At 50.7% G+C, this 68,653-nt stretch overlaps 4 protein-coding genes across 11 annotated transcripts; all 4 read right to left on the reverse strand.

Annotated features, from left to right (window-relative positions):
- Positions 1 to 12,733: 12,733 nt before the first annotated feature.
- On the reverse strand, positions 12,734 to 19,644 carry C1QB (complement C1q B chain). 3 transcript variants are annotated; one of them, XM_081574547.1, is made up of 4 exons: positions 19,567 to 19,644; positions 19,151 to 19,287; positions 14,791 to 14,982; positions 12,734 to 13,569 (listed from the first exon to the last, which is right to left on the reverse strand). In XM_081574547.1, the coding sequence occupies exons 3-4, from the start codon at positions 14,957 to 14,959 to the stop codon at positions 12,995 to 12,997; spliced, it is 744 nt and encodes a 247-aa protein (XP_081430673.1). In that variant the 5' UTR covers positions 14,960 to 14,982; positions 19,151 to 19,287; positions 19,567 to 19,644; the 3' UTR covers positions 12,734 to 12,994. The 3 variants fall into 3 exon arrangements, with proteins under 3 accessions (XP_081430673.1, XP_081430674.1, XP_081430672.1); XM_081574548.1 differs by having other exon boundaries at positions 14,791 to 15,562; XM_081574546.1 differs by lacking the exon at positions 19,151 to 19,287.
- A 4,238-nt stretch (positions 19,645 to 23,882) lies between these two features.
- On the reverse strand, positions 23,883 to 25,992 carry LOC145540293 (heterogeneous nuclear ribonucleoproteins A2/B1-like). 2 transcript variants are annotated; one of them, XM_081574551.1, is made up of 3 exons: positions 25,236 to 25,992; positions 25,182 to 25,193; positions 23,883 to 25,103 (listed from the first exon to the last, which is right to left on the reverse strand). In XM_081574551.1, the coding sequence occupies exons 1-3, from the start codon at positions 25,990 to 25,992 to the stop codon at positions 24,907 to 24,909; spliced, it is 966 nt and encodes a 321-aa protein (XP_081430677.1). In that variant the 3' UTR covers positions 23,883 to 24,906. The 2 variants fall into 2 exon arrangements, with proteins under 2 accessions (XP_081430677.1, XP_081430676.1); XM_081574550.1 differs by having other exon boundaries at positions 23,883 to 25,992.
- Positions 25,993 to 27,729: 1,737 nt separating this feature from the next.
- Positions 27,730 to 32,060, reverse strand: C1QC (complement C1q C chain). Its single transcript, XM_081574552.1, has 3 exons — positions 31,972 to 32,060; positions 31,506 to 31,698; positions 27,730 to 28,525 (listed from the first exon to the last, which is right to left on the reverse strand). The coding sequence occupies exons 2-3, from the start codon at positions 31,684 to 31,686 to the stop codon at positions 27,969 to 27,971; spliced, it is 738 nt and encodes a 245-aa protein (XP_081430678.1). The 5' UTR covers positions 31,687 to 31,698; positions 31,972 to 32,060; the 3' UTR covers positions 27,730 to 27,968.
- A 4,040-nt stretch (positions 32,061 to 36,100) lies between these two features.
- C1QA (complement C1q A chain) lies at positions 36,101 to 39,016 on the reverse strand. 5 transcript variants are annotated; one of them, XM_081580618.1, is made up of 3 exons: positions 38,984 to 39,016; positions 37,919 to 38,088; positions 36,101 to 36,856 (listed from the first exon to the last, which is right to left on the reverse strand). In XM_081580618.1, exons 2-3 carry the CDS (start codon positions 38,079 to 38,081, stop codon positions 36,285 to 36,287), a joined length of 735 nt encoding a protein of 244 aa, XP_081436744.1. In that variant the 5' UTR covers positions 38,082 to 38,088; positions 38,984 to 39,016; the 3' UTR covers positions 36,101 to 36,284. The 5 variants fall into 5 exon arrangements, with proteins under 5 accessions (XP_081436744.1, XP_081436742.1, XP_081436746.1 ...); XM_081580616.1 differs by having other exon boundaries at positions 36,101 to 37,040; XM_081580620.1 differs by having other exon boundaries at positions 37,919 to 38,109.
- Positions 39,017 to 68,653: the final 29,637 nt, after the last annotated feature.

A 68,653-nucleotide genomic window follows, 5' to 3' on the forward strand; every position in this document is an offset into this window, starting at 1 on the left:
CTGGCCCCGGAGTGGGACCTGGAGGGCTTTTGTCACATTACACACCGCCATGGGTGTGTCTTCCTTCAGACACCGGCTTTCGGACCCCCTTGGGGCTTCTGGGGAGGAGTCCTCTTCAGCCTGATGGCCTAGCAGGGTCATCCGCAGGCCCTAGACTCAGATCTGGGTCAGATTCCCACTTCAGCCACATTCCAGGGAGCTCTTCATCACTCTGGGCCTTCATTTCCTCATCTGCAAAACATGATTAATGAAAACATTTCCTCGTAAAGAGGCTGTTACAATGAATGAAGCTCATGCGGTACAGAAGCTAGCAGAGAGCCCGGTACACACGAGGTCCTCATTAAATGAATTTTCATCGTTGATACTTCAAGAGAACAGCTCAAGAGCCACGCTATCTTAGTCTGTGTCCCAGCTCTGTCTTAGCCAACTTATTGTAACCTCCCTGTACCTCAGTTTCCATATCCGTGAAATGGGTTTAATAATAGTACCTGCCTCATGGGACTCAAACACGTTAAGATATAGAAAGTGCTTAGAATGGAGCCTGGAACAAAGGAGGAGCAGAGCCAATGCCAGCTGCTATTGTTGCCTTCTTCTGAGGTTAAAGAGTAGTCAGTGAGGGTCCGTTTCCCTCTCCTCATCCTGCCGCTCCTGGGTCTGGCATGCGAGTCCCATTCTTTGTCTGGGGTTTGGGGCTGCAGGCTGGTGAGTTCACTTCCCGCTCTGGGTTTTTCCTCCAGCCTGGCTGGGGCACTCCAAGAGCGTCCAGGGGCTTCTCTCCCCACACAGCTCTGCCCTTCGGTTAGTCATTGAACCACCCCTCTCCCACAGCCCAGCCCCAACCACTCGTTCACTTCCTGGAAGAGATTTCGAGGTCCCCGAGCCGAGATGACCCAGAGATTCCCCTGGTCCAACCCTGCTCATGTTACAGATGGGGAAACTGAGGCTCAAGAGGGAAAGCCAGGGACGTGCCTGGTGGTCCATTGGTTAAGAATTCGCCTTCCTATGGCAAAAACTACTACAATATTGTAAAGTAATTAGCCCTCAACTAAAATAAATAAATTTATTTAAAAAAAAAAAAAAAAGAATTCGCCTTCCAAAGCAGGGGGTACAGGTTTGATCTCTGGTTGGGAACTAAGATCCCACAAGCCTTGAGGCAACTAAGTTGCAGCAAGGACTCAGTGCAGCCAAAAAACAAAAGTGAGAGGGAAACTTAAAAAAAAAAATAGGAGGAGGGGGAACCACACAGCAAATGGCTGCTCGGGCCGGAACTTGAACCCAGATCTCTAGCTCTCTGTCCAGGGTACTTTCTCTGCACCAAGTTGCTTTTGGAAGCACCTGGCCATAACTGGTGCTCAGTCCAGAGAGGACTGAGCTCACCACTGAAATCCAGGCCTAGGGAGCATCTAGAGTCTCAGTAGTACTATGCCCTGACCACCAGGGCTAGCAAGGACCTGGGCGGGCAGGCTTGGGTCTCATGACAGCGCTCTGGAAGGTAGAGCCTGGCCAGGCCAGGGATCACCGCACCCCCCTCCCCTTTTATAGTCCCAAAGAGTAGAGTCACTTAGCTGAGGTCACAGTGAGTCAATGACTCTGAAACCAGCACACCCTCATCCTACTTTGCCCGCATTAACTCTTTAACGTCCTTTCACTAAGAATCTCCAAGTCCCTACCTACCGCTTGAATCCAATTCACGTGACATCCTTTGAGCATCTCTGCAGACAAAGTGTGCAGCTCCATTCCCCAGTGTCGATACTGGGTACCATACAAGCATTATCCTTTTCTTCTTAATAGCCCTCAGTGCACAGATTAGGGGCTTTACTTTTTACAAATGAGATAAAAAGGCTCAAAGGGTATAGGTGACTGCAGGTCACACAATTACTAACCTGGTCAGTACAGACTGTCTCTCTCGCCACTCCTTGCAGGCCCTATACTGATTTCCAGCCCCGAGAAACAGGAGGAATGAAGACATGTTTTTCAGATCTCCTTCTCCGGAAACCAGCTGGGGCGGTCCCGGCGAGGCTGACATTTATGTCCTGCCTTTAATCACATTAGCTGACGTGTTCCAAACAAGGTCTGCACATGACTTTTTAACGAGGGCCCAGCTGTCTCTCCCGAGGAAACCTGTGCCTACGGGGAGGGCTGCCCAGAGAGGTGTGAACTCAGGAACCAGAGCTTGTAGCCCGCCCCGCGGAGCAGCCCACATGCCTGCTGCAAACCCCGGCTGGGGGCAGATACGGAAGTTTGTCCCAAGATGGGCTCAGGACTCTTCCGTGTGCAAAGCCTGTCTGCCTCTTGCAGCTTCTCTGGACCCCACAACAGCCAATAATCTCATTTTTCAGATGAGGATGCTCATAGTTGTTGTGGATCTACTGTGTATAGGGCGTGGCAAGCAGTTCTTGATAAGAACGACTCTTTTTTAAAAAGTTTTTTTTTCTTGTATGGCAGAATTTTTATTACATTGAAAAGGGGCAGAGAAATCTTCTGACAAAGACATCAGAAGGGGGACGGAGAGTGCCCCCCTCTTTTTTAAAAAGATTTTTTTATGTTGACTCTTTTTAAAGGCTTTATTGAATTTGTTACAACATTGCCTCTGTTTTATGTCTTGGCTTTTTGGCCATGAGGAGTGTGGGATCTTCCCCATGGCGGATTGAACCAGCACCCCTTGCTGCATTGGAAGGTGGAGTTTTAACCACTGGACTGCCAAGGAATTTCCCCCAAATCCTGGTGGTGTGCATACTACACACCAGGCAGGCATTTTACATGCACTACCTCATCTAGCACTCGCACCAATATTAGCTGATACAGCTCCATCTTGCAGCCGAGGAAACAAAAGCTCAGGATCGGGCTGACTTCCTCGCCCCAAGGTCACCCAGCCAGAATGTGGCTAAGCTGAACCGGGACCAAGTGGGGGTCTTGTGAGAAGCCAATGAGGGAAGGCTCGTAAAGCACTGGGCATGGTGCCTGACGCCTGCTTGGTGCTTTGTAGACTGTGCCTCTCCTGCCCTCTTTCTACCGCCAGCTTGTTTGCATTCTCCCTGCTCCCCCTGATGTTGTAAGAGCTTGTAGGGACAAATACGTGGCAAGATGGCACAGGTGAGGAGAATCTGCAAAAGACAGTGGGAAAGGGGGGTGAGGAGGCAGGAAGATCTGGAATGGAAGCGAGGACGGAGGCTTCCAAGAAAATATGTTCCACCGGCTGTGCCCACTCTCTGCTGGTAGATCGCGCTGGAGCCACTAGGGGCTCAGTCCTCTTTGCGTCATTGAGGAATAAGCCCCGGTCTCATCACCTCTGAGTGAGGGTGATAAGCCCACATCGGGGGGTGGGGAGGGGGTAGCCCATTAAACGGGCTAATGTCCATGTGACATTCATGATCTCAGCTAAGTTTCTCCCACCTTCCTGTCTTTATTTCCCTTGGACATGCCAGATCTTCCCAAGGAAACGGTCCCAAGGGCCTAGGAAACACGATTGCATTCCCTTTCATTTGGGGCAGGCCCTGATTCTGACATTCCTCCCACTTGGCCTTTCTCCTTTCCATTCAACAACTATTTACTGGCCCTATACTATGGGCATCTGTCTCCAAACCCTGTACTGTCTGGAGCAAGAAAAATTTACTGATTAATTTGTTGTAACACACATTTGCTTTCATTCATTAGTCTGATAAGTATGAATCTTCCGGGCTCTCTGAGCCGTGGCATGTCTGTTTCTAGCCTCCTTTGTTCCCTTAGGGTCCTGGCTACAGTCTGTACAGGTGAGGACACTGGCTAAGTGAGGTGTGACGGGGGACCTGTGCACTGCCTCCTTCCTGATCAGTGACCTGGTAATAAATTTTCTTTCGTTTCCTTTGGGGAACACAAGCCCTCCTAGATTCCTGATCAGTACACTTGGGGCGGGCCTGAGAACCTCTGTTGCAAGGTAAGTCTAATGCGGCTGATCTAGTGCAAATCCTTCCTTCTGTGGGGAAGTCTGAGGCTCAGAGATGGGTAGCAATTTGTCCGAGGTCACACAGTGAGTCGGATTCTGAGGTCAGCGTGGAGCTAGGAGTTCCTGGCTTCTCACCCAGGGTGCTTCCTGCCCTGCCAGGTCCCCTCACTGTGGGTGTCCCTGCTTGGGTGGGCCCCGCTGGATTTCTTGAACAAACACCCTTTTCTCTTGCATCTGGCCAACAGGGTTGTCTGTGAGAATCCCTCCTGGCTATGTGCAAAAATAAACGCAGCTCTCAGCCTGCTCTGAAAGGAGGGCGTGTATTTGTGTGTGTGTGTATGTTGGTTCGTGGGGGCAGCGGTAAAGGAAGGGCACCTGGTACCCGTTGTCAGCAGGAGTCCAGAAAGGCGAGCATGTGGAGGAGAGATGGGAGCTGGGCCCGCAGTGCTCAGAACCAAGGGGTGCTCGGCGTCGGGGAGGTGGACCCTCCACCCTTTGCCCTTGCCTGTGTCTCCCCGTGAACTCGCCCAGCATCACCAGCAGAACATAATCACATGACCATGATGGCAACAATAACAGCAAGAGGTTCGTCACCGAGCGCTCGCCAGCTCCCAGCTCCTGTACTAACTGCTGCCAGTGGTCACGAGAATTCCAGTTCACAGCAGATCAACAGACTGAACCAGGGCCCCTAACCCTGCCGCTTAAAGTGTGGTCCCTAGTCCAGCAGCATCAACTTCCCCAGGGACCTAGTTAGAAAAATAGACTCTCAGGCGCCACCCCAGGCCTGCTGCGCTTGAATACATATTTTATCAAGACTCCGGGTGGGTTTGGAGCGCGTGAGAGTTTGAGCGGTCTTGCAGCATCACAGCACCCCAGTTCCAATGACAACTCACCATCAGTAACTATAGCCAATACCTGTGGAGAACTTTCTGTGTGCCAGGGGCTCTGCCCATAGAATCCCATTTAGCCCTCATTACCTTTCGAGGGTGTCTGTGATCATCACCCGCATGGTACAGATTGAGGAAACAGTAACAGTAAATTAAGTAACCAGCCCGAGAACGCACAGCCTGTACGTGGCGAGGTGGGGAACTGAATACAGCCGCTCTGTCCTTCCGCTTGGTGAGCCCCCAGCCTCTCCTCCCTCCCTGTGTTTCTCATCTTGTGCGGGTCCCAGCAGACAAGAAGTTTGTCTTCCCTTCTTCCCTCAACCCCATATGGCTCATGGGCTTTTGTGAGGGGAGTCTGGGCTACTGCTGGTCACGGCTTTCGTGTTCACCCGCTCAGCCTTCTCACTGGAGGCAGAGGCCCCCCTGCACTGCAATCACCTGGGGTGTTTGAGGAACGTGTGGATTCCTGGGCCTCCGGGTCATACGGAATCAGAAGCTCTAGGAGGGAGGAGCTAGATACCAGCACATTTCCAGGGGATTTCATCACCCATGGAAAGTAGAGACCCGGTGCCTTTGGTTGCTCAGGGTAGGAACTGCAATGTGCATTTTACAGTCAAAGACAACGACATCCAGAGAGTTTTTCTGTCAGTGTCCCCAGGTTGGAACCTAGCAGGAACCTAACCTAATGGAATGTGGACTGGCTTGGGAATCAGGCAGTTCTGCATCTAAGTTCCTGCTCTTCTCTTTCCAAGCCTAGAGCCACAGTTGGGTCTAAAGCAGAATGGCAAATCCAGCCCAGAGATGCTGTGATAGCCCATTCTTGCTAGCTAAGAATGGTTTTTTATATTTCTAAATGGTTGAAAAAAATCAGAAGAAAAATATTTTGTGACATGAATATTACGTAAAATTCGAATTCCAGTGTCCTTAATGACGGATTGGAACAGAGTCACGCCCACTTGTTTCTATATTGTCTGTGGGCTGTTCTCATGCGACAGAGCAGAGTTGAGAAGTACAGTAGAGATTGTATAGCCCCCAAACCTAAAGTAATTCCTACTGGGTTCTTTACAGAAAAGGTTTGGCAGCCCATAGTGTTCTTGCCTGGAGAATCCCAGGGATGGGGGAGCCTGGTGGGCTGCCATCTATGGGGTTGCACAAAGTCGGACATGACTGAAGTGACTTAGCAGCAGCAGCAGCAGTGCATAACAGTGATTCTCAGACTTCAGCTGCATCATAATCACCTGGAAGGCTTGTTTAAAAACACAGAATGCAGGGCCCTATCCCCAGACTTCCTGATTCACTCAGTCTGGGATGGGGACTGAGAATCTGTATTTTTAACAAGCTCCCAGGTGATGCTGATGCTGGAACCATGCTTTGAGGACCCTAGTTTAGAGGAACTTGGGTCTTCAAAGCTGACCCTCAGCCCCACTCCAGAAGCTCACAGCCCGCCCAGGGAGTGGGATGCGCTTGGGGAGAAGGAAGGGAGGAGGCAGGAGCTTCAGGTCCCATCTCAGGCACCCACCCACCAGCTCCTCTTCCAAGCTGTCCTTCTCCTAGTGTCTGCTCCCCCCTGGTGGCAGCGAGCCTGGAGCTGGCCTGGCTTGTTCAGCCTTGACAGCCCATCCTTCCATTTGGAAACACATTTCAGAGATTTCAAAGTTTACATATCCTTTCCCCTAGGGAGTCCGCTTCTAAGAATTTAATTCAAGAGAAGAATCACGGGTGCATACCAGGATGCACGCTGCATCATCTGTCTGCAAGAGGGTAACACAGAAGAACAGGGAAGTCACTTGACACGCTGGCACAGCTGGTAAAATGTTCAGGCAGGATTTGATCTTAAGTCTGTCTGACTCAAGAGCCCGTGGCCTCAGCCGCCACATCACACAGCCCCACGAGGCTCTCTTGCCTGCTCTGGGGAGCAGTGACTCCCAAGCCAAACTGGCCTGTGTTGAATCCTTGTTGTATTACTTACTAGTGTGTTGTGTCAGGCAAACCACATAACTGCTCTGTGCCTCCAAGATCCCCTCTGTAAAAGGGGGACATGATTGCAAAAGTCACCAAGCGTCAGGCACTCTGTGAGCTGTTATTATTATTACTTATCAAGCCCTCCTCTTCCTTCTTTGCTTTTACCCTCCTTTCCCTTCCTTAATTGGCTCAAAGCTTTTGGGTCACTGGGAGGGACTGGGGTGGACATGGAGAAGCAAGGATAGGGCACCGAGGTGCCTACCAGGTGGCAGACCTGGTAGGGCCACACACACCATGCTGGAAACTTCCCTGCCCACCCTACAGTCTGGGCAGGAGGGCACAGAGTGTAATACATGGTTCCTTGGGTTCCATGGAACACGTGGTTCCCTGGATCAACATCCTAAATCTTCTGTGTGGCATGGGCAAGTAACATCCCCTCTGTGAGCTTCAACATTCTTATCTATAGAATGGGAACAATTAAATTAGGACAGTGGTTCTTTCAGTGTGGTCCTCAGGCAGTAGCAGCAGCAGCAGCATGTGGGAACTCTCAGGAAATGCCAGTTCTAAGAAACCCTCCTGGTGATTGTGGTGCCTGCTGACGTTTGAGAACCATAGGATTAGAAGATTTGCTCCTTAGGCTGGTTGTAACTAGCGCAGGAGAGAATATTTGCTGGGCGTTTAGGTCGATAATCATGAACTATTATTATTTCTGAAAAATATTTATTTATTTGCCTGTGCCAGCTCTTAGTTGTAACATGTGGGACCTACTGCCTTGACCAGGGATTGAACCCGGGCCCCCTGAATTGGGAGTGTGGAGTCTTAGCCATTGGACCACCAGGGATGTCCCCTGAACCACTATTATAGGTCTGCTCTTTCTTGGCCTCAGCTGATTGGGCAAGGAATGTCCTTGTTCCAAGCTGTGTCAATCAGATATCCCCTCTCCTGCGAACTGGTGATTGGAGATGTTAGTCTCTATATTACTTCCTCCAGGGGTATACGGGCTGACTTGGCGGTCACTGGGGGCATGCATTTTTCTCCATTTGCCTCAACAGTTAAGAGGACCAGCCTGCAGAGAGAGGCTCAGATCCAAGAGCTCTCAGAGGAAACCCGGTCAGGCTCCCATGTCCACTGAGACTGGGCTGTCCCACCTGCTCCTAGCTCCTGTAGGAGAACTCTGGCCTCTCCTGATAAGTCCATCCTTTCCTACTTTATTGTTTCTAGGAGGTTTCTGGGAAGCCTGGAAACTAAAAGGACTCTGGCATGTTGAGGGTAATGAGTCAGGGTCAAAGTGGGTACATGAAGGTCAAGGTGCACAGGCCCAAGGAGATCACTTCCCTTCCTTCCCCTGCCCAACTGTTAGCCCATCCAGGAGATCTGAGTTTCAACCCCATCCCCTTTGAGAAGGGACATGGGGGAAAAGGCAGGTCCAGACAGTGATGGAATAGGTGAAGTCCCGAGACCCATCTAGGGTCACCTCTAGAATTCCCCATTAGTCTTGGTTTTGGTTCCTGTGATGAAACCTCAGCTGTTTCCCTGGAGAGCTGAAAAAGTGAACCCTCCCCAGGGGGTGCGAGAGAGCAATAACAAAGGTGAAGGGTTTAGATATATTCATGCTTGTGTAAAGCAAGGTATGTTTGATTGCAGTGGGCATGGCTGAACATGCAGTGAGAGTCCCGGATTTCTAGCAGATCTAGAATCTGGGTGGGGAGGCACAGAGGGGCACTGTTCAGAGTGCTGTCATTGGGGGGAGGCTGGTGGAGGAAAGGCAGCAGGGTCAGGGTTTATGGGTCAGAAGTCAGAGGACTGTGGGTCTTGCAGGAGAGGCAGCCGGCCTGAGGCAGCACCAGAGACAAATTATGCTGTTATCTTGGCCGTGGCTGACTTTGCCTGGATCCTTGTGGCTGGTTGGGAGGCCCTGCACGTGCTTGACACCAGCAGCCAGATCTGCCCTTGGGGTGAAGTGGAGCCACGCACAGACAGACCCAATGGTAGAAGCTCGAGAACATGGATCCTGGGGTCCAATGCGTTCAGGTGAGAGGCTGGGAGACTGCAGAAGGGAATTCCAACAGGAGAGGGGATCGAGACCTTTTAGAACTAACAACACCCAAAAAAGATTTCCTTTTCATTATAGGGGACTGGAATGCAAAAGTAGGAAGTCAAGAAACAACTGGAGTAACGGGCAAATTTGGCCTTGGAGTACAGAATGAAGCAGGGCAAAGGCTAATAGAGTTCTGCCAAGAGAATGTACTGGTCATAGCAAACATCCTCTTCCAACAACACAAGAGAATACTCTACACATGGACATCACAAGATGGTCAATACCAAAATCAGATTGCTTATATTCTTTGCAGCCGAAGATGGAGAAGCTCTATACAGTCAGCAAAAACAAGACCGGGAGCTGACTGTGGCTCAGATCATGAACTCCTTATTGCCAAATTCAGACTTAAATTGAAGAAAGCAGGGAAAACCACTAGACCATTCGTGTATGACCTAAATCAAATCCTTTATGATTATACAGTGGAAGTGAGAAATAGATTCAAGGGATTAGATCTGATAGACAGAGTGCCTGATGAATTATGGACAGAGGTTCATGACATTGTATGGAGACAGGGATCAAGATCATCCCCAAGAAAAAGAAATGCAAAAAAGCAAAATGGCTGTCTGAGGAGGCCTTATAAATGGCTGTGAAAAGAAGAGAAGTGAAAGGCAAAGGAGAAAAGGAAAGATATACCCATTTGAATGCAGAGTTCCAAAGAATAGCAAGGAGAGATAAGAAAGCCTTCCTCAGTGATCATTGCAAAGAAATAGAGGAAAACAATAGAATGGGAAAGACTAGAGATTGCTTCAAGAAAATTAGAGATACCAAGGGAACATTTCATGTAAACGTAGACACAATAAGGACAGAAATGGTATGGACCTAACAGAAGCAGAAGATATTAAGAAGAGGTGGCAAGAATACACAGAAGAATCATACGAAAAAAGATCTTCACGACTCAGATAATCACGATGGTATGATCACTAAACCTAGAGCCAGACATCCTGGAATGCGAAGTCAAGTGGGCCTTAGAAAGCATCAGTACGAGCAAAGCTAGTGGAGGTGATGGAATTCCAGTTGAGCTATTTCAAATCCTAAAAGATGATGCTGCGAAAGTGCTGCACTCAATATGCCAGCAAATTTGGAAAACTCAGCAGTGGCCACAGGACTGGAAAAGGTCGGTTTTCATTCCAATGCCAAAGAAAGGCAATGCCAAAGAATGCTCAAACTACCGCACAATTGCACTCATCTCACATGCTAGCAAAGTAATGCTCAAAACTCTCCAAGCCAGGCTTCAACAGTACATGAACTGTGAATTTCCAGATGTTCAAGGTAGTTTTAGAAAAGGCAGAGGAACCAGATATCAAATTGCCAACATCTGTTGGATTATCAAAAAAGCAACAGAGTTCCAGAAAAACATCTATTTCTGCTTTATTGACTACACCAAGCCTTTGACTGTGGATCACAACAAACTGTGGAAAATTCTTAAAGAGATGGGAATACCAGACCATCTGACCTGCCTCCTGAGAAATCTGTATGCAGGTCAGGAAGCAACAGTTAGAACTGGACATGGAACAACAGATTGGTTCCAAATAGGAAAAGGAGTACGTCAAGGCTGTATATTGTCACCCTGCTTATTTAACTTATATGCAGAGTACATCATGAGAAACGCTGGGCTGGATGAAGCACAATCTGGAATCAAGATTGCTGGGAAGAATATCAATAACCTCAGATATGCAGATGACACCACCTGTATGACAGAAAGCAAAGAACTAAAGAGCCTCTTGATGAAAGTGAAAGAGGAGAGTGAAAAAGTTGACTTAAAGCTCAACATTCAGAAAACTAAGATCATGGCATCTGGTCCCATCACTTCATGGGAAATAGATGGGGAAACAGTGGAAACAGTGACAGACTTTATTTTGGGGGGGCTTCAAAATCACTGCAGATGGTGATTGCAGCCATGAAATTAAAAGACACCTACTCCTTGGAAGAAAAGCTCTAACCAACCTAGACAGCATATTAAAAAGCAGAGACATTACTTTGCCAACAAAACTCCATCTAGTCAAGGCTATGGTTTTTCCAGTAGTCATGTATGGATGTGAGAAAGTCATGTATGAAAGAAAGCTAAGTGCTGAAGAATTGATGCTTTTGAACTGTGGTGTTGGAGAAAACTCTTGAGAGTCCCTTGGACTGAGAGGAGATCCAACCAGTCCATCCTAAAGGAGATCAGTCCTGAATATTCATTGGAAGGACTGATGCTGAAGCTGAAACTCCAATACTTCGGCCACCTGATGCGAAGAGCTGACTCATTGGGAAAGACCCTGATGCTGGGAAAGATTGAAGGAGGGAGGAGAAGGGGATGACAGAGAATGAGATGGTTGGATGGCATCATCAATTCAATGGACATGAGTTTGAGCACGCTCTGGGAGATGGTGATGGACAGGGAGGCCTGGCGTGCTGCAGTCCATGGGGTTGCAAAGAGTCAGACAGGACTGAGCGACAGAACTAAACTGAAGTGCCTTAAATCCCTCCTACCTCTGGACAGGATTGGTTGAGAGTCTTGGTGGGTGGGGCTAGTAGGAGGGGCTGCAGGGAGCAGGCGCAGGGCTGGGCGGGGTTCAGCAATGAGCAGGTTAAGGGGCTCACAGCTTAGCCCGGGAGACGGGGTGAGCATGAGTAAAGGCTGCTGCTGCTGCTGCTGAGTAAAGGCTAGATGAAGGCATTGTGTGCTCAGACCTGAACAACTGAGAATTGGGGTTAGGGACGTCCGACGAGTAGGGGCTGCGAGGGCTGAAATGGTTCACTTTTACGGAGAAGGTGTGACTTGAATGAGGTTTAAAAGGGTGGTTAGATAGGTAGAGTGGAAGGGAAACGTCAGATCATTGAGGCAGGAGAGCATGCATCTTGCCTAGAGGACGGAAAGGGCCCAGCTGGTCTGGAGTGAAGATATTCTTTGTCCAGGAGAGGCGAGATTGGGACTAGAAGGTCAATTCATAGAGAGGCTTGAATGCCAGGCTCGTGGACAGGGATTATGTCCAGTTGGCAGTGGGGAGCCATTGAATGCTGCGTGTTCTAACTGGATGGCTGAGCTTGAGTCAGGCTGGGAAGATATTGGGACGGAGAGCACGTGAGGAGAATCAAAAGGGGAAGGATCTTGATTCCAAGGTCAGTTAAGACTGAAAAAGGCTCTTTGATCCTTTGGGTGGAGGTATGTAATGTTACATGCAGAAAACCCCTTTAGGGGCCTAGATATCTTGTCTTGAAAGAGGTCTCAGGTCATCAATGGATAGACCTGCCTCCCAGCTCATCTGTGGGGTTGAGAGCAATCCCTTCACCCCTACAAATCCTCAGTTTTCTTCTCTGTGAATTGGGCATGAGTTAGCCTGTCTTCAAGGATGAGTGTGGGGATTAATGAGAGAAGGAAGAAAGGGTCTAGCCCAGTGTTTGGAACATAATAGGTGCCCAGCAGATGGTGTTCCCTCCCCATCTGCCATTGTGTGGCTGGCACAGAGCTGGACACAAAGCCTGGCCCTCCAGTCACCACCAATCAGATAGAGTTTATGCTTTCAGAAAGGGAAGTTTGGGCTTCCCTCATAGCTCAGTTGGTAAAGAATCTGCCTGCAATGCAGGAGATTGCAGTTCGATTCCTGCATTGGGAAGATCCACTGGAGAAGGGATAGGCTACCTACTCCAGTATTCTTGGGCTTCCCTTGTGGCTCAGCTGGTAAAGAATCCGCCTGCAATGCGGGAGACCTGGGTTCGATCCCTGGGTTGGGAAGATCCCCTGGAGAAGGGAAAGCCTACCCACTCCAGTATTCTGGCCTGGAGAATTCCATGGACTGTATGGTCCATGGGGTCGCAAAGAGTCGGACACGACTGAGCGACTTTCACTCACTCTGCTTTTAGAAGTCATTCATTATTCAATCATTCAGAGTCATTCCAGAGGTCATTTATTGTTTGGTCATTGAACCAGCATTCAAGCAACATTTCCAAGCACCTACTATGTGCTACTTGCGGGGACACAGAGTTGAATTAGACCACTATCCCTTGGCCTTGGAAACTTTATTAACTCATTCATTCAGCAACGCCCATGGAGCCCTACTGTGCGCTTTGGCTGGGATATGGGGGGTGGTGTTGGGGAGAAAGAGAGCTTGGCTGGTGGGGGCAGGAGTGACTAGGCCCCACAGGTCATGCCTCTGAGTCAGGGAAGAGCAGGAACCCGGAGAAGATACTGTTGGCACCGTCGATGCCCACCAGGGCATTCTTTTCGGTGGCCTGCAGGAAGACGGTCTCATCCTTCTCCAGCTTGAGCACGACGCTGCCCGTGGTGACCTGGAAGGTGTTCTGGACATAGTCGCAGAAGGTGACCACCTTCTTGGGCTCCTCCCGGCCCCGCATGAGGTTCACGCACAGCTGGCCGCGGGAGCTGGCATGGTAGGTGAAGAAGTAGAGCCCGGGCACCTTGCTTGTGAACTTGCTGCTCCGACCCTCGTAGTTTTCATTGGCATTGGTGATCACTTGGTCGAAGCGAATGGCCTGGCCCGATTTCAGGTGGTAGTTGATGGTGCGCGAGGCCGAGAAGGCAATTTTCTGTGTGGCCCTGTAGTCTCCCCATTCACCCTTGGGGCCGCGGGCTCCGGGAGGCCCTGGGACACCCTTGGGCCCAACGGGGCCCTTGGGGCCAACTTTTCCCGGCATCCCAGGAAAGCCTGGGTCCCCCTTCTCTCCATTCTCGTTGAAGCGTCTATCTAGCCCTGGTAGCCCTGGAAAAGCAGAGACAAGAGAAATGAGGGGGCCAGAGATGGCTGGGGACTGGAAGGAGCTGGGCTGGGAGGCAGGGAGCCTGACTGGGTAGCCTCAGACAGGCCCCTGCTTCCCTCTGGGTCTCTGTGTCCCATCTGTGAACATGAGGATGGGATGCTGGCAGGCCTGAAAGTCTCCTTCCAGCCCAGCTTTCCACATCTGGGATGTGCTTGGTGGTAATGGGGACCGATGCCTGTGGGGTGGGGAGTGGTGTCTTGCTGAACTTGAAAGTGGGCATTAGAACCCTTCTCATCCCACCACTCCAAACTCCTCCTTGGTTTGGCACAAGATATAAAACCTTTTCTTCCAGGAGAGCAGCAGAGTCTAGTTACTGTGAACGCGGGCTCAGGGGACAGGCAGGTGAGTTTCTCACATCATCTCTGCCATTCTTAGTTGTGTCCCCTTGACTGAGTCACATTCCCCAAGGCTCAGCTTCCTCATCTGGAAAATGGGGATGATGATATTTTGTGGGCTCGTGAGGATTCGAAGAAATTGTGTGATGAGAGCAGTTGGCTGTGGTTAAATGGATGCGTGAACTAATCTCACAGGGGACTTTGAGGGGCAGGCAGCTTCATTTGAACCCACTGACAACTCTGCAAAGGAGCACCATCCTCATTTTACAGGTGAGGAAAGAGCAGTTCAGAGAGCTGAAGCTGCCGACTCCGGAGGTACCCCAGGACTCTCTGGCCACAGTGGATTTAGTGGTAAGAGAGCCAAGGTTTGGCCTCAGCCTCAACATTGACTGGGCTTCCCCGGTGGCTCAGACAGTAAAGAATCTGCCTGCAATGCGGGAGACCAGGGTTCAATCCCTGGGTGGGGAAGATCCCCTGGAGAAGGAAATGGTAACCCACTCCAGTATTCTTGCCTGGAAAATTCCATGGACAGAGGAGCCTGGTGGGGTACAGTCCACAGGGCCGCAAAGAGTTGGGACATGACAGAGAGACTAACACTTCACTTTCAACATTTACTGGGCTCCCTTGGGCAAGTCAGTAGCCTTTCTGGACATCAGTTTTCCCACCTGTAAAGTGGGAATCAGAATCCTTTCCTTGCAAAGTTATTGTGAAGGGCTTGGCAAGCTGGTGGCTTTGTAAGTGTTTTGCGCTAAGGTGGGCTGCTGACTTGGGAGGTGGGTGATGGGGCCCTGGGGAGTGACCCTCATGTATTCCCAGCATCCACAGTACCTGGCTCTCCCTTTGTCCCTGGAGTCCCAGGCTTGCCGTCGGGGCCTGGTTTCCCGGGAATGCCTGGGATGCCAGGGATGGACGGCCTGAGGCAGTTGCTCTGGGCCTGGGAGACACGGAGCAGACTCAGGAGCAGCAGCACCAACACGCTGCCCTGAGGGGTCTTCATCACGGCCCTGTCTCAGCTGCTCCCTGTTGGGGGACAAGACGACGTGGGTGGTCATGGCCACGGTCTGTTCATTCATTCCTTCCTTTGTTCCTGGGTTCCCTGAGCATCTTATCCACCAGACCCTGTTCCGGGTGCTGGGGGTACCATGATGAACAAGACAGATATGGTCCCTGCCTTCATGGAGCTGACGGTCTGGGGGACAAGAAACGGGGCAACATGCAAGTTAATGGAACTAGTTATATGCTGTGGGGAGCGCTCTGGCTGAAATGCAATGAAAGGGGGCCCCAAGGGCTGGTTTTGTGAGGGGCGTTCTCCTGCCAGATAAGTTTTCTAGACAAGGGAGGCATCTCTGAGAAGTGATGTTTGGGCTGAGACCCAAAGGATCAGACAGGGCTGGGGCAAGAATGTTCCAGGAGGAAAGGACAGAAGGCAAAGGCCCAGAGGCTGCACAGTGTCTGGAGCGTTGAGAACCCGCAGGGAGGTCAGGGTCTTGATTGCTGTGGTTTGAGACTCTGGTCCAAGGGTTCTCAGTCATTAGCGCTTCTGAATTCGGGCCGCCTGTGCTGCTTCCGCAGTGGGCCGCGTCCTATCCTCAGAGCAGCCCTGCACAGAAGAACCAATTTTGCTACACGGACGAGGAGACTGAGGTTCAGAGAAGTCAAGTCACTTGCTCAGGGTCACACAGGGAGGACTGCAGCCAGGACTCGAACCCAGGCCTGTGTGGCACTGAAGCCAGTGACCCTGCCAGTGTAGCAGGCCACCTCTTCTGGTAGAATATTCTCAGGTCTCTCCAAAGGCTCTGAGCCCTGGTGAGAATCCTGGGGAATGACAGAAACCCGGGGTGTCTTGAGCTTGTCAGCATGGCCAGTGCCCGTGGCATCAATTCTCAGGACAGAAGGGACCTTAAAACTCATCTAGTCCAACCCTTAGCTTCTTCCTTCTTTAAAATTGAGGTGATATTCTCATAACACAACTTTAACCATTTTAAAGTGAACATTTCAGTGGTGTTTAGCACATTCACAGTATTTATAACCCTCTCCTCTGTCTAGTTCCAAACTATTTCCATCAATTCAATAACCCTCAAATAACATTCCGTACTCACCAAGGAGTTACCCCCAAACCCCCTCCCTGCTTTGGTCCCTGGCAACCACTCCTCTGCTTTCTGACTCTATGGATTTACCTATTCTGGATATTTCATAGAAGTGGAATTGTATACACTAAGTGACCTTTTGTGTCTGACATTTCATTTAGCACAACATTTCTGAGGTTCACCTACATTGTAACATGGATCAGTACCTCATTCCTTCTTGCAGCTGAATAATATTCCATTGTATGGACATATTACATCTTGTTAATCCATTTATTATTGATTGGCACTTGGGAAGTTTCCACTTTTTGCTTATTGTGAATAGCGCTGCTGTGAACGTTCACGTACAAGGATTTGTCTGAATACTTATTTTTAATTCTTGGGTATATACTTAGGAGTGGAATTACTATGTCTTATGGTAATCCTGTGTTTAACTTCTTGAGGAACCCTCAGCTTACTGTTAAGTCTCCTCAACAATGTCTCTGCCCAGGCCTCTTCCCATCCATGGCTTGTACCATCTCAGTGATGGGAAGCTCATTACCTTCCGAGGCAGTCTGTTCCACCTTTGCCCATATCCAATTTTTCCCCGTCTTTTAAAGCCCCTGTCAAAGCATTTCTCTTCCAGGAAGCCTCCCCTCATTACCCCTCAGCCCATAAAAGCTGAGCAGTCTCCTGCTCTTAGATAGGCGAGCAGAGTGGTCCCAGCCCATCTCCCAGGATAACCATGGGGACCCAGGAGAGGCCGTGGCTGGGAAAGAGTCATGGGGTTTGGGGGCTCTAGTTCAGATCCATAGCTGCTGTTGTCTGATCCTCACAGCACTCTGGAGAAGTGGGTTGTGATTATTTTCCCATCTTGCAGATGAGGACACTGAGATGCAAACATTAGAAAACAACACTTCCTAAATCTCCCAGTGAGTTGGTTAACGGCAGGGCTGTGGTCAGACCCCTGAGCCTTACAGTGCCTGTGCGAACCCAGAATTTGGCACCTCGAGGCCTTCCTGAGATCAGAAAAACCTGCTGATTTGGGCTTGTGTGCTCAGAAAATCAGCCCCAGCCTCCTCGGTCTGGTCCTGATCAGTTCATGGCTCAGACTCCTGAGTGAGGCCGGAAGCTGTGCTGGGTACCACGCAAAGAGGGACTGCAAAGATGGATGTGACCAGGGCCATGAGTGACCAGCTTGCGCTCCGTCACACTCTCAAGAGAGGCTGACATTCTATTTATCTTGCTGGAGGTTTTACAAGCGACAGTTTGACAACCTTAATAATCAATGCATTGGGCACTTAGCAGGTGCCAGGTTCTGTGCCAAATGCTTTACAGGTCGTTCTTTCATTTAATTTGGTCCTTACAGCAGCCCCCTGGGAAAGCACCCCTGCTTTTTCATTTCACAGATGAAGAAACTGGGCAGTGGAGAGAGTGGGAACCTTGTCAAGGTCACACAGCCACGCGTGGCTGGGATTCAAACCCACTTCCACTCGGTCTAAACCCCACGGGGTGTTACATTAAGAGGCCTCTCTGCATGCAAGCTCAGTTGCTTCAGTCATACCCGACTCTGCAACCCTGTGGACCTTAGCCCACCAGGCTCCTCTGTCCATGAGATTCTCCAGACAGGAATACGGGAGTGGGTTGCCATGCCCTCCTCCAGGGGATCCTCCCAACCAAAGGATCGAATCCGCATCTCCTGTGGCTCTTGCATTGTAGGCAGATTCTTTACTGCTCAGCCACTGGGGAAGCCCAGAGGTCTCTCTACCTGGGGGTTAAAACACGGGCTTTGAAGCCAGCTGGCCTGACACAAAGACCTACAGCATGGCCCGTGCTTAGCGCAGTGCTGGAGGTGGGGCCAGTGTTCAGTGATGGCTATTATTATCGCTACTATTATTGCAGCTGCTGTTGGGAGTGTCACCAAAGGTGAGAGGCCTGGAGGGTCAGAAGAAGAGGAACACTGCTCCCACGAGGCTTCTGCTCCTTCTTAGCTATGGGCCTTAGGCAAGTGGCTTCTCTCTGGCCACAGTTTCTCCCTCTGTAAAATGGGGATAATCTAATCCTGATCTCTGCGTGATCTCTGCTGAGCTTTCTCATCAGACTACGAGGAAATAAGAGAAGACAGATGTCAGAGAAATTGCTGGGTGGGCGGAGGGGGTCCTGTGTTCTGATTTCATCTCTGCCTCTGACATACCCTGAATCAGGCTAAGTGTGCTAAGCAGTGCCTGATGGGGTTGGTGGGAGGACAGGTGAGTTAGGGCTCACAATAGCCTAGCATATTGGAAATGCTTAATGAATATTAGCTATTTTTAAATTATCACCATCCTCCGGGAATCCCCAAGTTTCAGGACACCACAGAGGATGCTTGGAAAACTGAAAAAAGAATTTGGTCCCTTTGGGAAATTGGGCTCAGGGAGGGGGTCTGTCAGGCTCAGGCAGCCCAGGAGTGGGGGGAGCTCTGGTTGGCTGCCAGGGGAGGGGGTAGGGGTAGGGGTTGATGATGAGACTCACGTCTCTTGGGGAAGCTGGAGGTGGGGTGCGGGAGTGGGGCGATCTGGGTTCTGGCCTATTTCAGGGGCCACCGAATCTTAGACTTGGGCCAAGACTTAACACTCAGCAGATCTGATCACCCTCTGCCTTCAGCATCCATCAGAACCATCCGCCTCACTCCTCACATCTTTCCTGGCACCATCCATCTTCCTCCAGCTCCAATAGCCCCTTTTCCCCTGACTTGGAGTCAGGCCAGATTGACCTTGAACTCACCCTCCGCTGCTACCTTGCTGCATGACTTCAGGCAAGTACCTTAACTTCCCTGAGTCTTTGGCAAATTTCGTTTCTACCTGACAGGGCTGCCAGAGGATTACATGAGATGGAGCCTAGAAGGAACTTGGTCTCTAGCGCAGTGCCTGACCCCACACCCTCCTGCACAAGTATCGTTGAGTTGTGTCACTGCTAACTAATAACTCATCACAACTCCACCTGCTGTCACCCCACCTCCTCCTTTAAAGAGACTAGCAGAGCTTTCTCACCAGACTGCAAGGAAATAAGAGAAGGCAGGTGCCAGAGAAAGGCTGGGTGGGCGGAGGGGGTTCTGGGTTCTGGTTTTACCTCTGCCTCTGACATACCTTGAGCCAGGCAGTGTGCTAAGCAGTGGCTGAGCTAATCTCCTTTAGGGCTCACAGCACCCCCTGAAAAGTTCTGTTATCCCCCGAGAGGATCCAGGCTGAGAGAGGTTATGTCACTTGTTCCAGATCGCCAGCTCCTGAGAGGCAGAAGCAGGGCTCAGCTCCAGTCTCGGTGACCCCAGAGCCTTTACTCAGATGCCTCCCCATTACCCAGGGCCCAAGTAGCAGCAGACTCCCGAGCTGACCCCCCAGAGGAATTGATTCCCGAGGTCTGGGATGGGGTGCAGGAACCCTCACTGTTCAACACTCCAGGTACCTCTGAGACAGGGGATGTGGGGCCCTACACTCAGGAAGCACCACCCTCCGGCATATTGGTCTTGCCAGCCGGTCCCCCTATTGCTAAGCCCCGTCCTCACCTGGGAACCTGGTGTCCTCTGAGGCCGCTGGGCTGGGCAGAGTGGGACCGGGTGCCGGGAGCCTCCTGCTCTCTGTCCAAAGCGGAAGTTCCATTCCCCAGAGACGAGAGGGGCCTTTCCCTGACGGCACCCTCCCCGGGGCCCGGCAGCCCAGCCTCCTTCCCTGTTGACCCCACTCTCACCCTGTTCTGCTGTCCTCAGGCAGTTTCAGGTCCCATTTCTGCAATCGGAAGGGGTTTACTGTAAATAGGATGGGTGGGTGGCCAGTTTGGTTTCGCCAGCTCAGCAGCTGCTGGGGGGAATAGGGTGTTCCAGGAGAATGTCCACAATGGTGGGGGTGGGGGAGCTCCTGCCATTGCCCCTGACCTCATGAGCTTCTGCAGGAGCTGCGATGTTCCTCCACGAAGTGGAGATGTGGCCGGCCTGCTGCCTGAGGGCTGGGTTTGCAGTCAGAAACCCTGATTCAGATTCGGGCTCTGCCATTAGCAGCTAAACATTTTTAGCCAAGGGAACTCTTTTGTTGTTGTTTAGTTGCTTCAGTCCTGTCCGACTCTTTGCAACGCCATGGACTGTAGCCCACCAGGCTCCTCTGTTTTGGGGATTCTCCAGGCAAGAATACTGGAGTGGGCTACCATTTCCTTCTCCAGGGGATCTTTCTGACCCAGGGATGGAACCCACATCTCCTGCATTGCAAGAGGATTTTAGTGGCTGTAATTACAGAGTTAGGATTCCAGAGAAAACAAGGTTTTGTTGTTGTTGTTGTTTTTATTGCTAAGTCATGTCTGACTCTTTGCGACCCCATGGACTGTAGCCCACCAGGCTCCTCTGTCCATGGGATTTCCCAAGCAAGACCCAAGGATCCAACCTATGTCTCCTGCATTGGCAGGCAGGTTCTTTACCACTGAGCCACCAGGGAACCCCCCGGAGCCCCAGTTTCCTCTGCTGTGTGATGGGACCATAATTGCACTTGCTTTCCAGACTGCACAGGGCGCTGTGGAGCTCAGATGGAATAGTGGAGGAGAAAGAGGAGGGTAAGCTGTAAACTGCAGTGCACATGTTAATTGTTAGTATCAAACTGTTTCCCAGGCCCCCCCTTTCTGGGCTCATCTCTTCTGCTTTGCTTCTCTTCTACAGCCCGGCTCTTTTTCTGTTCTCAGAAAATAATCTAATAATGAAAAGTGAATTTTTAATGTGGTCATTATTTATTTATACCCCTCCTTCTTCTTCCAGGGGACCTGATCCTGTCGCTTGTTGATCCTGGCATCATAGGATTCCAGGAGAGCGGGACTTGGGTGGGCATGGTCACCCCACCCATGCTGTTCATGTTATATATGCGGAAACTGAGGTCTGGGGGGAGAAGGTTATCATTCAACAAATATTTATCAAGAGCCTCTATGTACACTGAAGATGGAGCCACAAGCAAATCAGCCCTGGGTCTGGCCCCCCAAGGAATGTCTCTTCTACTGGAGGAGACTGGTATTAAACATCAGTTCAGTTCAGTCGCTCAGTCGTGTCCAACTCTTTGCAATCCCACGGATTGCAGCGCACCAGGTCTCCTTGTCCATTACCAACTCCTGGAGTTACTCAAACTCATGTCCATTGAGTCAGCAATGCCATCCAACTATCTCATCCTCTGTTGTCCCCTTCTCCTCCCGCCTTCAATCTTTCCCAGCATCAGGGTCTTTTCCAATGAGTCAGTTATTCACATCAGGTGGCCAAAGTATTGGAGTTTCAGCTTCAGCATCAGTCCTTCCAGTGAATATTCAGGACTGATTTCCTTTAGGATGGACTGGTTGGATCTCCTTGCAGTCCAAGGGACTCTCAGACTCTTTGCAACCCCATGGACTATACAGTTCATGGAATTCTCCAGGCCAGAATACTGGAGTGGGTAGCCTTTCCCTTCTCCAGGGGATCTTCCCAACCCAGGGATCGAACCCAGGTCTCCCACATTGCAAGCGGATTCTTTACCAGCTGAGCCACAAGAGAAGCCCAAGAATACTGGGGTGGGTAGCCTATTCTTTCTCCAGTGGATCTTCCCAACCCAGGAATCGAACTGCAGTCTCCTGCATTGTAGGCAGATCCTTTACCAACTGAGCTATCAGGAAAGCCCCGGTATTAACATCAAGGGGCACAGTGGTTTCATTGCTCCTGTGAATAATGTCACAAGAAGTGGCTACTGGAGCCCGTGCCTCATCCTAGTGGCAGATGCAGGACTCAGAGCCAGGCATCCCTGGTGCTGAGATATTAGTCCTCCACTGAGGCTGCATCCAAGGTAACATGAGGTACCTCTCAGGGATGCTTGCCCAGCAAGTCCCAGGAGCTGCCACAGGTCAGGAGGGCTTTCTTGACATCGGTGCTTGGAGATAGAAAATCACTTCGCTTGTGGATGCTGCTTGATGGAAATGAAGTATTTACTGTAGTGGGTGAGAGACTCATTTGATAAAACCCAAGGGTTTCTGAGCCCAACCAAATATAGACCCTCCAGTAATTTGGTGGCTGGTGACAATGGGAAAAATGAACTTGAACTTGAGGAAGAGGCAGAAGGAGCCTAAAACAGGAAGCAGTATGGTTTGGGGCCGGGAAGGTTGGCATCGGCCCCCTGAAAGTTTGAATCCCAGGCCTTCCTCTTTCTAGCTATGTGGCCTCAGGCAGCTTCCCCACATATGAACCAGGGACCTGGACACCTACCTCCTGGAGTGGTTGTGGGGGCCCAGTGAGATAGCCCTGCATGTCCAAGGCTTAGCAGAGCACCCAGCCCTTGGTAGACACCAATGCAAAGTTGAGAGTAGTATGATTTCTCTGAAGAGAAGACAGAAATCTTGGAGCCTATATGCACAGGAGCCATGCCTGGATTAGAGGTCAGGGGCTAGGGAGACCCTTGGCCCCTGAGTGAGAGCCAGCTGGTCTCATGTATGCATGTGTGCTAAGTAGCTTCGATTGTGTCAGATTCTTTGCGACCCCATGGACTATAGCCCGCCAGGCTCCTCTGTCCACAGGGATTCTCCAGGCAAGAATACTGGAGTGGGTTGCCATGCCCTCCTCCAGGGGATCTTCCCAACCCAGGGCTTGAACCCAGGTCTCCCGCATTGCAGGCGGATTCTTTACTGTCTAAGCCACCAGGGAAGCCCAAGAATACTGGAGTGGGTTGCCATGCCCTCCTCCAGGGGATCTTTCTGATCCAGGGATAGAACTTGTGTCTCATGTCTCCTGCATTGGCAGGCAGATTCTTTACCACTAGTGCCACCTGGGAAGCCCAGCTGGTCTTTGACTTTGGGACTTCCCTGATGGTACAGTGGTTAAGAATCTGCCTTCCAATGCAGGGGATGTGGGTTCAACGTCTGCTCTGGGAACTAAGATCCCATGTGCCACAGGATAACTAAACCCGTGCGCCAAAACTCCTGAAGCCCACTGCCCCAGAGCCCAATAGAAGCCATTGCAATGAGAAGCCCACTTAACTGCAACTAGAGAGTAGCCCTGCTCGCTGCAACTAGAGAAAGCCTGCACACGGCAAAGAAGACCTAGCACAGCCAATAAATAAATAAATCTTTAAAAAAAAAATCACTGACTTTCCTTCCTGGTAGAGAGGGATTGGTCCTTACAAAGGGTGGAAAAGAAGCCTAAGACCCCTCCACACCCTGTGGTCTTAAAGAGGCCCCCTGCCCCCTGGGGTGCCTCATTCCAGCTCCTGTCCCATCCATGCCTCTGCCCTTGAAAGCCCTCACCAGCTCCCCTCAGCCCAGCAGATAAACTGGCATTTTTTCAAAGGCCGATCCCTCCTGACAAAGAGAGACCAACAAGGAAACAATTATGGGAAATAGAAATGGCACAAAAATGGTCGCTTCCAAAGTACAGGTCTCTGATCTGACACCGTGGCCTACATGAACGGTGTATTGATTTTTTAAACAAAAGAGAAATAAGAAGAAAGATGTATCACTTGAGGCACTGCTGGACAGACCGCTAAGTGGTTGCTGGAGGTGAACTGTGAGTGGATTGGCCCCGTGACCTCCGCCTTGTCCCTGCCAGAGGCTCTGAGGCCCTGTGAACCAGCCTGGGTTCCTGGCCCCTGGCCTCTGTTATTTGTGTGTGTGTGTGTGTGTCTTCATCTCTCTTTCTCTCATCTGACACATTTCCCATGCCCTCCTATGCACGAGCCAGCCATGTATCAAATGGGCCTGCCCTCTAGGACGCTCACGGTCCAGTGGGGAGGCAGACTTGTAAGGAAATAAGTGCATAAAAGCCAGCTGGTGGAGGATATGCGTTGACTTCACCTGGCAAACCGCCTGCCCACCCACATCTCTGTCCTCCCCAAACCTGTCTTTTGGTATGACCATATTTATTTGTGAAATCCAAAAAAAAAAGATTAAACTCAGAAAAAAAAATCATGTTTGTGGTTCCCAGGGGCAGAGAAGTGGTGGAAGGAAATACAGGATAAAGGTTGTCGAAAGGTACAAGCTTCCAGTTGTAAGACAAACACAAAACATGTAATGAATAACAAAAACTCATACACCACAATAACAAATATCAAATGGTGGTATGGACCAAGGAACTGAATAGACATTCACCCAAAAAATATATACAAATGACCAATAAGTTCATGACATGTTATTCAACATTATAAAAAACATAATGAACAAGGTAACCAAAATTAGCACAGCTGTAGGATATTACAAAAATTGTTAAGGGAGTAAGTCCTAAGAATATTCATCATCATAAGAAAAGAAATTTTTGGTAATCATTTCATAATATAAGTAAGTCATATCATCACACTGCACAGTTCAAACTTTGACATCCTAAAAACAATAAAAATATTTAAAAGGTAAAAATGCAAAACGGTCAGAGGACAGACCACTACTGTTTTACTTTTAGAATTATTTTATTACATCTTATATGTACAATAGCTTCTTAACTCTACACATGAAATACATTTCTTAGGAATAATATTATGCCTTATTATACCTTGATTCTGGCTAACAGCTTTTCAAAACTTTGAGAAAAATCTTGAAAAAGTTTTCCCATGTCGACCGAAACTTGGAAATGGAACATTATCAAAGAAGGGATGATTCTACACTCTTCCAGAGACCGCTGGAAAGACAGAACATTTCAAAAGCTAAAAAACCATCTCAAAAGCATTTTTTAAAAAGTCTTTCCTCCACAGGAAGATAGTGTTCCTGCATAACTGAGTCCACTCACAAATTGGCTCTCGGTACCAGCCCTGGTGTCTTCTGCCGTGTCGCTGCGTATGCATGCATGACTGAGTTAAGCGTTTCCTTAGCACTGTTACTCTGATCATCTGAAGCCCTTCTCTTCCCTCTGGGCGGTAAGTCTCTCCTCTGTATACAGTCAAGCCCGTGGCCACTGAGAAGGCCCCTGCTGTCTTGTCTCTCCACAGCGCCCACATCCTCGGCTCCCTCCTGGGTTGTGGCTTCCTCCAGCATATGACCCGCCCATGCTCCTGCTACCTCTCAGGTTTCCGCTCTTCAGTAAATCGTACTTAGAAGGTTTCTGCTTATGATGGCCCAAATCACTGTCATTGCGACCTATGTAACTTCTTCCTCCATGGTTGTCATAACTGGCTCTGAAGCCCTCATCCCGGTAGCCGTCTACAGATCCTCCACCACCGTAGCCTCCTCGTCCTCCACCATAACCAGGGCTAACCCCCCAACTGCCACCTCCAGCTCTTCCTCCATACCCGTGAGAGCCATCCCCAAATGGACGTCCCCTTCCGTACCCACCGGATCCTCCTCTGAAGTTCCTTCCTCGTCCTGCTCCAACATTTCCACCAACACCATGAAAATACCCCAAAGCAACATTGCCTCCTCCTTGACTTCTCAAATGTTGGCCTTCCTGCATTTCTTGTCTAGACAAGGCCTTTCTTACTTCTGCACGATGGCCATTGATGGTATGATTTTTCTGCAACACGATCTTATCCACAGGATCATGGTCATCAAAAGTAATAAATCCAAAGCCTCTTTTCTTGCCAGACTGTCCATTAGTAACTATCTCAATGGCGTTGATTTTTCCGTACCTCTCAAAGTAATCTCTAAGATGATGCTCCTTCGTGTCTTCTGTAATTCCGCCAACGAACAGCTTCTTCACAGTGACGAGAGCCCCCAGCTTTCCATGGTCCTCTCTTGGGACAGCACGTTTGGGCATAACCATTTTTCCATCAATGAAATGAGGTCTGGACGCCATGGCGGCATCCAGCTCAGCCATGGAGGAAAACGTGATGAAACCAAATCTTCTTGATTTTTGGCTGGCAGTGTCCCTTATTAATATACAGTCTGTAAGATATCCCCACTGCTTGTAATAATTCCACAGACTTTCTTCTGTGGTCTCAGAGCTCAAGTCACCGATAAAGAGTTTACGAAGTTGTTCGTTTTCTCTCTTACTCCTCTCCAAAGGGACAGATTGTGAAGCTTTCTTCATCACGGGCGTACTAGCTTCAGCCATTTTTCCGATGCTGAGGAGGGTGAGAGAGATCTCAGGGGGCTAACAGGGACTGAACTGGGTCCCCACGCTATGATGAGAACATGAACCTGACCCGTCCTGACCCTGGGGTGAAAGCCTCCACTGCCCCCGGGTAAACACCCCTAGGAGCGCTTCCGCGGGAAGCCAACACTGCTGCTACTGCCTCTGGAGTCACTGTGGCCCTTGAATCAACCTTGAGTGGTTTTCAGTTTTCCAACATAGGTTGACTGGTGAAACAGGTCGGCTCAGGTTCGCCCAGTTCCAAGAGCTCTCCTGTGACCCACTCCTGAGATGTAGACAGCCTGGAGCTTGCTGGAAATAGTAGTCTTCTCAAACTTCTATAACAGGTCTGAGTCCAGAGATCTGCTTTTTGTTTTGTAAATAAATCCGCAGGTAATTTTGTTGCGCCCCCAGATTCAGAAACCTGGGCTCTATCAAGTCACGGGTCTGTGGTCCAAGTCAGTGGAGGGCGCTGTGGGGACATGAAGGGAAGAATCAGAGAAGGCTTCATGGAGGAGGTGGTCTTTGTGTTGATTCCTGACAGCTGAGTGTGTATTATCTAAGTGGATTGTGTGAGTGGGGCAGGAGCTTTACAAAATGAAGGAACATCTAAATCTCTGGAGGTGTGAGACAGCAGCTTTCAGGAACAAAGAGTCAAAGTGAATGGAGGTGGGTGGAAGCTGGGCTCTAGCCTCTGCTGTTATGGCTCATCTCGAACCTCTGTGAGCTCCACAGGGCCTTGCAGAACCAAGCAGAGACCCCAGCCGGGCTGTGGTGGCTCTCCCTGGCCTGAGTGAGTCTCGGGTCTCACTGGGCTCTGAGGCCAGAGCTGCAATCTGGGCAGGAAAGTTACACTTTTTATCTTTTTGAACCTGGCTGTCAACCCCTTGTTGTGGTCAGCACAGTGAAAGTGCAGCAGCTTACGGCCAGCTTCCTGGTTCTCCAACAAGATGACCCAGCTAGGCCCACCATCAGGACTCTCACAGTGAAACCCAGATGGCTTATGGGAAGCCATGGTTTTGGATGATCTCCTGGGGGCCCCCAGAGTCTCAGTTATTCGGGGAAAATCAGACTCCAACAGTCAGATCCTCCCTCACCCATCCATGCCCATCCAGAACAGAGTTATGAATGTTAGATGATTTAATAGGTGGGTTAGCGTCACACCTGGTGCACAGTAAATGTTCAATAAATGTTAGCTATTCCGATTTTCTTTCCTCATTCACTTGCTCTGCTTTTAGTCATTCATCTACCCACTATTCATTCATGCACTCACCCCAATTCATTCATTAATTCAGCACAAATTCATTGCACATCTTGTCTTTGTCTGTTCTGGGCCCACCTGAGCCCCCAACCCCTCATGATGGGTGCTCCAGAAATTCAACAGGGATCAACATAGATTGGGAATTCAAACACATTCCCGTTCACCTGTGACCATGGATATCTTTAAGACAGCAGTGCTTCTCACATGAACAAGTGACAGCAGACACCTCCTTGGGGACCCCTTGCAGCCTTTCAGCAACATTTGAGCAGCTCTCTCCCAAATGGCCAAACGGTACTGAGCGTCTTAACCTTGGCACCAAGCTTTACTGATGCTTGAATCTGCAGGCCACAGATGGCTGTGACAGGTGCAAAGTGGGAGATGAAGGAGATCGCTTTTTAGGGAATTGGCAGTGAGGATTCAGAGCCGCACATAGCTGTTGATTTACTTATTTATTTATGTGCCTCCTGCCTCTTCCTGGACTTGGAAAACACTAATGACAGTACCAGAGGAGGAGGGTGAGAACTCAGGGCAGGAGGGCAGGGTGGGCTTCCTGGAGGAGGTGGCATCCATTGGTGGCAAGAGGGGCCTGAGCATGGTTGCAGCACAGCGGGTTCTCGCGGGGAAGCTGAGGGAGAAGGGGTGGCCCCCGGGGACCGGAGCAGACCTGCCCACCCTAGTCAGAGAAGAGCAGGAAGCCGGAGAAGACGCTGTCAGAGCCTTCTATGCCCACCATGCCGTTGTAGTCGTTGACCCCCAGCCACACCTGCTGGCCCTTCTGCAGCCGCAGCAGCACGCCGCCCGAGCTGACCTGCTTGCTGCTGGTCATGTGGTCGCAGAAGGTGGCCATCTTGAAGCCGCTGCGGTACAGCAGCACGCACAGGTTGGACGTGTGTGACGTGTGGAAGACAAAGTAGTAGAGGCCCGGGACTTCGCAGGTGAATTTGCCAGTGTCCATGTCATAATGCCTCTGCGGGTTGGTGACGGCCTGGTTGAACTTGACCACGCTGTTGGGCGCCGGGAACTGGCGAGTCTGCCGTGTGACTGAGAACACCGACTGGTACTTCTGCTTGTACCTGCCCTCCTCACCCGGCTCCCCGGGGGGGCCCATGGTGCCGGGAGCCCCCGGAATCCCTGGGGTCCCCATGGGACCGTTTTTCCCAGGATAGCCAGGTGTGCCAGGGTCTCCCTTCTGGCCCTTGGGTCCTCGGGTCCCAGGGATAGCTGGGATTCCTGGGGAGAGAGCAGGGGGCAAGGCAGAGATGGGGCAGGGGATGGGAAGAGGGACCGGATAGTCCCCCAGGGGCCACCCCCAGGGTTTGGTCCCTGGACTCTCCTTCCCCCAGATGCTGGCCTATCCACCTGGAAGCACTGTGCAGGGAGTAGGAGGGGAGGCACACCTTGGTTCAAATCCTGCCTCCCCTTGGTCCTGCCTTCTGACCGTGGCTGAGTCTCAGCCCTAACTCGGCCTCGGTTCCCACGTTTGTGATGGAGAGGGTAGGACCAGGCGGCTCAGGAGGTGTCAGAGCCGGACTGGATCTCAGAGAGTGTGCCAGAGGCCACGACTGTTAGCCCACGGACACCACGTGGCCTCAGATACCGCCTCAAAATCAGAAGATGAGTCAGAGGCAGATTTCCTGGAGATCTCCTAAAACTTAAACTTTAGGCCCCATTAACTTTCACTGGCCCGGTCAAGGTCCTTTGGGTAATTTTATAAGGTTTTCAACTTTTTATGTTGAAATAATTGCACATTCACAGGAAGTTGGGAAAAAAAAAAAAAAAAGGATAAGGAAGTCTTGTGTATTGTTTACCTAGTTTTCTCCAATCTTGCAGAACTAAAGTGTGAAATCAAGATTGAGAAATTGACCACAGCTCCTCTTTTACATGCACTATTTGTATGTGCAGTTCTAAAGCAATTTTGTAGTCTATGGAGGTTTGTGTAATCAAATGTATCCCTAGTTTTGTACTATTTTTCTTAAAGAGGGTCCTCAGTATTTTATAAGATTCAGAGCTCCTCAAAACTGGTTTCTATGTCTGAGCTAGAACCACTCAGGCCAGCTTAGTGCATGGGGTCCACCAGATGGAGCCTTCCAGGCTGCCTCCCTCCAGCCCCTCCACCCCCTCTCAGCCCAATTCAGCCCCTCTGACAGCTGGCCCAGCTCAATTTCCTTCAAGTTACGGATGGGGGAAACTGAGGCCAGGAACCTGCCGAAGGCCATGCCGACGGTAGGAGGTGGAGTCAAGACCCAAAAAGTCAAGTCTGGCTGAGTCCCAGTCAGAGTGTCTGATGCTTGTCGCCGCCCTGGTTATCGGAGCTTCTGTGAGCTTCTTCTCCCCTTGTCCAAACCATACTCGTCTTTCAGGGCCTGACTCCAGTTTCCTCTTCCAGGAAGCCCTCTGTGACCATCCCTGCTGGCCCTCGTGGCTGTTTCCCCCTCTGAATGCCTTTAGGTGGGTGTCGGTGGAGACACACTGTAACAGAATTCTCTGCAGCTGGTGAGCCGTGTAGATCCCAGGTTAGGAGAAGAGAATCAGAACCCAGTGGGCCCGGGCAGGTGACCTCCCCTCCCAGAGCCTCTGTTCGCCCAGGTGAGATAAAGTCATAATGGAAGGGATCCCCCAGAGTGGCTAGCCAAGTAGGGTGGGAGCATGCACCTGCTGGGCGCCTCATAGGTAGTGCTCAGTAATGTCAGGTCTCAAGGGTGGCTGTCAGCGATGCTGAGCAAGGCTGTGTCTCTTTCTTCAGGCTGTCTTCCAACCACCGACTGGGAGAGGTGGACACAGCCGTGGGGAGGGGGGCCTGAGAGGCAGCGGAAGGTAGTGGTGGAGGGTGTGGCCTCGGGAATCCAACAGGATCCCAGTGTGTGACTTTGGGCCAGTGGCTCAATCTCCCAGAACCTCAGCTTTGACATTTGTAAAAAGGGAGTAAATCACGTCTTCAAAGGATTTTGGCCTCAGCTTCCTCATTTGTAAAATAGAGTTAGTTTTTTTCTACCCCGAGAGATGAATCTATAGAGAGCACTTGGAACCTGTGTCTGGCACAAACTAGGAGCTCAACACTTGGTGCCCATCAACCACCCTGAGCAGTGAGATAGCCAGAGGCAGCTGTGAAGTTCAGGGTCCTGGAAAAATGGCAGATCTGGGGGCTTCCTTTGACTCAGCCTGAGTAGGAGGACTCCTGGAATGTTGGTATAATTCCACTCTCTTTCCGGGAGGGCAGGTGACAGTGGGAAGTTCCTAAGGACATCCCTCGCCACTGGTCTCCCTCGCCCAGCACCTCTGCCACCCCCGTCACCTCTGCCCAGCCCCGCCCCAGCCTCGTCCACACCCACTGTGGACACACTCCACCTCCCAGATGTGTGCCCACTGCCAGACAAGATGCCCCAGACTCCAGCTGCCACCCAGCACCCAGCGCCCTTTCATGTCCTCAGCCCTCTTCACTCATGCTGGGGCTTGCCTGTGAATCTCCGACAGATGATTCTGTGACTGTGACCCTGACTCCTTACTTCCCACCCCTCCAACTACCCAGAACCCTAGGGAGGGAGGGGAGCACACACCCCTGATAAAGACAAGGGTGACGAGGGCGGCAACGACCAGAGTCTGCACTTACAGACACCTACCACATGCTGTTTTCTGTTTACTCTTATTAATCATCACAGCACCCCTATGCAGCAAGTGCTACCATCTCCCCATTTTACAGATGAGGAAACTGAGGCACTGGGAGCCTATGTAAGTTGGGCAAGTACACACAGCGGGTGGGGGGGGCGGGGAAGTGGTGGGGCTGGGACTTGAATCCTGATCATCTGGGCTACAGTCACTGGGGTCCACGTTAGAGGGCAAGTTGTGGAAGGGTTGGAATAAAACAGTAGCAGAGTGTTTTAGAAGTTCGCCAAAGCTTTCGCCTGGGTTATCTCCTGGGACCCTCCCCACCACCTTCTCGGACAGGCGCTCTAGGTCTCTCCTTGACATCAGATGGGAAATCTGAGGGGCAAAGAGGTGAATTAGGGAGACCTAAGGCCTGGGCTCTGAGGGGAGAGGGGCCAGACCCTCCACAAGAGTTAAAACTCGGCAGCGGGAGCAGGTGTGGCCAAAGGGACCACCCTCCTCACCATCAAGCTGCTGTCCACCTTCCCCCAAGTTGGTCCCAGATGGACAGTCCAAGCCCTGCCCGCAGGCCCCAGGTGACCTCTCCCCACCAGGCCGGCAGACTCACCTGGTTCACCCTTGGGCCCTGGCAGTCCGTCATACCCATCCTTCCCGGGGGCCCCGGGCAGGCCTGGCATCCCGGGGATCCCATAGCAGTTTGTGCCCATCTGGCCCCTGAGTGGCTGTGCCAGCAGGAGCATCAGCAGGTTTAGTACCAGGAGGGGCCGGGCGCCGGACCCCATGTCCATCTGGGAAAGGAGCTGGATGGGGAGAGAGCTGAGTTGGCCCCTGGCCCACCCTTCTCACCCTCTCTCTCCCCAGGGGACCATCCTTCTCAGCCCTCGGTGGCTGACCTCCCTTCCCCGGCCCCTTGCCCCTGGGGCCGCACGATAGATGGGGAGTGGGGCCCCTGCTTCAAGCTCAGGCCCCCAGCTCAGCAGAGACAGGGACCTTCCTTCCTGTCCCAGGTCAGGCTGCCCCTGAGGCCATGTGTCAGGAAGCGGCGGCGGGGAAAAGCTGCCATCTGCCCTCACCTGGACAGGTGGGAGGTGTCCGGTCTGGTCACGGAGAGGTCCTCGGGCCGGGTTCCCCTCTCCAAGGCAGGAGGATGCCGTGTCAGAATGGACCCAGCCAGGAGGACCCGGAGTGGATTGGGCGGCCCCCTCCCCGCCTCCCCCCGATACCACATCCCCTTTCCCATAATTTCCCTGACTCAGTACTTTATTCTGGGTGCTGAGCTAGGCTGACCGCGGTGATACCCCTGTGTGCCCCCTGGGTCATGAGTCTCTGAAATGAGGAAATGGCCACTTCCTTGAATCTGGTGAAGGGTGTGTGTGTGTGTGTGTATCAGTGTGTGTATGAACCTCAGCTGCCTAGGCAGACTTCTAGAGTCAAGTTCAGCTCAGCGAATGCCCATCCCTGTTTGTTGCTATTTACTGTGCCTGGGACAGCTATTTCACAAGACCCACAGGAGGAAGTAATAACCCTCCTCTTTACAGATGAGGAAACTGAGACTGAGGAAAGTGAAACCCTTGTCCAAAGCTGCAGAAGTGAGGGGTTTCTTGGGTCCAAAGCCTTGCTCTGACTGCTTCACAGCTGCCCCCAGAAACAAGTCTTGTATGCACTTGTCAAATGACAGGTCTTACTTTAGAAACTTCCATACTGTGCGTGCTAAGTCACTTCAGTCGTGTCCGACTCTGCGACCCCATGACTGTAGCCCACCAGACTCCTCTGTCCATGAGGATTCTCCAGGCAAGAATACTGGAGTGGGTTGCCATGCCCTCCTGACCCAGGGATTGAACCCACGTCCCTTATGTTTATTGCATTGGCAGGTAGGTTCTTTACCACGAGTGCCACCTGGGGCACCCAACCTTCCATATGCCCCCTCCCATTTGCCCTACTTGGGGGTGCACCCAGAGTGGGTGAGCTTTGATAGCAGGCAGCCTGCTGTGGTGGACAGACTCCTCTGGGGTCTCCTTGCAGCCCTGCCGCTCCCTTGCCTGGAGGCCTTCAGCAAAGCACTGGTCCCTAGGCCTCAGTCTTCTCATCTGTATATTGGGGAGGGGGTGGTGGAGGGGAGACCCAGGCTTTGCGTGTTGGCGTTTCTTCCTCTGCTGGGGCCCTGGGTGAGCCTACCTTCCCTGCCAGCACCACCTTCCTCACCTCCATCCCCAGCACCCCGCCTCTGGTCTCAGAACTGGCATTATGGCTGGCGAGGGGTTGGCAGTCGGGGCCAGGCTGGCAGAGCTGAGAAAGGTCCATTCTCCCCTTCTTCTCATGATAAGTTTTGGGAAGGAAGGAGGTAATGGGCAGCAGAGTGTTCCAGCCCTGACTCTGTGCCTGCCATTCATCTAAGTGAGTGGTTTGACCTCCCCAAGTGTCGGTCTCTGCTCTGTAAATGGGGTTTCCAGGAGCTTGCATGCAGGGCAGGGCTAATGCACACACCGTGCCTAGCCCTGTGCGAGTCATGAGCTGAACTCGGAAGGCCGCCCCTGCCTCGGTCAGGGCCTCAGTCTCCCCAGCTGGCCCTCCACCCCGTGGCTCTGGGCTGGTGACTGTGCAGCAAGAGCGAGAATGGGAGTGCACTTGGCCCTGGAATTCTCAGGAGGGTGGAGGGCTGGGGAGAGCAGAAAGGACAGCGGGGGCATCGAGAGGGCGTGGGGAACCCGCCGGAGGGCGCCCAGGCTCCCCGCCCGTCTTCGGCTGTCACCTGCTTTGTGCCTGGTCCAGCGTGTCCAGCAGGTGGCAGCCTCGGCCCATGCGCGGCCCTGCCTTGCCCTGCCCGCCTGGCCAGCTGGACTCTGCTGGGTCCCCTCCTCTCGGAGGCGCCCAGGATCTGCCTCGGCAAAGAGGGGTGGCTGTGGATGGAATTTAGGGTACAAGACAGCGGCGTATCCCTGCCCCCCGCACCCACCATTTCTACAGCCAGGTCTCCAGCTTCTTATGGGACCTCCACCCTGACGGTATCTGTGTGCCCCATTGCAATGAGAGAAGCCCTCCAGTCTGGGGTCAGGCAGAGTTCAAACCCAGGACCTGCCACTTTCTGCCACTGGGCCTTGGGTAGACCCCTCCGTTCTCTGAGCCTCAGGGTCCTCATATGTTTTGTTGGGATTCAATGCATTGATGGTTATGAGATGCATTGCAGGGGCTCACAGAGCAGTTTCACTTCCCAGTCCATGCATGTGTGTGTGCCAGGCTGGCCGGGGGGGAAACCAGGGCAGAGTGGAGGCCAAAGGGGGGCTGAAGAGTCTCTGCAGCCCCACTCTCTTCTTCATGATCCCCCAAGACTGTTGATGGGGCCAGACAGTCCCCCCAGAGGGTCCCAAGTGTGTGGGGAAGGCGGGGGGAGGGGTGCTGTGGGTACGTGAGGACTCCAAGGTCAACGCTCGAGAGAACAAGGGCACTTCTAAGGCGCGTGCACGTGGGAGGGTGAGGCGTGAGTTGCACCTGTGTGTCAGGGCTACGTCTGGGACACGTGTGTGTGAGAGCACTGCACTACTGATGGTTGATGGGGGCACCCAGGGAATCGGAGGTGGGGGTATGCAGGTATGACCTTGTGTATCCCTTAGTGTGTCTGCGAGTTTGAAGGCATAAGTAGTGTGTCCAGGGGGGTGCCCTGCGGGTCTCAGGGAGTGGGTGTGTGGGTGAGGAGTGAATGAGTCTTGGTCCAGAAATGTGGGTCCACGTGCATCTCAGGAAGTGTGTGTGAGTGTGTGATATATATTCTTGTATGTGTGTGTTTACACGTGAGTATGAGCAGCACCAAGGTAAAGTTGGTTTTCTTCAGCAAAAAGCACAGGGCATGTCCAGGACTGAACTTCCGGTCTCCTTATTCTTCTCATGCACGGAGGATATAGTAGGGCTTTTGCTTCTCAGCAGCACCTGGACAGGCGAAGTGGGACCCCAGGAATGGACCGGGAACATTCCAGACCCTCCGAGGCCCCAGTGCAAGCAGGATGCATGCCTAGCCTCCATGCCTGCCGGGGTAGAAGTCCAGAGCTGGACTCAGGACACCTGGCAGGGAGGACCTCTGGATGCCCTTGGATCAACTGCTCCCTCTCTCTGAGCCCCTGCCTTTCTGGTTCAGCCTTGGAAAGCACATGTGCCATTTGTCAGGTGTGTGGCTATGGAGGCTGACGAGGGAAGCAGGTAAACACATAGACTTGGGCATCAGCAGGACCTGGGGTCAACCCCACTCCCTCCCCTTACATACTGCTGCTGCTGCTGCTAAGTCGCTTTAGTCATGTCCGACTCTGTGCAACCTCACAGACGGCAGCCCACCAGGCTCCTCCATCCCTGAGATTCTCCAAGCAAGAATACTGAAGTGGGTTGCCATTTCCTTCTCCAATGCATGCATGCATACTTAAGTCGTTTCAGTCAGGTCCAACTCTGTGCGACCCCATGGACAGCAGCCCACCAGGCTCCTCTGTCCACAGGATTCTCCAGGCAAGAATACTGGAGTGGGGTGCCATGTCCTTCTCCACCTTACATGCTAACCTTGGGCTTTAAGTTCTCCTTAATACTCACTCAGCTTCATTATCTATCTGTAAAATGGGGTCAGTCATAATACCCAACTCAGAGTTCAACTGTAAAGACTAAACAAAATACAATTAAGGCTAAAACGTATGTGTGTGTTAGTTGCTCAGTCATGTCCGACTCTTTGCAACCCCATGGACTGTAGCCGCCAGGCTCCTCTGTCCATGGGATTCTCCAGGCAAGAATACTGGAGTGGGTTGCCATGCCCTCCTCCAGGGGATCTTCCCAACCCAGGGATTGAACCCAGGTCTCCCACATTGCAGGCACATTCTTTACAGTCTGAGCCACCTGGGAAGCCCCTTATTAATGTACCAGGAACTCCTCTGGAATTTTCATATATCAAGTCATTTAATCCTCCCAACAACCCATTGAGGTGGGCGCTGTCAGTATTCCCACTTTGCAGATCAGGAAACTGAGATTCAGCAAAGTAACATAAAATGCACATAATTGGATTTAAGCAAATGGTGGCCCGGGATTTAAGCCCAGGCTGACAAGGCCCCCAGGACCTGCTAAATACACGCTGTAAAATGCTCAGTATGGGCCTGCCTTGTAAGCACTTAAGTAAGTGTTGTCATTCTTCAGCCTCCCTCCCAGTGCCCAAGGTAGCAAGTGAACTTCAGGCTCAGCAGACGAGGATTCAGATATTTATTCCAGGAAGAGTTCTAAGACATGATTTCCGTTCAGGCAGCTAAAGCAACAGAACCCCCACTTTATAGAGCAGAGCAGAGATGGCCAGAGAGGTGGCGTATGTGGGCCAGGGTCACACAGCAGGATGCAGAGGCCACGGTGGGAACCTGGGGGTCTTCCCTGTTCAAGCGGATGGGAAGATGAGGAAGCCGCTGAAGATGCTATCGGCCTCTGGGCCATTGTAAATGCGGCCCTTAGTGGCATCTTTTTCAATCCAGACCTGGTCTCCCTGCTGGAGATGCAGTACCGCACCCCCAGACACCATCTGCAAGAATCCCTTGCTGTTGAAGTCACAGAAGCCCAAGGGCTGGATCTGGTCCCTCCCAGAGGACCTGATGGACAGGCAGATGTCCCACTTGGACACCACCTGGAAGGTGAAGTAGTAGTAGCCTGGGACAGAGCAGTGGAACCTGCCTGTGGTGTTCTGGTACACGTTCTCCTGGTTGGTGATGACCTCTCCGAAGACGATCACATTGTCTCTCGTTGGTACTTTCGGTCTCACGGCTGAGAAGCCTGGCTGCGGCTGGTCCTTGATGTTTCCGGGTTTGCCTTTGATGCCCTTCAACCCTGGGAGGCCAGGGGGCCCCATGGGACCAGAGGGTCCTGGGTGGCCCATTTTTCCTGGATTTCCAGGGGGTCCAGGGTTGCCCTGGTCTCCTTTAAGGCCACGGATGCCTGTCTGGATGGCTGGGTCCCCTGTGGGGAGAAAGGTCAGGTTGGGAGTAAGAGTCTGGTATCCTCCAGACCTCAGGGAGGTGGGTGGGGCCCCAGATAGCTGTGGGGTAGAGGGTAGGGGGGGTGTCTGGGCCTGATTGATTCTGACTGGTTCTGTGTGACCTTGGACAAGCGTCTCAGCCTCTCTGAGCCCCAGCTTGTTTACCTGTAAAATGAAGAGAAATTGAACAGACACTTGAGAAAGGATCAGGTTCTGGGAAAAGGCAGTCCACTGGCTTCACTGCACTCCTGCCCACAGCTGTGCACTCCACACCTCTCCCTGTCCCCTGCCAGGCCACTGACCTCAACTTCTTCAGATTCAGGGACTACCTGTAGGATGCCTGGGTGCAGATCACTGCAAATGCCTATGCAGATCTTCCTGGTGGTCTATGGACTGGGAGCCTCACCGTAATTACACGAGACCATCTTTTCCGGCTCTGGTCTTGCCCTCCTCCCTTTTCCTTCACCCTTGGCCTTTTTTCTAGAATATGAGAGTTTCTAAAACTTGAGGGGGCAGGGAAGGGGGAAGCAGGGACAGACTTGCAGGGAAGCTGGAAGCAAAAAGATAGTTATTATGGATTTATCCCTCTCCACATGCTAGGTGGGCTATTTCTCCCTTTTACAGATGAGGCAACTGAGGCTCAGAGAGGGTGAGTAACTCATTCAAGGTCACACAGCAAGACAAGGGCTCTCAAATCTAAAGACTAGGGCATTTGTCTCTCTGGTGATTGAACAAAGACCAAGGCTGGGCACAGCTTCGGGACCTTTCACAGGCCTTGCTTGAAGTGACCTACTCTCCAGAGGGGGATGGCAAGGCCAAAGAAAGAGGATGTGGCAGTTAAGGGGGATACGGAGAGGCCCTGGGGGGCCTGTGTACGTGGCCTTAGGAGAAGACTAGGCCCTGGGACCAAGCATAGACTGGAGCGGCTTCATGTGGGGGCCCAAGTGGACTCCTCTTTTTCTCACTGCCATCCTGAGCCACCGCCTCCAGGAGGCCAGCCCAGGCCCAGGGATGAGGGGCTGGGGTCCCGAGGGAGGGCTTACCCGGCTCCCCTCTCTCCCCCTTGAGGCCTGGCCGTCCAGGCCGGCCAGGTATTCCTGGGTTCCCGTTAATCCCGTCTGGGGCTTGGCACACATCCTGGGTCACGGAGGAGGCCAGGGAAATGGCCAGCACGCTGATCACCAGCCAGCCCCGGGGGGCTTCCATGGTCCCACTGTGGAGACAAGAGCAGGGCCTGGGCAGGCTGGATGTCACACACTCATGCACACCCAACTCACACGCTTGAACCGCCCCCCCCTCATGACATCTATATTTGTCTCTGACCATTGCACACATACCCCACCCAGGGCAGGACCCCCAGCATACAAACAGAACCACAAACTCACACAGACTGACACGCACAACTGAACATACCCATACCCAAAGGGTTACACACTCAGACACACAAACACAGCTTGTAGCCCTCACACACCTACACAACACAATAAGCAAACTTAAAAGTCCGCCACACACCCCTGGACATTCCAACTGACATACTCCATCCCTCACTTACCTGGACACACACAGTCATATACTCCTTACAGATGATTGGTTCCTTTGAATAAATATTTATTGAGTGCCCTCTCCCTGTTTAATTAACACTCTCTCACCCAGATGGCAGAGCTGCACACACACACCGGAATTCACGAACACCTGACACACACATCTGCTCCCTCCTCCACACGCTCGGTCCCTCTTAGCACCCACTGGAGGACAGACAGCTGGCTGTCACCTACTGTCCCCCTCTGTGGGACCCCTCTGTTGGGCTCTGACACCCCAGCCTTTTCCCAGCCTCTTGTGTTTTGGTGGGGGGCCAGGATCCAGGAGTTCCGGTTAGAGCTGATGGGTCTGTGGCTACCTTCCACCCTCCCCCCAAGCCTCTGGAGTTAAGGTCCCCCCATTTACTTGTTCTGGGTCCTGGATCAGTGCCCCCCTACCCCCAGCCCTGTCCTGGCACAGAACCAGCTAGCAGCACTCTCCTTCCCTCCCTGCTGGGTCCAGTCTCCTGGGCCACCTCCCCTGGCTCGCTAAACCTCACAGCCCCCTTCCCCATCCAGCGGTGGCCTCACCTGTGTCCAGTCTTCAACGCACTGGATACGCCTGTCCTTCAGGCGGGGACCCCTGTGGGACACCCAGAAGGGCGGTGCTGGCCCGGGGCCAAGTTTCACATCCCTTCCCACTTCTCCTTCTCCTTCTCTGGAACCGCCCCGGGGGCCAGAGGCCAGCAAGGGACATTTTGAGCAGACCTCAGCAAGACTGGAACACAGGACATCCTACCCCAGCCACAGCTGGCGCAAGCACAGGGACAGTGAGGCGGGAGGCTGCCGGGACGGGGGTGGAGGAGGGGGTCCTGGGCAGGACTGTGAGACGCCCGGAGGCACAGGGCAGCGGGGTAGAAGGAGCCTTTTCTCAATCAATGGCTCGTAAGACTTTTTCACGATCACGGAAACAGCATGTATTCATTGCCAAAAGCTTGGAAATACAGAAAAGCGCGGAGAAACAAGAACAGCGATGCAGTAGTGAGGTCAGTCACCAGCTTTCTAGACCGCCACTTCCCCGCTGCATGTCCTTGGAACTGTGCTTAACTTCCTGGAGCCTCAGGCTTTTTTTTTTTGTTCATAAGTTGGAAACAACAGATTCGACTTTGTTGAACAGTATAAAGTTTTAGTGACATAATACACATACAAAACACTGGACACTTACTAATCAGCTTTTATCAACGTTTAAAAATCGAAAAATAAAAATCAGCAGTAAATGCCCATTCAGAGAACTGCTGTCACCATTTGGAGGAATCGCCCAGCCTTGCTCATGGTCACCGACGGGAGGCTCACTACTGTCAGCCCGAGAACGCCTTTCCTTAGAATGAGTGATTCTGTCTCCCCCAGACCGGAGGCCAGTGTGTCCAGGCCTGGGCTGCCCAGGTCTCTGCTCCTCCCACGGCCACGTTTCGTCATTGCTGTCGTTGCTTTGTCTCCTTTTCCAGAGGGAGGAGGAGAGGAAGAGGAGAAGAGGGAGGGCTGCTGCACCTGGGCAGGTGAAGACAGTCTAGGACCAGGGTTTTCAAGCCTTCGGGACTCCTTTTTCTTGCAATCTTGTGTGACAGATGATGTGCATACAACAAGTACAGGTGGGGATGCTCTGGTTTAAGGGTGGGGGCCCAGAGTTCCTACCGCCAGCCCCTTTCCTGCTCTTCAGGATTCAGGGGCTCAGGGGAGCTAGCACCTCTCTATGAGCTTGGGCAAGCCATAGCACTTCTCTGGATCTCGAATTTCTTTACCTGTAAAATGGGGATTATACAGTCCCTTAGGTGGGCTGTCAAGGGATTATATGAATATATAAGGAAGTTTGGGTTTCCCAGGTGGCGCTAGTGGTAAAGAACCCGCTAACCAATGTAGGAGACATAAGAGAAGAGGGTTCGATCCCTGGGTCAGGAAGATGCACTGGAGGAGGGCATGACTCCAGCATTCCTGCCTGAAGAATCCCATGGACAGAGGAGCCTGGCGGGCTGCAGTCTACAGGATCGCAATGACTTGCACATGACAGAAGTGACTGGGCATGCACGCATGCACAGATAAGGAAGTTTATACTGTCAAATACCACATTAAAATAAGTCATTGTTATAAATAATATCCGTGTGACTTTGGGCCAGTTACCTAACCTCTCTGAACCTCACTTTCTCAGGAAGAGGGAGGAGATGAGGGAGAAAGCAGGAAGGCTGGTCTGTAACATCCCTTCCAGCATCGTCCTCTTTGATTGCATTGTGTCAATCTTGCTTCCCTGCAAGAGGAGTTAGAAATACTGTGTCAGAGCCAGAATGGTCAGCCTGATTGATTTCATTTTACAGATGAAGAAACTGAAGATCAGAAACAGAAAGACTTTCCCAAGATCACATAGAAAATGATAGAGTTGGCATGAGGAAAAAACAAATACTATGAAAGGCTTCTCAGAGTATAACTTTCAAAATATTAAATGCACAATGCATATAGAAATATATAGTGAGGGGCTTCCCTGGCAGTCCAGTGGCTAAGACTCTGTGCTCCCAATGCAGGGGGCCTGGGTTCAATCGTGGTCAGGGAACTAGATCCCACCTGCCACAACTAAGATCAAAGATCCCAAGTGCTGCAACTAAGACCCAATGCAGCGAAATAAATACGTAAATTTTAAGAAAAAAAGAAATACAGAGGGAGCATGTGTTAGTTTTATTTTGCAGTTTATAAACGAAGGAACAAAGCCAGTTCAATGAAGGATATGAGAAAAAAATTATATATACCTCTTTAGGGTGAGAGAGATTCAGTAAAAACAACTATAACAAAAAAAACCCCAAGAATTCTGGAATATTCATAGGTTGCTAAGGTAGTTACAAACTGGTTAATGCTCTTTAGGACAATAAAATCATCACATTGGGGTTATCTACTCTACTGGATAGAAATCATTTGCATCTGTACCAGACAAAAATAATTGGCAACTTATCAGTTTTCTACCAGCTAACAGCTATCTTTACAGAGCCTGGGCCCTAATCAATAGTAAATAATAAGTTAAGCAAAGGGACATTCCCCTGGAGTGTCAGGTGACCCTTAGGAGGGCTTGTTAGACATGACTCTAATTTGACTTTGAAAGGACACCAGTTATCTATTTGCCTTATTTCCTAGTGTTGGATGATTTCACTTATCAGGCTGTTGCAAGAGTATAAACACTTCCCAAGAAATAAAAGACATTGATAATAATGAACATATCATTAGTGTGAAAAGTAATGGGTCAGCAGTAGCCCTATGAATGTCACAGCTGGGACACCTTCAATCAGAAGAGGAGGGTGCCTTTTTCATTTTCTCCAGAGCTCAGGGTCCTGGAGGGGAAGCAGGAGTGGAGGGATGAGAGGAAACCCCTTGTCATGCTTGTGAGGTCGGGATCCAGGAGCCCCATCCCAGAGTGCAGTCAAGAGTCTAGGGGGGAATCAGAAAAATAATCTCTAAATTACTCAGATTCTTTCTGGTGGAATTGTCACCTCCCACTCAGGGGTTACATTCCAAAATCAGCATATGAAGCAATAATTGTCAATAGTCAATACCATCCTTGGAAAAAATTTTTAGGAAAGCACCATGTTGAAGACCATATTACTGTTTCGGGATAGTTCTATGCGGTCACTTTTAGCTTTGACACTGGAACAGATTTCTAGTCCTTCAGTGGAGTATCAGTTGGCTAATGTATACCCCCTTTTAAATCTTTAAAGACTGGAGTTGTACTCAGTGGTGTTTAGACCACTAGAGGCTCTGGATCTGAGGGGGACCGTGGTGGGAGGTTGGGGGAGGGTTGGGGTGGGGGCGTGGTTAGGGGTGGGGTGGTCGGGGCCTGCAGGTACATGCTACAGAATAGGCTCCTTGAGGGTCTGAAGCAGCAGGGATGGACAGCAACCCCTGCTGTATTTTAATGGGTATCTTTAGTTCTTTCTCTCTGAATTTTATTAGGCAAAATGCAGATAGTCAAATGTGTATATAATATAACTCTAAAGTTCTTGTATTGCCCTTAAAAAACACGGAGGTTTTATTTACACACAGTAAAATGCACAAATCTTAAGTGCCCCTGTTCAGTGGCTTTTTGTGTAAATGAAGACACCCTTTACCACACCCAGATCTAAATACAAAACACCCATCACCCCAGCAACTTGCCTCGCGCCTCTTATAGTAGCGTGGGCCCTCAGTGTCTGCATCCACGGATCCCACCGACCACAGATCAAAAATATTTGAAAAAGAATTCCAGCGAGTTCCCCAAAAAGCAAAACCTGAATTTGCCACACGCAGGCAACTATTTACTACCATTTGCATTGTATTTACAGCTATTTACATAGCATTTACATGGTATTAGGTATTATAAGTAGTCTAGAAAGGATTAAAAGTGTACAGGAGGATGTGTGTGGGTTATATGCAAATGCTACGCCATTTTATAGAAGAGACTTGAGCATCCTTGGATTTGGGTCTCCAAGGGGATACAGGGGTGTCCTGGAACCAATCCCCTGCAGATACCGAGGGACGACTGTCTTCCCTTCTACCCGCAAAGAGGTGAGCGATTCGACCTCTCTCACCACGGGTTACTTCTACCTGTTCTTAAACTTCACGTAAATAGAATCACTCAGTGTCTTTTGTGTCTGGCTTGTTTCATTTCACATGCTTGTGAGATTCAGCCTTGCTTTTGCTTCATGCCGGCTCGGTTTTATCGCTGAGTAGCAGTACTCCATGGTATGCGTGCAGCACATTTCGTGTAGCCCTGCTCCTTTCCATGGAAATTTTAGGTTATGATGAAAAAAACTAAGAACATTCTCGCACAATTCTGCCATCCTGTGAACGGATGTGTTCAAATCCCCATGGTACTGTCTGAACCCCAAGAAGGGGACATGGTGTTGACACGGACACCCCTTCACTCTCATCTGCTACCCGCACCTCCTTCTCCATCAAAAACCCAACCTCCAGACTCGCTACCTGATCCACTTTTTCTCCTTCTCCTGGCCGGCTCTTTATTATGGAGATTGTCTTAATCTTGTCTTTCTTGTGAAATCCTTCCCCTCCTCTGGGGGCCTTCAGAATCTCTCCTTCCATTCTCCTTCCCTCCCCCCGTAAGATCAGGGTTTCTCTTTTCAGCGCGGGGAGTGTTTGGGAATTGGGGAGGGAGCTGTCAGAAGCTGCCACACGCCTTCAGTGCCTGTACTTTATTCTTTGCCTCTCTCAGCAGATAAAAGAGCTTCGGGGGATTGTTTTATGAAAAACGGAGGGGATCGCAAAACGACAAATAATTTGTTGTGGAGATGGAGGCAGCATGGACTCAAACTCAGCATCTGCCCCCTTTCTGCTGCGTGAGCTCTTGCAGGAGACAACACCCTTGTTTGGGGATGACATTGACCCCTTGGACTGGGACGAGGCTTCTGATCAATGTTGTTTGAATCTGGTGCATGGCAGGCACTTAGCAAAATTCCCACCTGCTACTCAGGGCTGCCCATGCAAGGAGACCAGCTGAGAAGTTTGGTGGTGGGGGAAGTAAAAAGAAGACCAAACACAGCAAAATTAATTTTGTGGGGAAGAGTAAGAAAAATATGGGGAAAAAAACAAAAAGCAAACAAGCTCCCCTAACTGCTGGCTGCAGCTGGAGACCAGCATCCTGGCTGCCCAGGAGGGAGAAGCCAGGCCTGCCGGGAGCCAGGTGGAGCTGCTCTTGGAGACATTCCCAACATGGAGATTGCAGATCGGGCTGGAAAGGCGCTAATGGAAGCCACCAGGCACGCAGGCAGGTGAGATGTAAAAAGATTAGGAGGATTAGGAGCGAGTTTGGAAAACAAATAGTGCCGGCTGTGGGAGCCAGCCAGGAGGACACACCTCTGCCTCGTGGAGGCCGGGTCTGGGTCCTGAGGGATGTCTGGATCCCACATCCAGGGAATGTGGTGCCCATAAGGCCTGGTTAGTGCAAGCTGCCAAGAAGTTCACACAGATGCAAGGAGAGGGGCTGGGCAAAGCCTCCACCCTACCCCACCTTTAGATCCTCACCCCCTACTCACCAGGTGCAAATGATCTCGCTCATTTTCCTATCACTGGGCCTGCAGTTCCACCTTTACTCATTCTTTCCCTGGGGATAAGGGATGTTATGTTAAATGATAAAATTAAAGGTGTGTCTTAGTGCATTTGCAAGGTGTTAACGGGCTCTAATTAGTGAGCCCTACTGCTAGACTTAATACTAGTGCTTAATATACTAATTTCGTCACCCCAACGCTAAGGAGGTAATACTATGATAAGACCCTTTTACAGATGAAGCTCAGAGAGGGTAAGCAACTCACACAAGCTCACACAGCCAGTAAGTGGTAATTTCCACCACCTCAGGCAGCTTTCTGAAGGTGTTCACTGGAATCCTGCAGATCTAAAACAGGAACTCTGAAAGGGAGAGAGGAATGGTGGAGATGAAAATGCTGGGTATGGGGACTCTGAAGGCAAGATTTGTCAGCTTCACAAATTTACCTCCCCTGTGCCAAGTATCTTACATATACCGTCTTACTTAACTTACACAGTATCCTTACAGGGTAGTGTATTGGTTCATTTTTGGAGATGAAGAAACTAAGGCTCAGAGACGTAAAGTGACTCATGGGTCTAGGGTTGCCAGATTGTGTTGTTGTTCCGTCACTCAGTTGTGTCTGACTCTTTTTGACCCCAGGGACTGCAGCACCCCAGGCTTCCCTGCCCTTCACCATCTCCTGCAGTTTGCTCAAACTCATGTCCATTGGAGAAGGAAATGGCAACCCACTCCAGTATTCTTGCCTGGAGAATCCCATGGACAGAGGAGCCTGGCAGGCTACAGTCCATGGGGTCGCAAAGAGTCGGACACGACTGAGCGACTAACACACACACACACACACACACACACACGTCCATTGAGTCGGTGATGCCATCCAACCATCTTATCCTCCGTTGCCCCCTTCTCCTTTTGCCCTCAATCTTTCCCAGCATCAGGGTCTTTTCCAATGAGTCGGCTCTTCGCATCAGGTGGCCAAAGCATTGCCAGATTCAACAAATACAGATACAGGATGGCCTGTTCAATTTGAATTTCAGATAAACAACACTATGCATAGGATATACTTATACTAAAATATATCTATATATCCATTCTGTATTTTATCTGGCAGCCTACAGTGGTCACACAACCTGTGAACGGCTGCTCTCCCCCATTTCCCTGGCTCACTAGGAAGCCTATCTTGGCAGGAAGGGGTGGGCTGAAGATGTGCACCTCTCTGCCTCCCAGGGGAAAGGGGAAGAGGTGCCTTCATCTCCAAGGGTCTCCAAGATCCCTGCTCCTGTGGGCCAAGAAGCCCAGCCCGGTTCCCTCACTCTGACCCCTCCACATCATCAGCACGTCTATTCCTGCCTTAGATTTTCATCAGGAGAGGCCACTATGGGCTGGAAGCAGGGGACTCCCAGCTCTGTGGGTGTCCATGAACAGATCACCCCTCTGGGCCTCAGTTTCCCTATTTGTAAAAAAAAAAAAAGAGGGAGCAGTTGAACCAAAATAGTAGTTCCCTGGGTCAGAGTTCCATTGGGGAGCTGGTTAAGGATACCATTACTCAAGTTGCAATCCTATGTCCTGAACAGAATTTCTGGGGTGGGGCCCAGAGACTCAGTGGTTTTCATAGGTGCCTTGGATGAGCTGAGGCAAGTAGTCCAGCACCTTTCTGGAGCTCTGACAGCGACTGGGAGTCTGTCCAATCTTGACACATGGGCTGCGCCTGCCTCCTGCCTCTGACACGTGGGGATCAGGTGCTGAAGGGTCTCTAGACACCTTGATCAGAGTAGGAGAAAGGAGGAAAGTCCAGGTTTGTTGGGTTAGGCCAGGGTAAGAGGGAGGGAAGATCACTAAATCTCCCCTGAGCTGAGATCATTTCCAACCTGGGAATTTCAGGAGTATTTCTTAGCTCTGAGTAGAGATGGGTGCTTTTCACAGCCCCTGCCTGGCTCACGGGACAGCCCACCAGGGCACCAGTGAGGCTACTGTTGTTGTCAGTGCCAATGAACTGATGGGCGGAGAGAGGCTCGGAGACGGCAATCAATTTCCGGTGTCACACAGCAGAGCTTCCCTGGTGGCTCAGCTGGTAAAGAATCTGCCTGCAATGTGGGAGACCTCGGTTCAATCCCTGGGTTGGGAAGATACCCTGGAGAAGGGAATGGCTACCCACTCCAGTATTCTGGCCTGGAGAATTCCATGGACTGTATAGTCCATGGGGTCACAAAGAGTCCGGACATGACTGAGCGACTTTCACTTTCCCAGCAGAGCTGCTTCAGTCTCCGGTCTCTGGAGGTGGGATTCTGTCCCCCAGCCTCACCCTAAGGCAGTCCTGGAAGGTGTCTGGGGTAGACAAAGTCCTGCTCCTGTGGTCCGGGCGCTGCTTTCTTCACGGCGATGTTCTAAGCCTCTGCCTCCGTCCTGCCAGGTGCTCACAGAGGCTCACAACTGTCCACTCCTGTACCTCAGGTCCAATCGCCCTTCTCCTCTCCCTGCAAAGAGGGTCAAGCCCAGGGGCAGAGCCGGGATCTGGGCGCAGGTCTGCCATGAGGGGCTCCTCCTCATTTTCCCCCCCGCAGGGCAGCTTCGGAATCTGGGCAAATGACAGCTGCTTCAGCCGGTTCCCTCCCCTTCTTTCCAGCCCTCTGCTGATGACAAATAAACACCCGGTCTATGCGGGAGAGTAATTAACTCTCCAACATGGGGAGAAAGTAATCAGCCTGGAGTTTGCTGCAGGTGGGAAAAGAGCAGGCTTTTCCTAAGGAGTATGCAAATACACCAGTAGTTTGCAAACCACCCCTCGGGCTCCAGGGAAAGACTGTCAGAGCCGGGGGCGCCCAGCTGCTAAGCAGGGACAGGCTCCGGGTGACACTGGCCCCAGCTGCTGGGGGGCCTGGCCCCTCAAGTTTATGGGGATCAGAGGGGTCAACGTAGCATTGGGGGGCTTGTCTTTGGGGCTCCCCTGCCAACCTGCAGTCCTTGTGTCTGGAGCTCTGCGGGGAGGCCGAGGGAGAAAGAGGCTCAAGGAGGACTGGCTTGGAATCACACCACTGGTCCTTGCTCATGTGACCCCGGGCAAGTCACTCCCACCTTCCTGAACCTCAGTTTTCTCATTGAAAGATGGGGATACAAAGATACACTTTTCAGGCTTGTACGGAGAGCTGGACAGACATAAAGCCTCTACCCTGGCCTGGCACTTGGGTGTTCAGCAAGTGGGAACTCTTATCAGAAATCATCGCGATCCATATGGGCCACGTGCTCCTGAGTCAAGGCCACGACCCCTTGAGGGGCTCATGGGTGTCTGGTTTAGCTTTCAGGGGTGCAGTCAGCCCTGTGACATGTAACTTGAGAGGCTTCAAGAATGGCCCTTCCCTTCTGTTCCCAGGTATGTTATTTGGTTTGCCAAAAATTTGTTTGGGTTTTTCAAAACTATCTTAAGAACTTTTTGGCCAGCGTAATATTGCTCCTGCCTTGCTTGAAATTCTGTACCTGGACTACGGTGAGGAGAGTGAGGGCCCCGTGGGAGAAAATTTAAGGAGGCATTCACTCAGGACTGTGTGATTGCAGAACTGATCCTGAGGGTAAGCACCTCCTTAAATGTGCCCCGGGCACTTGACCCAACTCATCCTCATCCAGGCTCTGATGAGACCCCACCTTTGTCAAGTCCTCTCTCAGAATTAAGCCTTATCCTTTAAAAGAGATTCTGGAGGGGAGCAGAGAGGGAGCAAGAGGAAATTTTCTGAGTGATGGAAAAGTTTTATGTCTACACTGGGGTGTCAGGTGCACAGGTGTACATGTTTGTTAAAACTCACCAAATAACACATTTAAATTATATGTATTTCACTGTATATAAATTTTATTTCCATAAACATGATTTTAAATTAAATGAAATGTAGGTATCTTCTGGGAGACATCTCACATTAATGTACAGTTATGATCAAGATGGTCATTCAGCTTATGCTTGGATACCTTCTGTGACAGGGAGTTCACTACCTGTGGAGCCAAGACATCACTTGTTTGGCAGTAGAACTAAGATCTGAACTCAGATCTTACTCCAGAGTCCAAGGCCTCGAGCTCGGCTCTACTGACCATCCCAGGGTTGTGTGAGCTCGGGAATCATCGTGAGGGTTATATGAGGTGCGATATGTGAAATGTTTGTCACATATTGCTGAGATATTTAAGAGCTTCTGTACATGTGGAATTACACTTCCCCAAGATTGCTGGGAGAAATATCAATAACCTCAGATATGCGGATGACACCACCCTTATGGCAGAAAGTGAAGAAGAACTAAAGAGCCTCTTGATGAAGGTGAAAGAGGAGAGTGAAAAAGTTGGCTTAAAGCTCAACGTTCAGAAAACTAAGATCATGGCATCTGATCCCATCACTTCATGGGAAATAGATGGGGAAACAGTGGAAACAGTGTCAGACTTTATTTTTTTGGGCTCCAAAATCACTGCTGATGGTGATTGCAGCCATGAAATTAAAAGACGTTTACTCCTTGGAAGGAAGGTTATGGCCAACCTAGACAGCATATTTAAAAGCAGAGACATTACTTTGCCAACAAAAGTCCATCTAGTCAAGGCTATGGTTTTTCCAGTGGTCATGTATGGATGTGAGAGTTGGATGGTGAAGAAAGCTGAGCGCCGCAGAATTGATGCTTTTGAACTGTGGTGTTGGAGAAGACTCTTCAGAGTCCCTTGGACTGCAAGGAGATCCAATCAATCCATCCTAAAAGAGATCAATCCTGGGTGTTCATTGGAAGGGCTGATGTTGAAGCTGAAACTCCAATACTTTGGCCACCTCATGTGAAGGGTTGACTCATTGGAAAAGACCCTAATGCTGGGTAGGATTGAGGGCGGGAGGAGAAGGGGACAACAGAGGATGAGATGGTTGGATGGCATCACCAACTCGATGGACATGGGTTTGGGTAGACTCCGGGAGTTGGTGATGGACAGAGAGGCCTGGCGTGCTGCAATTCATGGGGTCGCAAAGAGTCAGACACGACTGAGCGACTGAACTGAACTGATAATGCATATTCTGTTTACCCGCTCCTCTGTTGATGGAACTTGGGTCGCTTCTATCTTCTGGCTACTTAGTGTGATAAATGCTGTCATGAGCATAAGTGTACAAACATATTTTAGTGTCCCTGCTTTCACGAGACCCTACCACTGCGACCACCTTGGGAGACTCTCCAAGATCTTTGCCAGGGTCCCCAGTTCCCAGTGAGCCAGGAGCCAGGCCCCCACCCAGCTCACGACCAAGGCACCATTCTGCTACCCATTCGGCTCCATGCCTTCACTGCCACGGTTCCCCTCCACCTGGCAGCCCTTCTGCACCATCTCCTTAGCACAGATCCACGTGTTCCCCAAGGCTCACCTTGAATGCCTCCCACTCCAGGAAAACTGCCTCTACCCTCCAATGTTCTCTTCTGCCCAACCCTCCATCTCTCCCTTGCTTAAGTTTCTGATTATTTTTTAAAATATGGACTTAAGTTTGAGGAAGCTCCAGGAGTTGGTGATGGACAGGGAAGCCTGACGTGCTACAGTCCATGGGGTCACATTGTTGGACATGACTGAGCAACTGAACTGAACTGCTTTTTTAAAATTTTATTTATATATTTATTTATTGTTGTTGTTTAGTCACTAAGTTGTGTCTGACTCTTTGCAACCCCACGCACTGCAGCATATCAGGCTCCTCTGTCCTCCACCATCTCCTGGACTTCTTTGCTCAAATTCATGCTCATTGAGTTGGTGATGCTATCTAAACATCTCATCCTCTGTCACTCCCTTCTCCCCCTGCTCTCAACCTTTCCCAGCATCAGGATCTTGTCCAGTAAGTTGGCTCTTCACATCAGGTGGCCAAATTATTGGAGCTTCAGTTTCAGCATCAGTCCTTCCAGTGAATATTCAGGGTTGATTTCCTTTAGGATGGACTGGTTTGATCTCCTTATTGTCCAATGGACTCTCAAGAGTCTTCTCTAAATACTACAATTTGAAAGCGTTGGTTCTTCGATGCTCAGCTTTCTTTATGGTGCAGCTGTCACATCCATACATCGTTTGTTTATTATTTATTTATGGCCACGTTGAGTGTTTGTTGCTGCACTCAGCCTTTCTCTAGTTGCAGCAAGTGGGGCTACTCCCTCGTTGCGGTGCTCGGGCGTCTCACTGCGTTGGCTTCTCTTGTTGGAGAGCATGGACTCTATGGCAGTTGTTTCCAATCTTTTTGGGACTGGCTTCATGGAAGACAACTGCTCATCTTCTGCTGTGCAGCCCAGCTCCTAACAGACCATGGGCCGGGTTGGGGACTCCTGCTCTAGGGCAAGTAGACTTCAGTAGTTGTGATCCACGGGCTTAGTTGCCCCATGGCACGTGGGATCTTCCTGGACTAGGGATCGAACCTGTGTTGCAGTCAAATTCTTACCCATTGGACTACCAGGGAAGTCTGTCTCTGATTACTTTAAACCTTACTTTACTATTATCTGTGCCTGCCTGATCTCACCGACCCCTTTCCTTCCAGAATAGGGAGTTTCCTTTAGCGTGTTGTTGAGATAATCTCCCCTTGAAGGGAAGCAAAAATGGCAAAAAGGAGAGTTCTCCTCCCACCAACCTCCCCCACCCCCCAAGAATGTGTCCAGACAGAGTGACCAAACACTCCCGTTTCATGCGCTAGTGGGATGAACTAGATGAATTAGAGGTATTGTGGCTTCTTGCGTCTTGTCTCACTCTGACTTTTCAAGCTAGAAAGGCAGTGGCCCTGCTCACCTGCCAGGCCGAGGGGTTGGGGCCGTGTGACTTCAGAGAGCTCTCGCTACTTGGTTCGAACGCTCCTGCCTTCCACTAAACTTCTGGATCCTGAAAGTCCTCTGCCTGGTTTCATTCGCTCTGCTGCCTGGTTTTACTCAGAACCCAAACCTCAGGGGGGTTGGTTCTGGTTCCCCCACCTCCAGGCTGGGTTTCTCAGAGCCCAGGTGTGTGCTGGGTCTTCTGTAGCAACGAGGTGGTCGTGACTTCCTGGGGCTTTCAGCCTCTGTGGAGGGCTAACTGGGGGTGCCACTCCAGAGCACTCCTCTTGGCTTCTCAGCAGGCAGCGGTGGCCAGGTTATTTTTGTGATAGAAGTTTAATAAGTTGAAAGGCACGGTTTTCATTCTGTGGGTAATTAGCTGCCGCCGCTGTGCTCCCTCCTAATTGTCTCTCTCACTCCAGACGGGCGTAGATCAATAGGAAGCGGCCGCTGCATGGTGAAAGTCACAATTAATTAATTGTCGGGCGTGTGTGTGTCTCCATCTCTGTCACATCAAAGGCTCAGGGGCGGCAGCTGCCCACATTTCTGGCTCTGCTGGGCCAGCCCAGCCCAGAGCCCCAGATGCACGCGAGTACACGCCACCGGGCACACTTCCTGCCTCTCCCCTGGGCAGCAAGGCTCCTGGAAGAGGGGTCCCTTGAGGCCTCTGGCCCAAGAGCCTTCTCCGACGGCTAGCATTTTCTTGGTACTCCATCCCAAACGCAGGCTCCACTAGATCTTTGCCCAGGTACCTGTCCCCTGGTCCCCTGCCTCGCCCTCCAATTCATTCTCCTCCCTGTGGTCTCAATCCTCAGCTTTTGGAGCTCTGTGATGAGCTAGAGGGGTGGAATGAGGGGTAGGTGGGAGAGAGGTCCAAGAGAGGGGATATATGTATACATATGGGTGATCCACTTTGTTGTTCAGCAGAAACTAACACAGCATCATAAAGCAATTATACTCCAATTAAAAGAGAAAAGAAAAACAAAGTAAATGAAACTTAAAAAAAAAATCTGTAGCTTTTCTAGGTTAAAACTTTGGCTGTATCCAGAACAGTGGTTGATTGTCTCTGGTGGTGGGGGTAGGTATTGACTATAAGAGAGGACATTCTGGGATGCTGGGAATGGCCTACGTTTTTATTTGGGTGGTAGTTTCATGGGCTGTGGGCTTCCCTGGTGGCTCAGATGGTAAAGAATTGCCTGCAATTCAGAAGACCCAAATTTGATCTCTGGGTCAGGACAGGAAGATCCCTTGGAGAAAGGAATGGCTCCCCACTCCAGTATTATTGCCTGGAGATTCCATGGACAGAGGAACCTGGTGGGCTACAGTCCATGGGGTTGCAAAGAGTTGGACATGACTAACACCTTCATTGGTGTATACCTATGTACTAAGCTATTTTGCTATACACTTCAGTTTAAGGCAAACTGTTACAAACGCAAGACTAATGCCTCTCCCCTATTCAGTACTAACAACTTTATGTGCCAGGCATTGAAACAGGAAGGTGAGGAACATGGCCTCGGCTAATGAAACCACAGGACCTGCTTAAACATACTTTCCTGACCTTCACCATCTGCCTTGGAGAAAGACAGCGTGATCCCTGTTTTACAGATGGAGAAGCAGAGGCGTGAAGAGACTGGGGGTTGGAGGGGAAGGACCTGTGTATGTTGAGGGGCTTGTGTACCCTGCACAAGCTCAGGGCCTCACACACCTCCACCGCTCCATGAAGGTGGAGCAATATGTCCCATTTTACAGACAGTGAAACTGAGGCTCAGGCAGGTAGGGTCCCTTATCTGAGGTCACGCACCCTGGGGGTGCTGAATTGGGTCTGGAACCAGGGTTGTCTCATTTTCAACATCTCCCTGAAGGGCAGATATGGAGGAGGGGGGAAGGACAAGGAGAGGCGGGGGGAGGTGGTTAGGGGCCTGAGAGGGGATGAGCCCACGGGGGAATACGCCCAGCAAGGTGTGGTCGTGAAAGAGGTGATGCTGAGGACAGGCTTGTGGACGCACTCACGCATGCATACCACGTCCACTGCTTCTGTTCCATTCCAACGTTTCTAGTAGGGCTCCCTTATGCTTCTCTGGGGCCAGTGAGGCCCACCTGCCACCCTCTGTAGAGGAAGAGATGAACTGAATGGTCTCACCTGCTCGGCACCCAGACGGGGCTGGGTGGGGGGGCTGGGCGTTTCCTCCTCCGTCTCAGGTGGGCTCCCAGCCCCACCCCCACCCTCCCCAGCTCGGCCGGTGACCCTTGGCGCTGGGAGGGGTCAGGTCCCCTGTCCTGGACCCCAGGGCCAGAGCTCCATGCTGTCCCCTACCCCTTCCCCCCTCCCCAAGCAGGATGATCCTCCCTGACCCAGAGCCCAGCGGTTGACAAATATTGTAAGAACTTTGTCACTGGTGGGGCAAGGAGGTGCCTGTCCTTCTGTCGGCTGCTTCTCGGTAAGAACGCAGCAGCGAGTCCAGCCTCCCCTGCCTGGCTGGGCGTCAGGGGAGGCCACCTCCGTGCTCCCACCGCCGGGCCGCCTGTCATCGAGCCTTTGAAGTGGCGCCTGATTTTCCAGTCTGTCTGAAGTCGCTGGCTGTTTATGCAGCAGCTGGTCCAGCAAGTCCCCCCGCCGGGCCTTTTTCCATGACGCTGCCAGCCACCAGGGACTCGGAGAGACAGCCACCGGGTCTCTGGGGTGGGGGGGAGTGGGAGGAAGCTGAGATGCCATCTCTGTCTTCAGGGTCTTTTCTAGACTGAGGTTCACTTATTTTTTGTTTAAAAGGAGGAAAAAAAAAAAAAGAGTTTCCAAGAACCCTAATGTGCTATTCTCTTCAAAGAAAAAGAAATAAAGATTTTTAAAAAACAAAACAACAAAAAAATTAAGGGCCAAAGGTAAAGCTTTTAAATGTCTTTGAACATTTTTACAGTGGTGGCAGCCACACAGGGGAAGGCGCCGGGCCGGGAATCTTTTCATGGATGCTAATATGCCGTGTGACCTTGGGCGAGTCACTGCTCTCTGCTCGTCAGATCCCTGGTGGAGCTTGGACCGATTCTGAGCCCCTCCCCGCTTTGGGGCCTTCTCACAGGCTGTGCTGTTTGTTTTCCCCGAGATTCACTCCCCCAGGCCACCTCTTCCTTCTCAATATGAAAGTCTTCTTTAGCCCAGGAAATCAGAGAGTGAAGTGGAGGGCCCTCCAGGGATCAGACAAGCAGCATGATCCCTCTCAGACACGGGTGCAGAAAAATCTCCACCAGGGGGCCTTCCCGGGTGGTTCAATGGCTAACACTCCTCACTCCCAGCACAGGAGACCTGGAATCAATCCCTGATCAGGGAACTAGATCCCTCATGTGGCAACTAAGACTGGGCATGGCCAAATAAATAAATAAATAAATAAAAATATTTTTAAAACTCTCCACTTTGAGGATGTCACAGCTGGGGATCAGAGAGGGTAAGTGACTTGCCCAAGGTCACATAGCGAGGGAGTCTGTAGTAGCAGGATTGAATTTGTGTGTTCTAGCTTCCCAGCCGGTGGGCATGGGGGACGCTTTTTCTCCTGCCTCATTGATCAGTAGGAGGAAGTTCCCAGAGAGCAGTGGCCATGTTCACATGATTTACATTTTTCAACTGAGGCCCTTGAGAGTGGAGTTTAAGGGTGAGGACTCTGAGGTAGAACAGAATTTGGGGTCCTGCATTCACCGCCGCATTTATCTGATCTTAGGCAAATGATTTCCCATCTCTGAGACTCAGTTTCCCTAACTGTAAAATGCGCCTATTCCACAGGTTTCCTCTGTGTACAGCTATAAAGATTAAGGATAATATGTGGTTCCTGGCATGCATGGGCCCTCCCTAAATCCAGCAGCTACTCCTTCAGGTCCTTAGCCTGGGGCTGGAGCCGCATCTGTTTTCTTCATCAAGCACTCGGAAAAGGAGGGCACCCGGGCCAATCTCCCAGGCCCAGCTGTCATGTCTGCTTTTCACGCCACACCCCTCCCTCCAGAGCCCCTTCCTGGGAGAGACAGGCAGCCCATGGCAGGCTGTGCAGGAAATGTCAACCTCATCTCACTGAGAGGACTCTGCTGACACTGATGAGACCCCCGGCGGGCAGAGTGGGCCGGGAGCAGCCTCGCTCCCCGGGGCTGCCCAGATTTTCCTGGTCTCCCAGTCACAGCCTGGCTTCCACCACTGGGAGATAGCCCTGAAGCTTACCTGGGGTTGGGACACCCTCAGTCTAGGGGCCTTAAATGGAGCCTTAAGTGGTGAGTAGTTGGGTGGGCTCAACCTTAAGCAAGAGGTGCACAGGGCAGGTGCCCAGTAGGCATGGGCTCAGGACTTGGAGACAGAATGAACTGGGTTGGAATCCTGACCCTGACTCCACCACTCACGAACTGTGTGACCTGGTGCATGCATGCTTAGTCGACTGCTGGGTCATGTCCGGCTCTTTTGCAACCCCATGGACTGTAGCCTGCCAGGCTCCTCTGTCCATAGTGTTCTCCAGGCAAGAATACTAGAGTGGGTAGCCATTCCCTTCTCCAGGGGATCTTACCAACCAGGGATCGGACCTGGGACTCCTGCATTGTAGGCGGATACTTTACCGCCTGAGCCACCAGGGAAGCTTGTTTGACCTGGGTCAGGTCTCTAAACTCTGGTTCTTGAACTGAAAATAGGAACAGGGTTAAGGCCCTCTCCACAGGGCTGTTGGGGACACTGCAACAAGCTTCCGGAGCCAGCACCTGACACATACAGTAGGAACATAAGAGGAGGAAGATGCTATGGATATTGTCAAACTCTTACCCCCACATTTGAGGATGGGATTCTTTCATCTATCCATTCATTTACTCACTATTCAGCAGGCCTCCTTGTGTACTTGATATAATCTGCCAGCCCACTTCCAGGTACTGGGAAAGCATCGCTGAACACAGAAAAGATCTCTGCCCTCCTGGAGTTGATATTCTAGTGGGAGAGGCCCAGAGGGGACAAAGAATGGGACTGGGCAGCAGTAAGAAGTCAAGAAAAGGACACAGAAAACTTGTGTTCAAATCCTGGCTCAGCCACTAACATGCAGTGTGACTTTGGACAGATTGCTTCACCTCCCTGGGCTTCAGTTTCCACATATGTAAAACAGGAGTAATTGCCCAGCCCGGCATCATCAAGAGATGAGCCTCCAATGAGGCACTAGGGGAAGGGGCTCCTCCCTGCTGCTCAGCTTTCTTCCTGAGACTCAGGGCTGGGCAGCTAGCAGAGGACGGGGGGGGGTCCCACCTACAGCACTTCTCCTCATCCATGATGCCCAGCCCAGCATATCCCAAAGCTACAAACCTGGAAATGCCTGCCCCACCTGTTCAAGTCTGGCCCTAAGGTAGGGGCAATAGCTCTGTATGTCTCCTCCAGGCCTAGACCCTCCAAACTAGGACCCTGAGATCCTGTTTCTTCCAGTCACCCTCAGAGTGGGATCTGGGGATCTAGGTAGGCTTGTTGTTGGAGAAGACCACCTTCATCCACTCATCCATTACCTGTTTGTAAGCAATCAGCCAGCCAACAAACACTCATCTGGCACTGACCATGTGGCAACCCCATGTTAGGTCCAGGAGCTCAAGGGTGTGTCAATTTCTTCAGCATCCATTAAACATCCTCTGTTCTAGGCTCTGTGCCTAGCCCTGCGGACAAAGTGATTTGTTGATTTGTTCAAGGTTTAGAACTCCTTCCATATTCCCTATGCTGAGTGTCAAACAAATATCGAGGCCCTACTCTGTGCCAAGCACTATGACAGGTGCAGGGAACAAAGACCCATGGGCTCCCTGAGCATCAGCGCTGAGCCAGGTATACCACACGAATGCGAGAACGGCGGCCAGCATTTTGTATGCAGACCTGAAACCCAGAGTCTCCCTGTGGCTGATGAATCATCGGGCTTCACAAGAGAAGTGCGAACAGAACCCCTTGTCCATGAATTTGCTAATTGAGCTCCTCAAACTCAGACATTAACCTGCATTACCATAAATACTGCAGAGAACAGCCGTCCGCAATTGATGCTCAGTGCTAATGGAGAAAATCGGTCGAGGAATAAAAGTGAAATGGAATCATAAAACCTTATTTTCACCATTAATTTGAACCTAGTCTTCCCTAAATACCTTCGGCTAAATCTTTCTATAACATTCCAGGGCTGGGAGAGGGGGTGTGGGAGCCAAAAGTAGGGAGTAACTCTGCTGTGGAGGCTGGGGGTGGGGACCCTGGAGCTGGAGGGGTGGAGGGGCCCCTGGGCTGGCTGGCCTGTCTGCTCTGCTTCACCAGGGGCTAGCCAGCCCTGGTCCACGGCAGACAGAGGTGGGTTTTGGTGATGAGCGAACCCGTTTCCGCACATGGAGAGAAGGGAGGGGTGGAAGAACAAGGTTGACGGAAGGGCAGGCAGAGAGGAAGGCAAGAGTGACCCCTTGGCAGGTGGATGGGGGAAAGCACAGATGCTGAAAGACAGATGGGCTGCTGGCCTGACCAATAAGACAATTAAGGAACAGGCAGACTAATAGGTGGAGGAGAGAGATGGGAGGCCAGGCTGACAATTGGGAGGACGGACAGATAGAGCTGACGGTGAAACAGAGAGGAAACCCGATGGTTAGACTGACAGACAGATGGACAGCCAACCTGACCCATGAGAAGCCTGACAACCAACAGGCAGACTGACAGCATCACAGGCAGACAGACGGGCACAGCGACAGTCCAAGAAGCAGATCAAGGGAGAGGCAGGCGGCCAGTCTGCCCGTTGAGAAGGCAGATGGACAGACGGACTGAAGGGCCGTGGGAAGTGGAGGCTGGGTTTGGGGCAGAGGCTGGTTGCTATCCCTCCCTGGATGCACTTAGGGGGGAGGGAGGGGGGCGGCCTGATGGATGTCTTCCTCTCACGTGTCAAACCCTAACCCCTTGCGTGAGGGAGTCTGCGTGCAGGGTGCTCCCCTGGGCCCCAGGCTTCCCGGCTTCTTCCCCTCCTTCTCCTCCTCACAGCCACGTGCAGCATCTGGCACGCAAGGCAAGAGGCTCAGAGTTGCTGACGAGGTGTGCTCCACGGTTGGGAAGTGGGGGCAGTGCCTGAACCCCTCCCTGGGTCACCTCGGCTCAGATCCAGTGAAGGGTCCTAGCCCTGGGGAACACGGGGCTTTGGTAAGCCCTGGAGGGAGGCTTCTGGTCTGCTGTCCCTCTGCCTCACGTGTACCCTCTAACCCTCACCACCACTCTCTGTGGAAGGTTCTACTATTACCTCTATTTAACAAAGCAACAAACGGCTCAGAGAGGGGGAGTGTCCAGGCCAGGGACTCAGCATGAGGTGGTGGGAGCCAGGCGGCCTGCAGGAAGCCCAGGTAGGCACTGATCCTTGGCAGTCAATGGGGCTGGCAGGTCCAGTTTCCTTGTGGCTGAGCAGTGTGTCCACCAACCCTGGAGTTCGCCATAGGAAACCTCCCAGCCCTTAGACAGAGGCTGCTTCCTTCCTCTGGGATCAGCTTTTCCAGTGACCAAGATGCTTTGGCCTCCATCTGAGGGACTCCCATCTGCCTCTCAGCTGGATGCAAAGTTAGGTGGGCAAACCCCCAATAACCAGAGCCCCAGTCACTCTGACGGTTGCTGTTCCCTGCTCCGTGAACATGGCTGGTTGGGAGAAATTTGAGACTCCCCTAAGGAGTGCCCTGCTTTTCCATGAATGGAGCCTCAATTCCCACCCCCTTGATTTTTATCCATTTCTCTTTCAGGTCATCAAGTGCTCAGGACAAGAAATGCTTTCATTCATCAATATAATGATAGTAGTAGCAGCAGCAGTAGCAGCAGTAATAGCCATCGATGGAGTGTTCAGTGAGAGAAGATAAACTATGCTCTGAGCTCCAGATGCATTAACTCACACCTCTCAGTGAGTCTGCGAGGCAGGCCTCTTCCCCATTTTACTGGAGGAAAAGCCAAATCTAGGTGGCTTCTCTACAGTCTCATAGTAAGAGGTAGATCCAGGACCTAGATTCTGCTCAAATCCAAAGCCTGGGCTAGTTCTGTTGCCCCAGGCAGGCTTGGAGATGCAGCTGGAGCTTGGTGGGGTTTCTGAGAGCCATGACTGGACCATGGGGAGTGCGGGGGCAGGGGAAGGGGGTGGCAGACGGTGGGGCAGGGTGGGTCAAAGAACCCACAGAGCTGGGAGGCAGGTGGCCTTGGTGACTTAGAGACAGCTTCCTCCACCACCCTGGGCTGCTGTAGGTGAGAATTACCGTCCCACCCCTCATGAAAGAAACATCAGTGTTAATCGGATCAGGCCCCACACCCTGTGCCAGGCATCTCATCCATTTTTAATTTATTTCTTCCTTAAAACTTAACCCATGGGGAAGAGGTGGGGAGGTAGCTGGGAGAAGGCTATGGAGGGATTTGGGGGAGAGGATAATTCCACACCTTCTGGATGTGTTCAGGGAGGCTTTGTAGCACAGCAGGTTGGAATCACATATGTGGGGGTGATTTCAGCTCATTACTTGCTAACCACGTGACCTTGAACAAGTCACTTCCCCTCTCCGTGCCTCAGTTTCCTCTTCTATAACATGAGGCTAATCATATCCATGCCCATGGGTCATAGTAACGTGAAACAAAAGTGAAAGTGAAGTTGCTCAGTCGTGTCTGACTCTTTGCAACCCATGGACTGTAGCCCACCAGGCTCCTCCGTCCATGGAATTTTCCCAAGAGTACTGGAGTGGATTACCACTTCCTTCTCCAATAATAGGCACATAATAGGTGTTCAGTAAATTGCAGCCATTGTGCCTAAGGGCTGGTACAAAAACTGGAATGTTTTGTCATTCTCACTGCCTGGAAACTCCTTTCTTCCTGAGGCAAAATAATCCTTCACTAAAGGGACTCTGACCCTAATAAGGATTTCTTAAGTAGAGTTGAAATCTCTTTCTGAAGCTTCAACCTTCTGGCTGTGGGAGGAAATATCCCAAGCCTGTTTCCCAGGACTGCCCCTCCAGGATCTGAATACAATGATAAGAAATGTTCCCTTGTCCTTACTGGGGTCTTGCTATAGTCTCTAGTTGCCATAGCTTCCAGAACCCCCTTCAACATAGTATCCTCCCCTTAACAAATTCAAGGGTTTGTTTTTCTCCTCCACCACAGTCTAGCAAATATTACTGAACCAGGACATAAGCTGCCTCAACCTCACTTAGTCCACAAGAAACTGCATAAAAAAAATATTTGGACAAGAAGAGAGGAAGAGATGGTTGAGATGGTTGAAAGGTCTAGATGCCCCAGGCCAGCACGGAGCACAACGGGAACTCAACAATTTCAGTAATCCAGCCTCAGTTCAGTTCAGTTCAGTCGCTCAGTCGTGTCTGACTCTTTGCGACCCCATGAATTGCAGCACGCCAGGCCTCTCTGTCCATCACCAACTCCCGGAGTCCACCCAAACCCATGTCCATCGAGTCGGTGATGCCATCCAACCATCTCATCCTCTGTTGTCCCCTTCTCCTTCCGCCCCCAATTCTACCCAGCATTAGGGTCTTTTCCAATGAATCAACCCTTCACATGAGGTGGCCAAAGTATTGGAGTTTCAGCTTCAACATCAGACCTTCCAATGAACACCCAGGATTGATCTCTTTTAGGATGGATTGATTGGATCTCCTTGCAGTCCAAGGGACTCTGAAGAGTCTTCTCCAACACCACAGTTCAAAAGCATCAATTCTGCGGCGCTCAGCTTTCTTCACCATCCAACTCTCACATCCATACATGACCACTGGAAAAACCATAGCCTTGACTAGACGGACTTTTGTTGGCAAAGTAATGTCTCTGCTTTTAAATCCAGCCTCAGTTCCTCCCAAAGTCCGGAGGTGGCCTTGGAGGCAGGCTCCTGCAGATGCAACATCAGCACCAAGGACAGCGCCACCCGGTTTGGCGGCAAGACTGTCCAGCTGGGTTTGAGGCTCAGCGCAGTTCAGGCACAGAGAAGGCAATGGCACCCCACTCCAGTACTCTTGCCTGGAAAATCCCATGGACGGAGGAGCCTGGTAGGCTACAGCCCATGGGATCGCTAAGAGTCAGACACGACTGAGGGACTTCACTTTCACTTTTCCCTTTCATGCACTGGAGAAGGAAATGGCAACCCACTCCAGTATTCTTGCCTGGAGAATCCCAGGGACGGTGGAGCCTGGTGGGCTGCCGTCTATGGGGTCGCATAGAGTCGGACTCGACTGAAGCAACTTAGCAGCAGCAACAGCAGCAGCAGCAGCAGTTCAGGCAAGGTGATGATGGCTCCAGACCTCAGACAACTGGCTCAAGGCTGGTAGTTATCTGGTTGCAGAGTGGAAGTGCTGAATAACTGTTGAATGAATGCTTGATTGAGCGCCTTGGTTTCAGGCAGGCCAAATTATGGAGCGTAAGTTCAGAAATTGGAGACCTTGAGGGGAAAGCAATTTGGACCTGAAGTTGCAGGCAAGAGTCTTAACTCATCTGAGCCTCTGTTTCCCCAGCTGTGAAAGGATGGGGAGAAGGATGGAAATATAGAAAGGGCCTAGTAGATAATCCTTTTGAGACTTGACCTTTCTTGTGAATAGAGCCAGGAGTGTCTGCCTGGCCTGTGAACAATGCTAGGAGGATCTCAGAGGAGGAGCCAAATGCATGTGTTAAACTGGATCCCTAGGGTTCTGCTGTGCATCTGCAACTGGACATTCCACGTCTGGGATATCTCTGTGAGTATCCTTACACTGAGGCTGAGTGATTCCTATTCTGAGCATCTTGACAGACATGCAGTTCTGTCATTGGGGGAGAGACTAGGGGAGGGAGGGAATCAGAGGTGACTGTCTGAGCTTGGCATGCGTGCACACACATACACACACAAATGCTCTTACTACCCTCTACATACTCTCATACTCTCACCCTCTACACCACTCATGTGTTCAGTCACATGCTGATTCATGTCACAGTCATAGAAATGCATGTATACCACATGCACACATTCCATCACATACAATAGTATTGAAAGTGAAGTCGCTCAGTCATGTCTGACTCTTTGTGACCCCATGGACTGTAACCTACCAGGTTCCTCTGTCCATGGGATTTTCCAGGCAGGAGTACTGGAGTGGGTTGCCATTTCCTTCTCCAGGGGATCTTCCCAACTCAGGGATTGAACCCAGGTCTCCTGAATTGCAGGCAAATGCTTTACCGTCTGAGCCTCCAGGGAAGCCACATACAATAGTATACCAGCACCAGTCACACACATTTGTATGTTTCATGTATTTTGGTCGCTGGGTTCTGCATACAAAGACATCCATTAACTTCAGCCACCCTCACCTTCATGGCGTATACTTACTCATCAGAGTCATACTCTAGAGACCCACACACACACGATCCTAAATCAACAGTCATATATCCTCATGGAGATAATGCCACACATACCCTTTGGCACAGTCACATGCTACTATATGCACAAAAATGCCCAGAGTGACTGAAACACAAACCCATAGCAACAGGCAACCCCCCCACTGTCTGTCCCATCCTTCATCTTCCTTGTCCAGTGAGCCTGGGCTGCTTTCCCAGGTGTGGTCAGCTAACTGACTGGGTGATTCCTGATCTTAGAAAAGAGTCCACATCCTTAACCACCCCCTGCAGCACACCTCACCAGTGCCCCTCCCCTCAGGGGTCAGAATGACTTAGTTTGGATCCTGGCTCACCACTCACCAGCTGTGAGCAAAGGTTCTTGTGCCTTGGTTTCTTTACTGGTATAAAGAGGGTACTGGCAGCAACCTTCTCATAAGGCTGCTGTGAGGACTGGAAAGCATGCCTGGAAACGCTTGTCACCGTGTCTGGCACATGATAAAAGGGTAGTAAATAGTGATTCATTAGTGTTAATAACAGTAAGCCACCCACACAGGTTCCCATTAGATGCCATACAAACAGCCTTCTCTCCACAGCCCCTTTCACACAAGTGAGTGGAGGTGGGGGTAATTACTTTCAGCATCAAAAGACTATGTCAGCTTTGGGAGGGAGGGGGCTGCCCCGGGGCTCCTTTCCCCTCACTGCCCTGGCCCCCACCCTTGGGTCACCTTGGCTATGCCCTCACTTGAACTTTCTCCTGATGGTTCCCAGCCTCCTTCGCCTGGATCTGCATCACCTCAACACCTGCCCTCTGCCCAGCCAAGGCCCCCATCCCCCTTCTTCTTCCCTTGGGCTTCTGCTATCTCAAAGACAGGAGGTGGCTTTCTGGTTTATTTTGTTTGCTGCCGGGCCCCTCACTTTTGGTATTCCGAGAGAAGCTCTTGCACTAATCTCCCCACTCTAAATGCTCATCACATTTCTCTTAAAGCTACAGGAGCTCCCCCCATCCCATTCCCATCTTTTATTCATCACCTTCCACCAGCCCTAACACAGGAGACATGGAAATGCAAACCCTCCAAGGACTGCGAATTTCATGCGAGCAGCTGACCCTTCGCCAGCCACCTAGGGTGGTAGAGACAAAGGTATCCTAAAGAGGTGTCTGGGCATTGGGGATGGAGTTGGAGAGCTGGTGGTCCACCGACCTGGGCCATCACCCCCTAGGCAAAATGAGAAATAGGGGAACAAGGGTGAGGGGGCTTCCCTGGGGGCTAAGATGCTAGCCCACCCCTGCCTGCTCCCAAGGCCTCACCCACACTCACCAACTGCCTCAGCCTTGCACCATCCCAGAGACACCCAGTCACCTTCCCCAAGTCATAGACACTGTTTTCGTGTCTTACACTCATATCATCTCCTGATCCTCATGACAAGACTGTGTGGTGTGTATTGTATTGACCCCATGTGATGGGCTCAAGGTCACGTGGAAGGGAGGATGAAGGAACTGACCCTGAGACAGAGCAGATACCCAGGACCCCAGGAAGGGTTATTGCCTGTGCCTCTATCATTCGCTGATTTCTGACCATGATCCAGCCCTGGGCTGGGTACTGGGGTTGTCTGGCTACACAGGGACATTCCTGGCCTTAATCGGTGGTGATTAATCACAGTGCACTATAAGTGCTTTCATGGGAAGCCTAAGGGTCTGTGGGCACTCAGAGAAGGGAGGCATCCAGCCCTAAGTCAGGGGAGGGGTACCAGAGTTTGAGAACTTCAGTATGGGGAGCAATTAGCCAGAGAGGGAGGGAGAGGAAGAATATTCCTCTAATGGAATACACACAAGGCATGGCCACGGAAGAGGGCTGAGAGTGTTTATGGACGTACACGTGTTTTCTTGTGGCTGGAGGGCCCTCTGTGGGCTTCAAGGGATGAGACAAGATACATGGGTGGGGCCAGATAAGAAAGTTCTGCCTGATGCCTTGGAACACCTCTTCCCACGCCTGCTCTAACCCCCAGCTGCACTGTCTGTCTTCCTCTCCCCAGAAGCTCCCTCAGAGGACTAGGAGGGTTTGCCCAGCTTTGCCCATACTGGGGGCCCGGAGGGTCATTCTTCCTGGTGCTTCTGTGCTTCTTCAGGGGAGTCCAAGTAGAACAAGACTTGCTCCAAAGAGAGGAGATACTAATGGTGAAAATTCAGGCATTGTGTCTGATTAAAGGGTAAGGTCCTTGTATATTTGAGAATTTGCTTTTGCTCCTCAAATGGCTCCTCTGGGTAATTTGTTTCCTTCTGCAGGTGGTTCCTAGAATAGTGATGCCAAATACAGGAAGTAGAAGAGAGACCAAAGCTGCTTTGGGAAGCCTTCCTTTGACTTGTGCTATGAGAAGTTGAGTGGCCTCGGTTCAGAACCAGGCTGTGCCTCTAATGCTGTGCAAACTTGGGTGAACCCTCTCTGGGTAAGGCTAGGTTTCTTTATTTAAGAAGCATGAAGGGGATGTCGCTGGTCGTCCAGTAGCCTCTGAATTTCCATTGCAGGGGTGGGGGTTCCATCCCTGGCTGGGGAACTAAGATTCCACATATAACATGGCCGGAAAAAAAAAAAAAAGAAAGACATGGAGGGTGTGGAGAATGAACATCTGGTTACCTCAAAGCTCTCTGATTTTATAATAAGAGCAAAGGAACTTTTTCCAGTTTTCTATGATCCTATGATTTGGCTTCTCTATTTTCTTTAGCCTGTGAACATCTTGAGGGCAAAAATTATCTCATTTATTCTAAAATTCACAGATTCAAGCAAGGGCCTGTCACAGAAGAAATGCTCAGTAAATATACAATCATTCATTTATTCATTCAACAAACATCTGTTTACATACATATGAAGGCCACCAGTGTGCTGTGTGCTAGTGTTAAAGCACTGAGTAAATTAGATACCATACCTGCTTTTTGGAGTATGTTGAGTGATAAGGGCAGAAGATAAGTAAATAGACAATGTATAAGATAACGTCAACAGGTTTTAAGTACTATAAAAAGAATAATATTGTGTAACATAGAAAGTGACTCAGGAAAAGGCAGTCATTTTGGGGGCTGAATATTTTGAAGACATGGAAGAACATCCCAGGCAGGAGGAAGAGCTCATGCCAACATCTGGCACGTTCAAGAAATCAAAAGAAGGATGTGAATGAGGGGGAGGTTGGGTGGAGAGGCCAGCTGGAGCAGGTTTGCTTTAGGCCAGGCGAGGATTTTAGATGTCATTACCAACTTGATAGAAAGCTTTTGGAGGGGTTGTAACCAGGGAAGTGGTTTGTGTTGCGACGATCCCTCTGGCCACTTGTGAAGAATGGATTATGGGGGCGAGAGAGGAAGAAGGGACACCTGTGAAAAGGCTCCCACAGACGTCCAGTTGGGAGGGGGTATAGGTGGCTCAGACTTGGCAGCAAGTGGGGAATAAATGGTTAGATTTAGGATACAGTTTGGAGAGAGAGCCGACAGGACTGCTGGTCTGTTGCAGCACAACCAGCCCCGAGTCCCTGGGGTCTAGCACCCTGGACAGCGCACTCTACCCCTTCCCAGAAGGGCTGATTCGGGTTTCTCCCAGACACTGAGATTCCTCAGAATACCCTCCGTTATGTTTTTAAAACATTTTAATTTCTAATTAGAAAACATGCCAACATACAGGAAAATCAGAAAATAAGGTAACAGACAGGTATGTGCCCACCCAGGTTAAATGGGTGTTAACATTTTGTCATATTTGCTTCAAAGCCCTCTCTTTTTTAAAAAAGAAAATGGATGGAACATGATCAGTACAGCTCAATACCTCTTTCCTCCTTGCTTTTCTTCCACGGAAGTAACTAAGCTGAAGCTGGTATTTACTGTCCTGGGTATGTACTGTCATCTTCTATTTATGCATGCAAAACCTATAATTCTATTGTTACATATATTTCAAAAGTTTATATAAATGGTATAATACTGTACACATTTCTTTGCCATTTATTTTTTCACTCCATATTTATGTTCTGGAGATTTACCCATATTGGGAACATGTTGATCTAGTTTGTTCATTTTAACTGTGATAGATGATTTCATTGTGTTTATAAAGTAGCTTATTTTCCTATTCTCCTGCTGAGAGACAGTTAGACTGCTCCTCATTTTTCTATCACATACTAAGATGTGATGAATATCCTTGACCATGCATCCTTTTTCACACGAATATGAGTTTCTCCCCATGGGGAGCTCTGAAGCATTAATAACATTGCAGAGTAAACCTGCCTTGAAGCAAAGAGGCCAGGCTTTTGCATCAGTCATTGGCTTATCCATCAGTCATTGATGGATAGACTTATCCATCAGTCATTGGCTGTATCCATCAGTCATTGGCTGTGGGCTGCCCAATGTAGTGGGCAGGAGGCACTAGTGGCGCCAAGTGGCGCTAGCGGTAAAGAACCTGCCTGCCAATGGAGGAGACATAGATGCATGTTCAACACCTGGGTCAGGAAGATCCCCTGGATGGCAACCCACTCCAGTATTCTTGTCTGGAGGATCCCATGGACAGAGGAGCCTGGCGGGCTACAGTCCATAGGGTCACAAAGAGTCAGACACGACTGAAGTGACTTGGCATTCATGCACACATGAGTTTCTCTAGGATGCAGAGAAAACACTCTGGGTTCTCCACTCAGATTCTATGACCTGCAGGGGCAACTCATCCCCAAGCTGCTGTGAGTGCTGGCTGCTAGGGGCTCACAGCTGCTCACAGCTTCTTGGGAACTTCTTCATCCAGGAAGCTGTAAGTTACCCACCCTCCTGCCCACTACATTGGGCAGCCCACAGCCAAAGACTGATGGATACAGCCAATGACTGATGGATAAGTCTATCCATCAATGACTGATGGATAAGCCAATGACTGATGCAAAAGCCTGGCCTCTTTGCTTCAAGGCAGGTTTACTCTGCAATGTTATTAATGCTTCAGAGCTCCCCATGGGGTCAGATTGAAGATAATCTCCAGCTGAGAACCTACTGTTACTTAACATTTCCTCCTACCCTTTCTGCCTGACCCTCTCTCTCCACCTGAGAGTCCTCCCTCTATAAACCACCTGCCCAAGAATCTCTGGCACTGCTTAGGGGACCTAACTTCAGACAGGCACACACCTAACCTAAGGCAGAGCCACTGTGTCTCAGATTTGCTCATCTTAAAACTGACTGTTTCCAAATTGTTCTCCAAAGTAGTTGTAACAATTTACATTCCCATCAGCAGTTTACAAACATTGCTGTCGCCCCCACCCACCACGTTCATCTATATTAGTGTTACAGACAATTTTGCCAATCAGATTGTGTAATATGATATCTAATTTTTGTTTAATTTGCATTTCTGTGCTCACTAGTGATATTGAGAATCTTTTTACTATCTTTATTGGCATTCAAATTTCTTCCCCTGTTATTTGTCTGTTCACATCTTTTGTCCATTTTCCTACTGCTTTGGAATGTTTTTGGTAAATTGATTCTTTGAAGCTTAAATTTTTAATTTTGGAAACGAATTCTCTCTTGGTTGGTTATCCAAGTTGCAAATATCTTCTGCCAGCTGTGGCTTTAACAAATTTGCTTATTTTTTGTCATGTAGAAGTTTTTGATTTTAATGAAATAAGATTTATCATTTCCCTTTATCATTTGTGCTTGTGTCTTGTTTATTTTCTACTCTGAGATCTTAAAGTTGTTTCCCTGTTTTGTTTGAAAAGCTTTGTACTCTGCTTTTTACATTTACTGATAGGACTTTGATCAACCTGAAACTTATTTTGTGAGTGGTGTGGATGGGGATCTACTTTTATCTTTTTCCATAGGAGTATTTAATCGTCCCAACATCACTCATTGACTACCCCTTGCCATGTTTCAAACACTCAGATATATTTGGATCTGTTCTTAGTCATTATTCTGCTCTTTTTCTCTGTTTCTCTATTCCTGGGACCAAATCAAATGATTTTAATTATTTAAAGCTTTGTAGCAATTATTGAGATCTGGCAGGGTAAGTTTTCCTTCCTCTTCCTCTTCTTTCTTCTTCATAATTGTCTTAGCTATTCTGGGCTCTTTATTATTCCATATGCATTTGGGGATGACCTTGTCAAGCTGCAGAGAAAACCTCATTTCAAATCTTATTGGGAATAAA

The sequence above is a fragment of the Giraffa tippelskirchi genome, chromosome 3 (assembly GCF_054371585.1).
Source record: "Giraffa tippelskirchi isolate mGirTip1 chromosome 3, T2T-mGirTip1v1.2.pri, whole genome shotgun sequence".
NCBI lineage: Eukaryota > Metazoa > Chordata > Mammalia > Artiodactyla > Giraffidae > Giraffa > Giraffa tippelskirchi.

What these genes read in the sequence shown, in the direction of transcription:
- C1QB (XM_081574546.1), bottom strand. Translation starts at nt 14,959, where the DNA reads ATGAAGACCCCTCAGGGCAGCGTGTTGGTGCTGCTGCTCCTGAGTCTG. An exon ending in AGGGACAAAGGGAGAGCCAG is followed by an intron (nt 13,570 to 14,790) that starts GTACTGTGGATG and finishes CTGCTTTTCCAG; the next exon opens with GGCTACCAGGGCTAGATAGA.
- LOC145540293 (XM_081574550.1), bottom strand. Translation starts at nt 25,992, where the DNA reads ATGAAGAAAGCTTCACAATCTGTCCCTTTGGAGAGGAGTAAGAGAGAA.
- C1QC (XM_081574552.1), bottom strand. Translation starts at nt 31,686, where the DNA reads ATGGACATGGGGTCCGGCGCCCGGCCCCTCCTGGTACTAAACCTGCTG. An exon ending in AGGGCCCAAGGGTGAACCAG is followed by an intron (nt 28,526 to 31,505) that starts GTGAGTCTGCCG and finishes CTCTCTCCCCAG; the next exon opens with GAATCCCAGCTATCCCTGGG.
- C1QA (XM_081580616.1), bottom strand. Translation starts at nt 38,011, where the DNA reads ATGTGTGCCAAGCCCCAGACGGGATTAACGGGAACCCAGGAATACCTG. An exon ending in GGGGGAGAGAGGGGAGCCGG is followed by an intron (nt 37,041 to 37,918) that starts GTAAGCCCTCCC and finishes TTCATTTTACAG; the next exon opens with GTAAACAAGCTGGGGCTCAG.